The sequence below is a fragment of the Nycticebus coucang genome, chromosome 20 (assembly GCF_027406575.1).
Source record: "Nycticebus coucang isolate mNycCou1 chromosome 20, mNycCou1.pri, whole genome shotgun sequence".
Taxonomy (NCBI): domain Eukaryota; kingdom Metazoa; phylum Chordata; class Mammalia; order Primates; family Lorisidae; genus Nycticebus; species Nycticebus coucang.
This window is the reverse complement of record NC_069799.1, coordinates 68,584,809-68,654,828: the sequence shown is the minus strand read 5'-3', so window position 1 is coordinate 68,654,828 and position 70,020 is coordinate 68,584,809. Positions and strand designations below refer to the sequence as shown.

The 70,020-nt window shown below is 47.7% G+C and overlaps 4 protein-coding genes across 10 annotated transcripts in view; all 4 read right to left on the bottom strand.

Annotated features, from left to right (window-relative positions):
- Window positions 1-813, bottom strand: part of LOC128572909 (isopentenyl-diphosphate delta-isomerase 2-like) — a 3,912-nt gene extending 3,099 nt beyond the window's left edge. The window contains exon 1 of the mRNA XM_053573063.1: window positions 672-813. Within this exon, the coding sequence (XP_053429038.1) occupies window positions 672-813 (142 nt within the window). The remainder of the gene's footprint in view (window positions 1-671) is intronic.
- A 17,966-nt stretch (window positions 814-18,779) lies between these two features.
- On the bottom strand, window positions 18,780-22,691 carry LOC128572908 (isopentenyl-diphosphate delta-isomerase 2-like). Its single transcript, XM_053573062.1, has 4 exons — window positions 22,550-22,691; window positions 20,975-21,067; window positions 19,463-19,593; window positions 18,780-19,097 (listed from the first exon to the last, which is right to left on the bottom strand). Exons 1-4 carry the CDS (start codon window positions 22,689-22,691, stop codon window positions 18,780-18,782), a joined length of 684 nt encoding a protein of 227 aa, XP_053429037.1.
- An 8,091-nt stretch (window positions 22,692-30,782) lies between these two features.
- Window positions 30,783-69,774, bottom strand: IDI1 (isopentenyl-diphosphate delta isomerase 1). 7 transcript variants are annotated; one of them, XR_008376273.1, is made up of 6 exons: window positions 68,700-69,124; window positions 64,059-64,234; window positions 63,322-63,414; window positions 62,787-62,917; window positions 60,790-62,060; window positions 30,783-31,050 (listed from the first exon to the last, which is right to left on the bottom strand). XR_008376273.1 is itself a non-coding variant. In XM_053573056.1 (6 exons), the coding sequence occupies exons 2-6, from the start codon at window positions 68,825-68,827 to the stop codon at window positions 61,743-61,745; spliced, it is 846 nt and encodes a 281-aa protein (XP_053429031.1). In that variant the 5' UTR covers window positions 68,828-69,460; window positions 69,649-69,774; the 3' UTR covers window positions 60,428-61,742. The 7 variants fall into 7 exon arrangements, 5 of the variants coding, with proteins under 5 accessions (XP_053429031.1, XP_053429032.1, XP_053429033.1 ...); XR_008376272.1 differs by lacking the exon at window positions 30,783-31,050 and adding an exon at window positions 60,428-60,739; XM_053573056.1 differs by lacking the exon at window positions 30,783-31,050 and adding an exon at window positions 69,649-69,774 and having other exon boundaries at window positions 60,428-62,060; window positions 68,700-69,460.
- Window positions 40,682-44,881, bottom strand: LOC128572907 (isopentenyl-diphosphate delta-isomerase 2-like). Its single transcript, XM_053573061.1, has 4 exons — window positions 44,740-44,881; window positions 42,882-42,974; window positions 41,365-41,495; window positions 40,682-40,999 (listed from the first exon to the last, which is right to left on the bottom strand). Exons 1-4 carry the CDS (start codon window positions 44,879-44,881, stop codon window positions 40,682-40,684), a joined length of 684 nt encoding a protein of 227 aa, XP_053429036.1.
- Window positions 69,775-70,020: the final 246 nt, after the last annotated feature.

Here is a 70,020-nt window from a genome sequence, read left to right as displayed (position 1 = left end):
GTGCTGTGGTGTCACAGCTAACAACAACCTCTAACTTTGGGCTTAAGTGATTCTCTTGCCTCAGTCTCCTGAGTAGCTAGGACTACCGGTCCCCACCACAAGGCCTGGCTTTTTTTTTTTTTTTTTAGAGTGGGGTTTCACTCTTGCTTAGACTGGTATCGAACTTGTGAGCTCAAGCAATCCACCTGCCTTGGCCTGCCAACTGCACGAGCCACCGCACCCAGCTGGTTTAAGGTTTTCAAAGAATACCAGAGCTAGACAGTGGTTACAACAGGAAAACAGATTTTACTGAGGACTATTGTTATAGGGGAGAGACCTCAGTGCAAACCCAGGCTCAGCTCTGCACTCAGTGGCGGAAAGTGGGAACTTCCACAGTGGGATGGGGGAGAGGTGGGGAGGTAGTGATGGAAAGGGACTGGGGGGAAATGCCAGAGGTGAGGGGCTTCTGGGTGGGCCCACCTAACAGGATTCTGCCCGCAGACAGGCTGTGAGCAGACATGGCCTGGGATGGTGGGCACGGGTGTCCAGCAGGATGATCCCTTAACCTCCCCCCTGCAGATAATCGGGGTCTCCCCCTCACCAGGAAAGACTGAGTTCTTTCCTCTCTACAAGTCTGTTGGGTGGGAAAAGTGAAGAAATCTTGGGAAAAAGAAAAGACAGGCTAGTGCTACCTTTCTCAATGTTCTCGTTCAGGTGGCAGTTCCTCTTGGTGTCTGAGCCAATAACCTTGTCGTCCTCATCAACAACTATCAGCATTTCTTCTAGGCGCTGTTGCTGGCGGTCATCGACCCAGTCGAGGTTTACTTCAGACATGGCTGCTGGCAGTGGTCTGACCTGAAACAGGTGCACAAAACGTCATCTCTGTGTGGAAGACGGGACCAGCCAGGATTCAGCAGATACCTGTCTGTGTACGTTGCAGAAAGAGTGACCAGGCAGTGCCTCGCAGATGTGTTTCCACCGTGGTGTCTGAATGAGGAATCTTGGATCTCTCTGTCCCTCGCTCTCATATATATAGTCTTCACATTTCCCAGGAAAGTTAAATTTATCATTTGAATTTTCATGGGAAAAATTTTCATGGGAAAATTTAAATGATAAATCCCCACCAAAACAAACACGAGGAAAAGATCAGGTAATGCTCTTTGAAGAAGCGTTCCGGAAAGTGCAGTGCTATATAAAGCTGTGGGGCTTGGATCCCAGAGGAGAAACCTACAGCTGTTCGGAGAAGCTCCGTAAGCCCCAGACGGCCCAGTGCCCTCCCAGAGACAAACAGTCTCATATGAACAATTTCTGAGAAAATGTATTCAGAATCACTTATTTTCATGCAAAATCTTTTCATCATCATTTTCTACTTTTTATTTTATTTTTTTGAGACAGAGTCTAACTCTTTGCCCTGGGTGGAGTACCATAGCATCATAGTTCACAGCAACTTCATACTCTTGGGCTTGAGCAATCCTCTCGCCTCAGCCTCCCAAGTGGCTGTGACCACAGGTGCCTGGCAGGACCCCCAGCTAGTTTTTCTGTTTTTAGTAGAGACAGGGTTTTGATCGTGCTATTGCTTAGGTTGGTCTCAAACTCCTGAGCTCAAATAATCCACCTCCTTCGACCTCCCGGAGTGCTAAGATTACAGGACTTCGGGCACTTTTCTACTTGTTAAAGAAATGCATTCAGGCAGGGTGCCCATGGCTCAAGTGGCTAAAACACCAGCCACATACACCTGAGCTGGCGATTTCAAATACAATCCCGGCCTGCCAAACAACAATGATGGCTGCAACTAAAAAATAGCCAGGCCTTGTGGCGGGTGCCTGTAGTCTCAGCTACTTGGGAGGCAAGAGAATTGCTTGAGCCCAGGAGTTGGAGGTTGCTGTGAGCTGTGATGCCACAGCAGCACTCTACCCAGGGCGACAGCTTGAGGCTCTGTCTCAAAAAAAAGAAAGAAAAGAAAAGAAACGCATTCACTTCTGTTTCTTACCATTATTCTGTTATTATTTTCAGCATCTGCTTATCGTCTTGGCAAAGAGAAAATCATTAAATATGTACAAAATTTGATCAATAAAAGAATTTCCACAAGGGAAAAGATATGCACCAACTAACCTTTCCTGGAAATCGGAGGCTCCTGGGTACCTGTCAGGCATGGGAATGAATTCTCAGTGACTCAGCCCTTATATACTCTGGGAACACACAGGGTATGTTGGGATGATCTGAAATTTTTGTTTTCATAATAAGAAGCCACTCCCTGATATCGCTCCTGCTGTGTGTCTCTCTCTGTCCCTCTCAAGTTTGACAATCATACAAAATTATTTTGACACAGCTACACTTTAAAAAATGCTTTTACTTCTTAAAGCTGAGTTAAATTATTTTCTACTGTATCATAGTTTAGTATATGATTAAGGTGGCATTTTAGTTTATTAGAAAGGAATAAAATTATATCCTTACCACTAATTCCATATTAGAGAGATCTATATAAATTTCAGATTTTATTGAAAAAACTGAAAGCATAAAAATCCTAGAAAAATATATGGATGAATATAATAGTCTATGACACCAATTCAGAACTCTAGATGTAAAAATATGGCATATTTATATACGCTAAAATAATGCTTCCATATGTCCACAAAGCATGATTAAAAAAGAAAGACTATATTTACTTATTATTATAATTTTTTGAGACAGAGTCTCACTTTGTTGCTCTCAGTAGAGTGTCATGATGTCGCAGCTCACAGCTACTTCAAACTCGGGCTCAGGTGATGCCCTTGCCTGAGCCTCCTGAATAGCTGGGACTATAGGTGCCTGCCATAACACCTGGCTGTTTTTTGGTTGTAGTTGTCATTGTTGTTTGGCAGGCCCGGGCTGGTTTTGAACCCGCCAGCTCCGGTGTCTGTGGCTGGCACCCTAGCCTCTGAGCTACAGGCACGGAGCCAGAGACAGGGTCTTGATCTTGCTCAGGATGGTCTTGAACTTCTGAGCTTAATTTAAGGGATTCTCCCGCCTAGGCCTCCCAGAGTGCTAGGATTATAGGCAGGAGCCATGGCGCTGGACTAACTGCTCTGGAGATGACTTTGACTCTTTTCTATCTGATTATTACTGTGAATGATGTGTGAGTAACTAGAGGTTGTCCAGTTTATTTTTAAGGTGTAATGAACCCCTGCCCTGCTTTCCAACTAGGTGCTGCCGCCCTCTGGCCCCAAGTCTCAGCCCGAAATTCATCCTCACAAAGCCTATTGTCCTATTGGGGCTCGGGGCCAGATCACCTGATTTAATCTACTAGAGACCAGGACAGTCCTTCCCTGAGGCATACTTTTATTCAGAAATTCCCCTATTTGGGCAGCTGTTCTGTATCCCAGCTCCTGATCCAACAGACTTTTACCTTCTCTCTCAACTTCCTTGTGCCCTGCACAGGGCACAGTGGGGAGGGAAGAGGGACCCTTCCAAAGGGGCATTTGTTCCTTGCCCCTTTTCTGAAGCTTCAGAAGCAAAACGCTTATGATTAAAGAAACATTGAAAATATCCATTTTCTGTCTGTTTAATTCTCTCGTTGATATTTTCCCAACTTCCATTATAGAAGGGATGGGGAGTGTTCTCTTTTTCTGTTTAGCTATACAAAGGACCTGAACCATTGCTAGAAATTTTTAATCTGTTAATTGATGTGAAGTCTGACAATTAAATTCAAGAACTCACCCTAGAAAAAGTGCTACCCGCTTCATAGCTGAATATCACTCCAGTCACCTTCAAAGTGCTCCTGTCGGGAAGCCGTGCACTGACACCAATGCCTTGTCCACTGTCCAAGTAATTTTGGAACTCTTTTTGTGCAAAAACCATCAGAGCCATTGAGGTACGGCACGCAAAAACACGCACCAATAATGAACACCCCTCGGCTCGACACCCACATATGTTCACACAAATGCAGCCGTGAGGCGCTGACGGCACCAACATTATGGAACCTCACGGAGTGGTTCCCACACTGCTGCCAACATAAGCACATGGTGGCGAGTTCTTGAACTATGTTTTTTGTTTTTGATACAGAGTCTCACTGTGTCGCCATCCGTAGGGCACTGTGGCATCACAGCTCACAGCAACCTTAAGCTCTTGGGCTTAAACGATTCTCTTGCCTCAGTCTCCCAAGTAGCTGGGACTACAGGCGCCTGCCACAACACCTGGCTATTTTTTGGTTGGAGTTGTCATTGTTGTTTGGCAGGCCCGGGCAGGATTCAAACCTGCCAGCTCCGGTGTATGTGGCTGGTGCCCCAGCTGCTGAGCTGCAGGCACCGAGCCGAGTTCTTGAACTTTAATTATCATCAGACCCCATACTATGAAGGCTCTGATGGTCAGTGAAGAAAAAGAGTCCCTAAGTGACATGGTAGAGTAGATGAGGCGCTGGTGTCAGCGCACAACGCACCTCACAGGGGACCATAGTGACAGTCAGCAATGACCTATGTGGGCTGAGCAAGAGAATCGCTTAAGCCCAAGAGTTTGAGTTTGCTGTGAGCTGTGACACATGGCACTTACCCAGGGCAAAAGTTTGAGAGGCTATCTTAAAAAAAAAAAATGGTTATGGGTGGCACCTGTGGCTCAAAGGGGTAGGGTTGCGGCCCCATATGCCAGAGGTGGCGGGTTCAAACCCAGCCCCAGCCAAAAAAAAAAGCTTAAATATCACAGTTTGAACTCTTCAAATTAAAATGTCATCTTCATATATTCATGTACTGGCTGGCATAGTTGCAGACATGCATTCAGTGTCAAGAAAAAGACAACCCAATCTCATACGAAGAGAAATTGTGATCTTTTATATCCTATTTGATAGATAAAAACTGATTTTTGACATACCTTATTTTATACATCTAATAGTCTGATCACACATGGCCCACAAAGATAATAATCCAACATAATCAGATGCTAAATCTTGGTTTTCAAGGGACCGCAGACACCAACTCGTGTTGGCAGAATCAGGGAAGGGGCCACAGATATCAATCAGTGTTGGCACAGTCAGGGAAGGAGCCGCAGATACCAATCAGTGTTGGCACAGTCAGGGAAGGAGCCACAGATACCAATCAGTGTTGGCACAGTCAGGGAAGGGGCCACAGATATCAGTCACTGTTGGCACAGTCAGGGAAGAGGCCACAGATATCAGTCAGTGTTGGCACAGTCAGGGAAGGGGCCGCAGATATCAGTCAGTGTTGGCACAGTCAGGGAAGGGGCCGCAGATATCAGTCAGTGTTGGCACAGTCAGGGAAGGAGCTGCAGATATCAATCAGTGTTGGCACAGTCAGGAAAGGAGCTGCAGATATCTGTCAGTTTTGGCATAGTCAGGGAAGGGGCCGAAGATATCAATCAGTGTTGGTACAGTCAGGAAGGGGCCTAAGATATCAATCAGTATTGGCACAGTCAGGGAAGGGGCCTCAGATATCAGTCAGTGTTGGCACAGTTGTGGAAGCAGTTTGCTGTTGCTCCACAGGGCCCTGGGGCACAGTTTTCAGTTGGTTGAGTTGGCAGAATACCCAGTGATCCTCCCAGAACACAGGAGGTTTGTGAGTTGCTGCCACAGGCCCTGTCCCCAGCCTCCTATCCTCCCAACCTCCCCTCCTCCCAGGAGACTGCCCAGGCACCATGGTCCTCGGAGTGTCCATCTCTTAACTTTGTCTAGGACAGAAGGCCTCACACGTGAATAATCAACTCCACATCATGGCACGGAGGCTCGTCAGGCCCCGCCAGGTTCTGTCCAGTTCTGCCCTGTGTATAACAGTGATTTAGGATAGCAGTGGCCACTGTCAAGGGTGCTAGGATGGAAAGTCCATTGCCCTGATCGTGAACAAATGATTTAAAAGTTAATTGCTTTGAGCCTGAGCAACAAGTGAGACCTGACCTCTACAGTAATGGTGCGTGGTGTTGGGAGGCTATGCCAGGAGGATCACCTGAACCCAGGAGCTCCAGGATGCAGTGAGCTGTGATGAGCCACAACACTCCAGCCTGGGGAACAGAGGGAGGCCCTCCTTCAGACACAAAGAAGCAAAAAATGAGCTAATTGGTTTGACTTCCACTTCTGGGAGGTGGAGTAGACATACTTCAGAATCTCAGTCTTTTGTCTTGCAAGAAGTTGACCAATTCTGGGAAACAGCTCAAAAAGTCAAGTAGTTAGCTAAGGGAGAGAAGTATAAAAAACATATAGGGGTCATTGAAATCTGTCCATGGTGCCAGTTACAATCCTCCTCCCAACTGCATCTTTGTAGTTCATTCCTCAATCTTGGAGAATCAGGACATCCATCTACCTGCTTCTGGCTGAAACCGGATGTAGTTGGGGTGAGAGGTATGGGAGCAGGCACTTTCTGTGCATCCCAGGGGGACGGGGACATAGGCGTGTCCTCTGCATATTTCTTTCTGTCAGGTGTCACTTCTACCATGCTACAACACACAATTATAGTAATTATTATGATTATTATTGAGACAGAGTCTCAAGCTGTCACCCTGGGCAGAGTGTCGTGGTGTCACAGCTCACAGCACCCTCAAACTCTTGGGCTTAAGCGATTCTCTTGCCTCAGCCTCCCAAGTAGCTGGGAGTACAGGCGCCCACCACAACGCCCGGCTATTTTTTTTACTCTTGTTGTAGTTGTTATTGTCGTTTTAGCTGGCTCAGGCTGGGTTCGAACCTGCCAGCCTCTGTGTCCTATCCACTGAGCTAAGGGTGCCACCCAACTCACAATCATTTTTTTTTAAACTCAGAATAATTATTAATGGCAAGATAAGTAGCTGGATGTCAACAAAAGGTACCAAAGTGAAGTGACAAGAAAGCCCCTTAGAAACCGAGGGATCTAGGACTCGAGTTCAGAGGCCCTGAAGGGGATGCGTGGCTGTGTGGAGCTGGCTGGAGGCTGAACTGTTGCCGATGCTCCCAGCCTGCCTGCCTGTGCCCTGCAATGTTTCTCTTCCTAAGCCTTTCCTACCTGGACTTCCTGAAAATTATTCCTTTTTTCTTGGAATTAGGATCCTATTTTTTCCTCAATATACACCTCCCTGAATTCTGCCAGGCAAATGTCGATTAATTCTGGACATAACTTTGTAAATTACTGTAACCCTAAAGTGAAATGGTGCCACTATGCTTAGAGCCTGTTTTCTGCTTCCTGAAATCACTTCTATATAAACATGTTGCCCGCACGGTGGGTCACCAGGTTACATCTCTGGCTTCCTAGGACAAGAATGACAAATGGCCACCCTGGCATGGGCAAGGGATCGCTTCTCTGGAAACGACCTACAGTCACCAGAGCCAGAGTAAGGAAAGTGCCTGAACCTTTATCGTGGCCTCTCGGTGGAATATTTTCAAGGACATGTTTGTAACTTAGGATGGTCATATGCCACGATTATGTCGTTAAGTTAAATAACTGAATTCTAGGGATGCCTACTGTCAGCCAGAAACATAAAGATTGCAAAAATTTAAGTAATGTCTTTTAATTGTAATTAAATAGGTCTGTGAAGTCTCTCCTTCCTTCTCAGAGAAACATGGGGGATGGGATGACGATGTCACCATGGGCCCAGAACATGCAGCCTCCTTGCCCCGGTGGTGAATGTTCCACATGTGAGACTTTCTGTCCTCTCTTCCTGCTGTCCTCCCATGGCCATGGACACCTGCTCTGCTTGGACGTGGTGGGTCTAGGGTACCTGTGAGGCCCTGCATACTGACACCACCTCTCCCCACAGACCCAGAGAAGGCATTTGTCACATTGCTACCCCCAGTCACAGCTGACAGGAGCCCTCACTGTGGTCTCTGTGAGACAAGGTGCACCTTTACACTTTCATACAGAGCGGTTTGTGCTGCTAGAATCCCGTGCTTAACCCCCGTCTCTGCTCCTGTCTCCCTTTCCCAGAGTGGCTCGGCTGGAACCCTGAGGCGTGTCCCCTGTGGATGGCTTTTTTCACTCAGCAGCCCCTCCCGGTGCTGAGTCTCATTACACTGTGTGCTATACATGCTTACCCACTAGGCCGCGTGTGCTGGAGACTCAGTCTGGGAGCCGAGTGTGCAGAGGAAAACTAAGAGTAGAGCACTGGGAAAATTGTGGCCTGGCAACTTGTTGTTAGGTATTCACGTGCAGACACACATACCCTCAACAGCAAGTGTCCCGGTCCTGCTTCCCTGTACCTCAGATGCTTCCTGGAGGCGCCCTGTGTGCCTGCCCTGTGCCAAGCGAGAGAACAACATGCCTCCCTCCCTCCCACAGTGGCTTTTTTTTTTTTTTTGGCTCTTGTTCAGGTGTGGGATCAGAAGAAACAGTTTTGTAGAAGGCCGCCTCTCTACTTTGTCCTTAAAGAAGCTGGCAATGGTTTGGCCAGAATCAAAAGTTATATGCTTTGTGAATTTTAAACAGTTGAAGAAAAAGAACCTGTTAGAGTCTCGATTGGCTTTCAAGTTCAAACCCCACATTTGCCTTTGTGGTCAGGACCACTGTATTCCAGGAGAGGGACCCTATTGTTCATAAGAGGAGGAGCCTAAGGGGTTACTAGGTCAAAGACCACTCACACTGAGGTCTCTGAGAGGTATCCAGGGACTTACCAACATCACATCTGACTTTTGCCAAGCTACTGAGTAACTAATTACATGTGGCTTTCAATCTAAAATTTCCTAGAAAATAAACTGAAAAACTAGTCAAGATATTACAAACGCATTTGAAATCATGTGATATTTATCACGTTGAAGCTTCAACAGGCAATAACTTACTATAGTATTAACAATTTAACAAACTAGACAACAGTATTAAAATGTGGCGAATTTTTATTGTTTTCACTTTTTAGTAAAATAAATACTTGTTACTTAGTCTTGCCTCAAATTATAAATTATCTGTTCAGGATTAACAAGAAATGAATATCTTTAATTTATAAACCATTTTACTTTGTAAGAAAACAATTTTGTATTTTATTTTTCATTACTATTATACAGCATTTAAGGATAAGAAAACAGTCTTAAGGGTTCAAACTTGTGAAATATACCTGTGACAATTTATAAAAGTGTATTAATTGAGGTACAATTTTTTTATACTAACATACACATATTCCAAACTTAAACTATTTAGTATGAACTCAGCCTTTTGCTTTGTTCTTTTTCTGTCCCTGCAACATGGCCCGACTTTGCAGAATAGTGGTTCTTAGCTGAGCGTGACTCAGTAGAGTGGCCCCAGGGACAACCAGTTCCAACTGGCTGTCATAGGAGGAGGGGTACAGTGGCATTCAGGGTGTAGAGCCAACTACCCCTCAGTGCACAGGCTGGTCCTAAGAGAAAGTTTTCCAGCCCAAATGGACGCTGAGCCCAGGGTAGGAACCCTGAGTACAGGATACACTTCCCACCTGTGTACAGCCCTCTGGCCCCGTAATTCTGAGAACACAGATTTTGCTAATTGGCAAATAACATTTATTGTCTTTATTATTATTATTATTATTATGTTGTTTTTTTTTCAAAAAAACAGAGTCTCACTTTGTTGCCCTTGGTAGAGTGCTATGGCAACACAGCTCACAGCAACCTCAAACTCTTGGGCTCAAGTGATCCTCTTGCCTCAGCCTCAGGAGGATCTTGAGACTACAGGCGCCAGCCACAACACCATGCTATTTTTAGAGACAGGGTCTTGTTCTTGCTCAGGCTGTTCCCCTACTCCTGAGCTCAAGCAATCCTCCCACCTTGGCCTCCCAGAATACTGGGATTATAGGCTTGAAGAATGTGAGTCACATTCTTCCTCACAAACAGAATGTGCCCGGCTGGCAAATACTATTTAAAAGAAGACCTAACCTAACCTGTACCATTGCAAAAGCAAGGATTGCTCCTGGCAGACAAAAAGTGATCCAAAAACATTTACCATAACATATCAAAAACAAAAGTGTCCCTGTTAGTTCAGATTTGTTATAAGCGTACGTCTGAACAGGTTAAATTGTGTTTTATTTGTTCTCTTTCATTTCACAGTAACTTCTCATCACATATATGGGGTGTGTGATACAAAATGGTTAGTTGTGTTTTGTACACAAGTTGTAAATTACCTTAAGTTTATGAAGGTAATTTATTTATTAGTTAACTAATTTATTATTAGTTGCGTTTTCAACACAAGTTATAAATTGCCAATGTATCATATGAGAGTTTTCTTAACGGGGAACCAAATTTTATAAAAAAGTAATTCTAAGTTTACCAAACAGAGAAATCCTGCAGTAATCATTCATCTCCACATTCACATTCTATGTATTTTCTCATGGTCAACAAACTGGCTCAAATGATTTAAGTTATCCCACCATTTAAAGAGAAAAGTCTCTACAATAATTTTAACCACGATGTAATCTTAACTTCCCCACTGGCTGCTTTTTTCAGAAGATCTTCCAGTTCTGCCTTGGACACGTAGCAGTAGCTTTTAACCTCATTGGGATCTGGATTCAGAGTCACGTTCTTCCTCACAAACAGAATGTAGTCAATCTCATGCTCACCCCAGATACCATCAGACTGGGCCTTGTAGTGAATTCGTGTCAAATAATTAATGTCTTCTGGAGGCACCTAAGACATCGAAAACATAATACAAAAGAAAACCCTGTCATTTCAATATCCAGCAGTATCCCGAAGAGTAGTTGTTGTTTGGAATTAGAATTTTAAGTATTAATCTATCAATAATACAGAGAAGTAATGACAATACGTGGGAAAATTATCAGATTGTTATTTCAAGTGTCCTCGTTTTTCCCCAAACATATTGTTGATATTTTTGAAATAGTCCAAAAAAAAAAAAAAAAAAAAAAGATGTAGGGTGTTGCCTGTGGCTCAGTGGGTAGAGTGCTGGCCCTGACAGAGGTGGGTTCAAACCCGGCACCGGCCAAACTGCAACAAAAAAATAGCCTGGTGCCTGTAGTCCCAGCTACTTGAGAGGCTGAGGCATGAAAATCGCTTAAGCCCAAGAGTTTGAGGTTGCTATGGCCAGGCGCGGTGGCTCACGCCTGTAAGGTTGCTGTGAGCTGTGACACTAGAGCACTCCAGCAGTGGTGATTTTGAATTACGGGCCCGCAGGGGCCTTTCCTCTTATCTTTGTAAAAGCAGATCATTATAAATAAAGAGCTGTCCATGTCCCTCCCCTTCCTGTTGTTAATGAATTGCAGGAAAGAGGACCAGGTTGCAGCCACACTGACCGAGACCTCTAAGGTAGCAGCACCTGTCTCCCAAGTCAAGTCAGTCCCCACCCTCATCTTCCCAGGTATCTGTTTCTCCTCCTTGGTGGCCACTTATTGTCCCTCAGCAGAGTTATATTCCCCACCATTCCCCACCCTCCCCTGGGACACCCCTGAGGTATGGGAGCCCCTTCCCCCATTTGCTGTTGAGCCTCAGCTGCCAGGAAGTGGTGGGAGCAGGGTCTTCATAGAGGAGCCACTGCTATGAAGAGGCTCAGGTGGCCCTGGCTTTGTCCCTACTCTGTCACTTCAATTTCCAGGGCATGGGCCTGCCCTGCAGGGAACCACTGCCTTCTGTCAGCTGCCAGGCTCAGGGCCAGACGGGGGTGGCGATGTGGCCTGATTCACCACAAATGCTGGAACCCCAACACCCCAAAAGCACAGGGTTCTGGTGTTGTCTTGACATAAGTGGCAATGTGAAGGCCCTCATGTAGCCACACACAAGTGGCCATTGGACAACCAGGCCTGAATGCCAAGTTTCTGGAAGAGCTGAAGAGGAGGAGGCTGGAGCCAGCTTGAGCAGGGACGGATGGGTGGATGAATGGACAGACACATGTGGGGGTGGTTACGGGATGCACAGATGGTGATGGACAGGTATATACATGCATGGGTGGGTGGTTACGGGATACACAGATGGTGATGGACAGGTACATACATGCATGGGTGGGTGGTTACGGGATGCACGGATGGTGATGGACAGGTACATACAAGCATGGGTGGGTGGTTACGGGATGCACGGATGGTAATGGACAGGTATATACATACATGGGTGGGTGGTTATGGGATGCACGGATGGTGATGGAGAGGTACACACATGCATGTGTCGGTGGTTATGGGATACACGGATGGTGATGGACAGGTATATACATGCATGGGTGGGTGATTACAGGATGCACGGATGGTGATGGACAGTTATATACATGCATGTGGGGGTGGTTACGGGATGCACGGATGGTGATGGACAGGTACATACATGCATGGGTGGGTGGTTACGGGATGCATGGATGGTGATGGACAGGTACATACATGCATGGTGGTTACGGGATGCATGGATGGTGATGGACAGGTATATACATGCATGGGTGGGTGGTTACGGGATACACGGATGGTGATGGACAGGTACATACATGCATGTGTGGGTGGTTACGGGATGCACGGATGATGATGGACAGGTATATACATGCATGTGTGGGTGGTTACAGGATGCACGGATGGTGATGGACAGGTATATACATGCATGCGTGGGTGGTTACGGGATACACGGATGGTGATGGACAGGTACATACATGCATGGGTGGGTGGTTACGGGATACACAGATGGTGATGGACAGGTACATACATGCATGGGTGGGTGGTTACGGGATGCACGGATGGTGATGGACAGGTATATACATGCATGGATGGGTGGTTACGGGATGCTCGGATGGTGATGGACAGGTACATACATGCATGGGTGGGTGGTTACGGAATGCACAGATGGTGATGGACAGATATATACATGCATGTGTGGGTGGTTACGGGATGCACGGATGGTGATGGACAGGTATATACATGCATGGGTGGGTGGTTAAGGGATGCACGGATGGTGATGGACAGGTATACACATGCATGGGTGGGTGGTTACGGGATGCACGGATGGTGATGGACAGGTACATACATGCATGGGTGGGTGGTTACGGGATACACAGATGGTGATGGACAGGTATATACATGCATGGGTGGATGGTTTCGGGATGCACGGATGGTGATGGACAGGTGCACATGGGTTCCATATTCTTGTTCCCAACTCCTGCCTTTGAGGGAAGTTCACAACCCCATTGGGCTGTGCAGATGGCACCCTTGAATCTGAGAATGCCACACCCAGCTAACATACCTGCCGTCATCCTAAAGGAAGATCATCTAAAAATTGAGAAGATAAAGCCCGGGTGTGGTGTCTCACTTCTGTAATCCTAGCACTGTGGGAGGCCCTGGCTTGTGGATCACTTGAGCTTACAAGTTGGAGACCAGCCTGAGCAAGAGTAAGATTCAGTCTTTACTAAAAATAGGAAAAACCCTTCAGGACGTGGTGGGTCACACCTGTAATCGCAGCACTCTGGGAGACGGTTGTTTGAACTCAGGAGTTTGAGACCAGCCTGAGCAAGAGTGAGACCCCATCTCTAAAAATAGCTGCGTGCTGTGGTGGGCCCCTGTAGTCCCAGCCATTTGGGAGACTGAGGCAAGAGAATCTCTTGAGCCCAAGAGTTTGAGGTTGCTGTAATTTATGATGCCATAGCACTCTACCCAGGGCAATGAAGTGAGACTCGAAAAATCAATCAATAAATTTGAGAAGATAATCTGTGTCTCACTGTGGATGGAAGGAATGGAACTGGGACTTTGGACAGCCGTGTTTGTGTTCCGAAATGCATGGCAGGGTGAGGGACACAAAAGTAACCTTGGTGCTCTGGGTACCAAAGGGCCCTGGGGCTAAATCAGCCTGCGGCCAGCAGGTGCCTGCTGTAAAGCCCTGTCCTGCAGCCCAGCAGGTTCACGTCTCAGGCAGACCGCTGTGCTGGGCTTTGTGTGATCCCATGCTTTCTAGCCAAACTGCCCCACCATCTGCCCCATGTTCCCCAGGTGGTAGGTGAGGGTCCAGCTGAGTGTGGGGAGTGAAGGCCTCACTGACCCCGACCACAAACCACTGTTTCCTGGCACAGTGAGGAAGTTAGTGACAAGGCACAGAGTTTCCAAAGCAGAATCAGCAGTTACAGATGGGTCTCTTGGGTGTTTTCTGAGTGAGGAGACTCCTTTAGGAAAAGCTCCCTCTTGTCTGAAGGGCCCTTCACCCGTCCCTGCAGTTAATGTGTCCTGTGACCATGTGGCTATGTGCACCATGGAGAAGCCCCCACGCTTAGGAAACGGCTCTGGGAGACGCCCAGCCCGAGCAGGATGAGGAAGGGTGATTCGGATTTCTTGGCTCTGGCCAAATTTTGGTACTTAACGTACAGACTCTGCCAGGCTTGGCCTCGTGGTTCCCAAGTCTCAGGGCCTCAAGGCCTGGAGGGGCACTGAGGGCTGCCTCAGACTGGTTATGAGGCGGTCACCGGGACAGAGTCTGAGGTGTACTTGTCTGCTTTCCCTCTGGTTTCAACGTAAGCGTTAGAAAAATTTAGAGTATTTTTAGGTTTACATAAATTTTTTTTGTTTGCAGTTTTGGGCTGGGGCTAGATTTGAACCCGCCACCTCCAGTATATGGGGCCAGCGCCGTACTCCTTTGAGCCACAGGTGCCGCCCCATAAAATTTGTGAAGATAGCAAAGAGGTCTTTTTTTTTTTTTTTGAGAGGTTTTCTATTATTAACATCTTACATTGTATGATGTGTCTGTCAAAGCACATTAGCCAGTGTTGACACATTGTAAGTAAAGTGCATATTTATTCACATTTCTTAGTTTTTACCTAATAGCCTTTTTCTACCGCAGGATACAATTCTTCACTCAGTCTTTTGTATAATTAAGCTCCCCAGGCAGTGACAGTTTCTCAGATTTTCTTTGAATTTTTTGTTGGCCATGGCATTTTTTTGTTTGTTTGTTTTTTGAGACAGAGTCTCACTGTCTGGCACTCTAGAGTGCTGTCTCATTCCAGCTCACAGCAACCTTAAACTTTTTTTTTTTTTTTTTCACTTTATCGCCAGCAACTTCCAGCTCCTGGGCTTAGGTGATTCTCTTGCCTCAGCCTCCTGAACTACAGCACCTGGAACTACAGGTGCCCACCACAATGCCCGGCTGTTTTTTTGTTGCAGTTTGGCCCGGGCCGGGTTTGAACACACCACCCTCGGTATATGGGGCCAGCGCCCTACCCACTGAGCCACAGGCGCCGCCCAACCTCAAACTCTTAGGCTTAAGTGATCCTCTTCCCTCAGCCTCCTGAGTTGCTGGGACTACAGGCGCCCACTACAATGCCTGGCTACTTTTAGAGGTAGTGTCTCACCCTTGCTCAGGTTGGTCGCAAACTCCTGAGCTCAGGCAATCCACCTGCCTCAGACCCCCAGAGTCCTAGGATTACAGCTGTGAGCCACCTGACCTTGGCAGGTCAGATGTTTTCTAGAATTTGCTTCCTGTGGTGGTCATGTTTCTCCTGATCAGACCGGGGATGGGGATCCTTGGGGAGGGCACAGAGGTGATCTGCATGCTGTGTGGGTGTGCAGGCCGAGTGATGTGCACACAGTGTGACATGTACTCTGTGTCGGGGTGCACACTGTGTGACATGCACGCTGTGTGACCTGCGCGCTTTGTTGGGTACAGGCTGTGTGATGTTCATGCTGTGTGATATGTACGCTGTGTTGGGGTGCAGGCTGTGAAATGTTCACACTGTGCTGGGGTGCATTCTGTGTTGGGGTGCAGGCTGTGTGATGTGCACGCTGTTGCGGTGTACACTCTGTCGGGGTGCTCTGTGTTGGGGTGCAGGCTGTGTGATGTGCACACTGTGTTATGTGCACACTGTGTGATGTGCAGGCTGTGTCGGGGTGCACACCCTCAAAGTACCCACTGCTGTGGGCCCTCAACCATGGCGGAGTCTGTAAGGTCTCTCCACTTTTCCCCTAATTTTAATTGGGTTTGGGACATGAATATTTGGTGGGCTGGAAAACTCAAGACAGAGGGATGATTTGGCTCTTCCCTCACCCCTTGAGGCAGAGCATCCCTCTCTGTCTCTTCTCTCTGAGGCAGGAACGCTGAGCAGCACTTTGTGAAATGTGTGATGAGAGGTTCTCTTGGGAATTTTGACCAAGTGACAATTCCCTTCCCTGTGGTCATATAAGCTTGTCCATATTCCTGAAGATTGCATGTGCATCTCAGTAAGGATTGTATGACATATTGAGATGGTTACTTTTTTTTTTTTGAGACAGAGTTTCACTTTGTTGCCCTGGTAGAGTGCTGTGACGTCATAGCTCACAGCAACCTTGTAGCTGGGAGTACAGATGCCCACCACAACGGCCAGCTATTATTATTATTATTATTTATTTTTTTTTTTAGAGACAGAGTCTCACTTTATCACCCTTAGTAGCGTGCCATAGCATCACAGCTCATAGCAACATCCAACTCTTGGGCTTAGGTGATTGTCTTGCCTCAGCCTCCTGAGTAGCTGGGACTACAGGTGCCCGCCACAACGATCGGCCGTTTTTTGTTGCTGTTTGGCTGGGCCAGGTTTGAACCCGCCACCCTTGGTATATGGGGCTGGCACCCTACTTGCTGAGCCATAGGCACCACCCTGCCCAACTATTTTTTAAAGATGGGGTCTCATTCTTGCTCAGGCTGGTCTTGAACTCCTGAACTCAAGCAATCCACTCGCCTCAGTTTCCCACAGTGCTAAGATTACAGGCATGTGCCACCTCGAAAATAGTTATTCTATCCTTTGGAGAAAGGAAAAAAATTTTTATTTTATTTCATTTGTGTTTATACAGACTTTCTCTATGTCATCCTTGGTAGGTGTGGTGGTGTCACAGCTCACAGGAACCTCAAACTTGGACTTAAGTGATTCTCTTGCCTCACGCTCCCAAGTAGCTGGGACTACAGGTGTCCACCACAGCGCCTGGCTATTTTTTTTTGTTGTTGTTGTTGTTGCAGTTGTCATCCTTGTTTAGCTGGCCTGGGCCAGGCTCGAACCCGCCACTGGCAGTGTAGCCACTGTGCTCTGTGACAACCCAAAAAAAACAAACCAATATTAAATGTGCTGAGTTATAAGAGGTTGTATCAAAAGGCACCTGAGTAAAAATGGAAAGTGGGAAAGGACGGTGTCTGGGAGAGAGTGACCTTACCCAGAAATCTAAATGGTTCCTACTTGGTGCCTATGGCTCAAGTGGCTAAGGCGCCAGACACATACACCTAAGCTGGCGGGTTCAAATCCATCCCAGGCCCGCCGAACACCAATGATGGCTGCAACCAAAAAATAGCCAGGCATTGTGGCGGGTGCCTGTGGTCCAAGGTACTTGGGAGGCGGAGGCAGAAGACTCGCTTGAGCCTAGGAGTTGGTGGTTGCTGTGAGATGTGATGCCAAGGCACTCTACCCAGGCGGACAGCTTGAGGCTCCGTCTCAAAAAAAAAAAATCAAAATGGTTCCTTTTTAGCTGGAATTTACGGTTAGAGGTGGGGTGACTCTGGAAATCCTGTGGTCTTGAGGATTTGGGGCTGGAAAGAAGGAGGGTGAGGTGAGAGAGGGAGGGTGATGAAGATGAAACCCCACCTGCATTCAAAGAGAGCTCCTCTGGGTAAGACCACAGGTGCCCCCACCTAGATCCTGGGCCCAGATCACAGCAGGGGTGCAGGGATGGTGCATGAGGTAGCAGAGGGGCAGAGGGAGGGGCTTGGCAGAGGAGGCAGGTTTGGGGGCAGAGGGGCCCAGAGCTCAGGTGCAGGGAGAGGGATGGGCAGATGCCTGAGGAGGTGGGTTGGGCAGGTCTTGAGGGCTGGGGCTGGGACTGCAGCTTAGCGCTGTGTAGAGCTCTGAGAGCTGTTGGAGGGCTGTGTAGATGGGCAGGGACTGCACCACATGCTGGCAACTCCCTGGTGTGGTGCGGGGAGGTGCTGCAGAGCCACAGATGTGCCAAGTGTCCCCACGTGTCAGCAGTGGTCGAGTTAGCTGCACACCTAGGTTGTGACATTTGTCCTGTGTCACAGTTTGTTAGTTTACCAGGTCTGGGATTCCCACAGCAAATCTTTACATGCACGGTGACTTCTCCTTAAAAGGAGGCAGACTGCGGCGGGTGGGGGAGCGTGATGGCTCAGGCCTGTAACTCTCTCTCTCTGGGAAGCCTAGGTGGGTGGATCGCCTGGGCTCACAGGTTTGATACCAGCCTGAGCCAGAGAGAGACTATGCCTCTAAAAATAGTGGGGTGCGTGGGGCCGTGCCTGTAGACCCAGCTATTTGGGAGGCCCAGGCAAGACAATCTCTTGAGCTCAAGAGTCTGAAATTGTTGTGAGCTGTGACGCCAGGGTACTCTATTGAGGGTGACAAAGTGAGATTCAGTCTCCAAAAATAAAAAGTAAAGAAAGGAAAAAAAGGAGACCAACTACTTGTTAGGGTGATGCTGTTTTTATTTGTAAGCGGATTTCTGAGGTATAATCAAATGAAAGAACAGAGGGGATAAGTGGGGAGCCCTGCCTGGATCACACACATGATGCGTGTACTGGGGATGTAATATTTGCCAACCCGAGTTCATTTTAGGGGCAAACTGGAATGCTCCATACCTTAGGATGTAAGGTTGAGCCGATGTTGTTTTAAATGCAGCCTCTGTGTGTCCTGAAATCAATAATCATTTTTCAGAGACAGCAGGGAGCCCATTTGGACCCCTAGGACTGGAACAAAGACCTGGGGGGGCCAGCACGTCCCTCTCCTCAATCCCTGTAATTCGCCTGCGACCCCCGTTCTCCCACCCAGAACTCAGTGGTCAGCTGCAGCTGACTCAGCGCTTATGAGGCTGTGGGAGGTGCGGGGGAACAGATGTCCTCCCTGTAACAAGGCAGGAAAAACATACGGAAATAAGGAAAAAGGAAATGTTAGGGCAACACGGTGAAGCCGATTGCGAAGTTGAGCGCTATCCGAGCTTGCAGAGGCACGTGGCTGCGCGCGGCTGGCGGGGCCCCGCCGGCCTCACACCCTGTGGATTGTGTGGCGGTCCGCGAGCCGGGCCACGTCGTCCAGGTGCGGCCACCACTTGTACAGGAACCTCTCCGCGATGGTCCTCAGCCAGGGGGTGACCCGCACCTCGCCGCGCGCCCCGCGCTCCAGCAGCTCGCGCAGCTCGTCCGGCCCCAGGTATCGGACGCTGCGGGTCTCGCTGGGGTCCGGAGCCACGCGGACGTCCTTCCGCACCAGCAGCAGGTAGCAGATCTCGTGTTCGCCCCAAATTCGGTCTGATTTTGCCTTGTGATGATAGATTGTCATGAACACAATGTCCTCCTCAGAGATCTAGAGGGAAATCGAGTTGAGAGAATTTATGGGAAAATGGAGGAAATAGTCGCATTTCTTGTCCTCAAAGGAAATTAACGATTTCTGCTGGCACTTTAATTCTAGTCGTCTGGTCTCTGCCGACTCAGGCTGAGTAAGGACCTGGCTTTTGTTTTGTTTCCTGCACACCTGCGTGCGTCCTGATTTAAAGAGCCGAGCTCCCGCCCCACAATGTCCACCAGGTCCTGCAGACGCCGGCAACTTTATGGGGGGGCCAGCGCGTCCCTCTCCGCGCCCTGCCCCATCCCTCTCCTCAATCCCTGTAATTCGCCTGCGGCCGCCCTGCGCACCCGGCCCGCTCCCTCACCCCATCCGGCACTCCGCACCTGCTCCGGGGGAATGCCCAGCTCCACCAGCAGCCGCCTGCGGGCCGCCCTGCGCACCCCGACCGCGTCCTTCTCCTCCAGCTCTGCGGGCTCGTACAGGGGGTGGCTGGAACAGGAGTCGGTGAAATACCCTAGAAAGACGTGCGTGGGAAACATTCCCTACTTCATACTGAAAGCCGACGGGCTACAGACACAGTCGGCGCTTTGGGTAAGAAAGCGCCGGTCTGGCATCTGCAGTCTGGCGCCGTGAAGAGCCGGTTTGTCCAGGGCAGGGGCCTCCGAAGGGGCATCTGGCAGGCTGGTCCCAGGCAGGGACGGCCTCACTGCCCCGCTGCCCCACGATCCTCTGCACCATCTCAGAGAGACCGGGACAGGGGCACGCAGCCCCACAGCCCCAGGGGACAGGAGATGCCATTCGCGCGGGAGGCGGCAGACGGGACCCAGGCCGGGCCGGAGTGGGTTCCTAGGAGGCCTTCAGCCGGCCACTCGGGCCGGACCTTCCTGGTGGGAGGTACCGCAGCTGTGGCCAAGGTGGCGGGAGAAGCTTCCGTCCTCAGCGCCCCTAGGGTGACCTCGAAGCCCGATTTACTCCGGAGATGCACTGCTTCCCAGGGGCGCTGACGCTCGTGGGAGACCTCGGCTCAGGGCCCCCTCACTGCAGCCTCAGACCCCCGCGCTTGAGACCCCCTCGGCCTCCCAGAGGCGGGACTGCCGGCCTGAACCACCGAGCCCACCCTAAAGTTGTGATTTTAAGAAGTACAAAAATAAATAAATAAATAAATAAATAAATAAAAATAAAAAGAAAGAAAGAGAAAACAAAAAAAGCCAAACCTCAGACTTGTAAGATGATTTTTATCATGATCTCATCAGTTTCAGGCTAAATGCTGTTTATTTTAGTCCCTCAGATCCTTAGCTTCACAAATTCCTCTCCATTTAATTAACTTGCCATTGCAAAAGAAACCAAAAAAAAAAAAACTGCAAAAAAAGTGGAAACTCACTTATATCCTTTTTTTCCTCAAATTTTCCTTTCAATTGGCTTTAAATTGTCTTAGTTTAAGTTGTTTTAATTTTCTTTTTTCCTTTTATTTATTTACTTATATTTCTTTTTTAAATTGAGACAGTGTCTTACTATGTTGCCCTCAGTAGAGTGCCATGGCATCGTAGCTCACAGCAACCTCCAATTCTTGCGCTTAAGTGATTCTCTTGCTTCAGCCTCCCAAGTAGCTGGGACTACAGGCCCCTGCCACAAGGCCCGGCATTTTTTGGACAGATGGGGGTCTCACTCTGGCTCAGGCTGGTCTCGAACCTCTGAGCTCAGGGCAATCCACCCGCCTCGGCCTCCCAGAGTGTTGGGATTACAGGTGTGAGCCACCATGTGTGGCCTTAGTTTCTTCATTAAAAGAAACCTGACCCTCTGAAGAAATACCAGCATCATCTGAGCTGACTGCTGACCTGAGGGGAGTGAGGCAGACAGACAGCCTTGCCACATTCAGGCCAGCTGAAGGGACTTACCAGGAAAGGTGACCTTAGTGTCCGCTCGCTGCTGTATCAGGACCTTGTTCTCCGTGTTGAACAGGACGACACTGAAGGCTCGGTGCAGCAGCCCTGGAAGGCACAGCCCACGTGAGCATGCGTGCAACTGCCAAGGGGACCTCTGGGCACTGCAGCCTTGGTCTCAAGGTGCCTGTGACCACAGCATTCTCAACAGATTGTTTCAGAGTCTGCCTGACTAAAACTTGCTTAACAAATGAATGCTCGGAAAACTAAAAATAGAACTGATACACATCCACGAGTCCCCCAGCCAGGGATACAACAGAAATAAAGCCAGGGTATTGAAGAGGTGTGTGCTAGACAGAACCATTTCAGTGCTGGTCACCAGAGCCAGACAGGACTCAACTGAAGTGTCCACCAGTGACGGTGGAGAAATGAAGTGGGGTGCCCACACAGAGGAGCCCCGTTCTTTGTGAAAATGAGATCCTATCATTTGCAGCAACATGGACGGAAGGGGCAAATGTCTTGTGTCCTCACCTGAGAACTGGGTGACATGGGTGGGGACAGTGGGGTGGAGAGGGAGAGGACGGGTTCAGGGTGCTAGGTGCAGCCAGACAGAGGAAGAAGCTGGAGTGTTCTACAGCATGTTGGGGTGACTGTAGTTAACAGCTTATTGGTAGAGGTTGTGATGTTCCCACCATAAAATAAGATCAATGTTTGAAGTGATGGGTGCCCTAATGGCCCTGACCTGACCCTCACATGCTATGTCCATGCACCAAACTGTCCTGCAAGTACCATAAATACCTACAGTTATTATGTATCAATTTGTAAAAGCAACAAAAAAAATACAGTGGCATAAGGTTTTCTTTTCTTTCTTTCTTTTTTTTTTTTTGAGACAGAGTCTCACTCTGTCACCCTGGGTAGAGTGCTGTGGTGTCACAGCTAACAACAACCTCTAACTTTGGGCTTAAGTGATTCTCTTGCCTCAGTCTCCTGAGTAGCTAGGACTACCGGTCCCCACCACAAGGCCTGGCTTTTTTTTTTTTTTTTTAGAGTGGGGTTTCACTCTTGCTTAGACTGGTATCGAACTTGTGAGCTCAAGCAATCCACCTGCCTTGGCCTGCCAACTGCACGAGCCACCGCACCCAGCTGGTTTAAGGTTTTCAAAGAATACCAGAGCTAGACAGTGGTTACAACAGGAAAACAGATTTTACTGAGGACTATTGTTATAGGGGAGAGACCTCAGTGCAAACCCAGGCTCAGCTCTGCACTCAGTGGCGGAAAGTGGGAACTTCCACAGTGGGATGGGGGAGAGGTGGGGAGGTAGTGATGGAAAGGGACTGGGGGGAAATGCCAGAGGTGAGGGGCTTCTGGGTGGGCCCACCTAACAGGATTCTGCCCGCAGACAGGCTGTGAGCAGACATGGCCTGGGATGGTGGGCACGGGTGTCCAGCAGGATGATCCCTTAACCTCCCCCCTGCAGATAATCGGGGTCTCCCCCTCACCAGGAAAGACTGAGTTCTTTCCTCTCTACAAGTCTGTTGGGTGGGAAAAGTGAAGAAATCTTGGGAAAAAGAAAAGACAGGCTAGTGCTACCTTTCTCAATGTTCTCGTTCAGGTGGCAGTTCCTCTTGGTGTCTGAGCCAATAACCTTGTCGTCCTCATCAACAACTATCAGCATTTCTTCTAGGCGCTGTTGCTGGCGGTCATCGACCCAGTCGAGGTTTACTTCAGACATGGCTGCTGGCAGTGGTCTGACCTGAAACAGGTGCACAAAACGTCATCTCTGTGTGGAAGACGGGACCAGCCAGGATTCAGCAGATACCTGTCTGTGTACGTTGCAGAAAGAGTGACCAGGCAGTGCCTCGCAGATGTGTTTCCACCGTGGTGTCTGAATGAGGAATCTTGGATCTCTCTGTCCCTCGCTCTCATATATATAGTCTTCACATTTCCCAGGAAAGTTAAATTTATCATTTGAATTTTCATGGGAAAAATTTTCATGGGAAAATTTAAATGATAAATCCCCACCAAAACAAACACGAGGAAAAGATCAGGTAATGCTCTTTGAAGAAGCGTTCCGGAAAGTGCAGTGCTATATAAAGCTGTGGGGCTTGGATCCCAGAGGAGAAACCTACAGCTGTTCGGAGAAGCTCCGTAAGCCCCAGACGGCCCAGTGCCCTCCCAGAGACAAACAGTCTCATATGAACAATTTCTGAGAAAATGTATTCAGAATCACTTATTTTCATGCAAAATCTTTTCATCATCATTTTCTACTTTTTATTTTATTTTTTTGAGACAGAGTCTAACTCTTTGCCCTGGGTGGAGTACCATAGCATCATAGTTCACAGCAACTTCATACTCTTGGGCTTGAGCAATCCTCTCGCCTCAGCCTCCCAAGTGGCTGTGACCACAGGTGCCTGGCAGGACCCCCAGCTAGTTTTTCTGTTTTTAGTAGAGACAGGGTTTTGATCGTGCTATTGCTTAGGTTGGTCTCAAACTCCTGAGCTCAAATAATCCACCTCCTTCGACCTCCCGGAGTGCTAAGATTACAGGACTTCGGGCACTTTTCTACTTGTTAAAGAAATGCATTCAGGCAGGGTGCCCATGGCTCAAGTGGCTAAAACACCAGCCACATACACCTGAGCTGGCGATTTCAAATACAATCCCGGCCTGCCAAACAACAATGATGGCTGCAACTAAAAAATAGCCAGGCCTTGTGGCGGGTGCCTGTAGTCTCAGCTACTTGGGAGGCAAGAGAATTGCTTGAGCCCAGGAGTTGGAGGTTGCTGTGAGCTGTGATGCCACAGCAGCACTCTACCCAGGGCGACAGCTTGAGGCTCTGTCTCAAAAAAAAGAAAGAAAAGAAAAGAAACGCATTCACTTCTGTTTCTTACCATTATTCTGTTATTATTTTCAGCATCTGCTTATCGTCTTGGCAAAGAGAAAATCATTAAATATGTACAAAATTTGATCAATAAAAGAATTTCCACAAGGGAAAAGATATGCACCAACTAACCTTTCCTGGAAATCGGAGGCTCCTGGGTACCTGTCAGGCATGGGAATGAATTCTCAGTGACTCAGCCCTTATATACTCTGGGAACACACAGGGTATGTTGGGATGATCTGAAATTTTTGTTTTCATAATAAGAAGCCACTCCCTGATATCGCTCCTGCTGTGTGTCTCTCTCTGTCCCTCTCAAGTTTGACAATCATACAAAATTATTTTGACACAGCTACACTTTAAAAAATGCTTTTACTTCTTAAAGCTGAGTTAAATTATTTTCTACTGTATCATAGTTTAGTATATGATTAAGGTGGCATTTTAGTTTATTAGAAAGGAATAAAATTATATCCTTACCACTAATTCCATATTAGAGAGATCTATATAAATTTCAGATTTTATTGAAAAAACTGAAAGCATAAAAATCCTAGAAAAATATATGGATGAATATAATAGTCTATGACACCAATTCAGAACTCTAGATGTAAAAATATGGCATATTTATATACGCTAAAATAATGCTTCCATATGTCCACAAAGCATGATTAAAAAAGAAAGACTATATTTACTTATTATTATAATTTTTTGAGACAGAGTCTCACTTTGTTGCTCTCAGTAGAGTGTCATGATGTCGCAGCTCACAGCTACTTCAAACTCGGGCTCAGGTGATGCCCTTGCCTGAGCCTCCTGAATAGCTGGGACTATAGGTGCCTGCCATAACACCTGGCTGTTTTTTGGTTGTAGTTGTCATTGTTGTTTGGCAGGCCCGGGCTGGTTTTGAACCCGCCAGCTCCGGTGTCTGTGGCTGGCACCCTAGCCTCTGAGCTACAGGCACGGAGCCAGAGACAGGGTCTTGATCTTGCTCAGGATGGTCTTGAACTTCTGAGCTTAATTTAAGGGATTCTCCCGCCTAGGCCTCCCAGAGTGCTAGGATTATAGGCAGGAGCCATGGCGCTGGACTAACTGCTCTGGAGATGACTTTGACTCTTTTCTATCTGATTATTACTGTGAATGATGTGTGAGTAACTAGAGGTTGTCCAGTTTATTTTTAAGGTGTAATGAACCCCTGCCCTGCTTTCCAACTAGGTGCTGCCGCCCTCTGGCCCCAAGTCTCAGCCCGAAATTCATCCTCACAAAGCCTATTGTCCTATTGGGGCTCGGGGCCAGATCACCTGATTTAATCTACTAGAGACCAGGACAGTCCTTCCCTGAGGCATACTTTTATTCAGAAATTCCCCTATTTGGGCAGCTGTTCTGTATCCCAGCTCCTGATCCAACAGACTTTTACCTTCTCTCTCAACTTCCTTGTGCCCTGCACAGGGCACAGTGGGGAGGGAAGAGGGACCCTTCCAAAGGGGCATTTGTTCCTTGCCCCTTTTCTGAAGCTTCAGAAGCAAAACGCTTATGATTAAAGAAACATTGAAAATATCCATTTTCTGTCTGTTTAATTCTCTCGTTGATATTTTCCCAACTTCCATTATAGAAGGGATGGGGAGTGTTCTCTTTTTCTGTTTAGCTATACAAAGGACCTGAACCATTGCTAGAAATTTTTAATCTGTTAATTGATGTGAAGTCTGACAATTAAATTCAAGAACTCACCCTAGAAAAAGTGCTACCCGCTTCATAGCTGAATATCACTCCAGTCACCTTCAAAGTGCTCCTGTCGGGAAGCCGTGCACTGACACCAATGCCTTGTCCACTGTCCAAGTAATTTTGGAACTCTTTTTGTGCAAAAACCATCAGAGCCATTGAGGTACGGCACGCAAAAACACGCACCAATAATGAACACCCCTCGGCTCGACACCCACATATGTTCACACAAATGCAGCCGTGAGGCGCTGACGGCACCAACATTATGGAACCTCACGGAGTGGTTCCCACACTGCTGCCAACATAAGCACATGGTGGCGAGTTCTTGAACTATGTTTTTTGTTTTTGATACAGAGTCTCACTGTGTCGCCATCCGTAGGGCACTGTGGCATCACAGCTCACAGCAACCTTAAGCTCTTGGGCTTAAACGATTCTCTTGCCTCAGTCTCCCAAGTAGCTGGGACTACAGGCGCCTGCCACAACACCTGGCTATTTTTTGGTTGGAGTTGTCATTGTTGTTTGGCAGGCCCGGGCAGGATTCAAACCTGCCAGCTCCGGTGTATGTGGCTGGTGCCCCAGCTGCTGAGCTGCAGGCACCGAGCCGAGTTCTTGAACTTTAATTATCATCAGACCCCATACTATGAAGGCTCTGATGGTCAGTGAAGAAAAAGAGTCCCTAAGTGACATGGTAGAGTAGATGAGGCGCTGGTGTCAGCGCACAACGCACCTCACAGGGGACCATAGTGACAGTCAGCAATGACCTATGTGGGCTGAGCAAGAGAATCGCTTAAGCCCAAGAGTTTGAGTTTGCTGTGAGCTGTGACACATGGCACTTACCCAGGGCAAAAGTTTGAGAGGCTATCTTAAAAAAAAAAAATGGTTATGGGTGGCACCTGTGGCTCAAAGGGGTAGGGTTGCGGCCCCATATGCCAGAGGTGGCGGGTTCAAACCCAGCCCCAGCCAAAAAAAAAAGCTTAAATATCACAGTTTGAACTCTTCAAATTAAAATGTCATCTTCATATATTCATGTACTGGCTGGCATAGTTGCAGACATGCATTCAGTGTCAAGAAAAAGACAACCCAATCTCATACGAAGAGAAATTGTGATCTTTTATATCCTATTTGATAGATAAAAACTGATTTTTGACATACCTTATTTTATACATCTAATAGTCTGATCACACATGGCCCACAAAGATAATAATCCAACATAATCAGATGCTAAATCTTGGTTTTCAAGGGACCGCAGACACCAACTCGTGTTGGCAGAATCAGGGAAGGGGCCACAGATATCAATCAGTGTTGGCACAGTCAGGGAAGGAGCCGCAGATACCAATCAGTGTTGGCACAGTCAGGGAAGGAGCCACAGATACCAATCAGTGTTGGCACAGTCAGGGAAGGGGCCACAGATATCAGTCACTGTTGGCACAGTCAGGGAAGAGGCCACAGATATCAGTCAGTGTTGGCACAGTCAGGGAAGGGGCCGCAGATATCAGTCAGTGTTGGCACAGTCAGGGAAGGGGCCGCAGATATCAGTCAGTGTTGGCACAGTCAGGGAAGGAGCTGCAGATATCAATCAGTGTTGGCACAGTCAGGAAAGGAGCTGCAGATATCTGTCAGTTTTGGCATAGTCAGGGAAGGGGCCGAAGATATCAATCAGTGTTGGTACAGTCAGGAAGGGGCCTAAGATATCAATCAGTATTGGCACAGTCAGGGAAGGGGCCTCAGATATCAGTCAGTGTTGGCACAGTTGTGGAAGCAGTTTGCTGTTGCTCCACAGGGCCCTGGGGCACAGTTTTCAGTTGGTTGAGTTGGCAGAATACCCAGTGATCCTCCCAGAACACAGGAGGTTTGTGAGTTGCTGCCACAGGCCCTGTCCCCAGCCTCCTATCCTCCCAACCTCCCCTCCTCCCAGGAGACTGCCCAGGCACCATGGTCCTCGGAGTGTCCATCTCTTAACTTTGTCTAGGACAGAAGGCCTCACACGTGAATAATCAACTCCACATCATGGCACGGAGGCTCGTCAGGCCCCGCCAGGTTCTGTCCAGTTCTGCCCTGTGTATAACAGTGATTTAGGATAGCAGTGGCCACTGTCAAGGGTGCTAGGATGGAAAGTCCATTGCCCTGATCGTGAACAAATGATTTAAAAGTTAATTGCTTTGAGCCTGAGCAACAAGTGAGACCTGACCTCTACAGTAATGGTGCGTGGTGTTGGGAGGCTATGCCAGGAGGATCACCTGAACCCAGGAGCTCCAGGATGCAGTGAGCTGTGATGAGCCACAACACTCCAGCCTGGGGAACAGAGGGAGGCCCTCCTTCAGACACAAAGAAGCAAAAAATGAGCTAATTGGTTTGACTTCCACTTCTGGGAGGTGGAGTAGACATACTTCAGAATCTCAGTCTTTTGTCTTGCAAGAAGTTGACCAATTCTGGGAAACAGCTCAAAAAGTCAAGTAGTTAGCTAAGGGAGAGAAGTATAAAAAACATATAGGGGTCATTGAAATCTGTCCATGGTGCCAGTTACAATCCTCCTCCCAACTGCATCTTTGTAGTTCATTCCTCAATCTTGGAGAATCAGGACATCCATCTACCTGCTTCTGGCTGAAACCGGATGTAGTTGGGGTGAGAGGTATGGGAGCAGGCACTTTCTGTGCATCCCAGGGGGACGGGGACATAGGCGTGTCCTCTGCATATTTCTTTCTGTCAGGTGTCACTTCTACCATGCTACAACACACAATTATAGTAATTATTATGATTATTATTGAGACAGAGTCTCAAGCTGTCACCCTGGGCAGAGTGTCGTGGTGTCACAGCTCACAGCACCCTCAAACTCTTGGGCTTAAGCGATTCTCTTGCCTCAGCCTCCCAAGTAGCTGGGAGTACAGGCGCCCACCACAACGCCCGGCTATTTTTTTTACTCTTGTTGTAGTTGTTATTGTCGTTTTAGCTGGCTCAGGCTGGGTTCGAACCTGCCAGCCTCTGTGTCCTATCCACTGAGCTAAGGGTGCCACCCAACTCACAATCATTTTTTTTTAAACTCAGAATAATTATTAATGGCAAGATAAGTAGCTGGATGTCAACAAAAGGTACCAAAGTGAAGTGACAAGAAAGCCCCTTAGAAACCGAGGGATCTAGGACTCGAGTTCAGAGGCCCTGAAGGGGATGCGTGGCTGTGTGGAGCTGGCTGGAGGCTGAACTGTTGCCGATGCTCCCAGCCTGCCTGCCTGTGCCCTGCAATGTTTCTCTTCCTAAGCCTTTCCTACCTGGACTTCCTGAAAATTATTCCTTTTTTCTTGGAATTAGGATCCTATTTTTTCCTCAATATACACCTCCCTGAATTCTGCCAGGCAAATGTCGATTAATTCTGGACATAACTTTGTAAATTACTGTAACCCTAAAGTGAAATGGTGCCACTATGCTTAGAGCCTGTTTTCTGCTTCCTGAAATCACTTCTATATAAACATGTTGCCCGCACGGTGGGTCACCAGGTTACATCTCTGGCTTCCTAGGACAAGAATGACAAATGGCCACCCTGGCATGGGCAAGGGATCGCTTCTCTGGAAACGACCTACAGTCACCAGAGCCAGAGTAAGGAAAGTGCCTGAACCTTTATCGTGGCCTCTCGGTGGAATATTTTCAAGGACATGTTTGTAACTTAGGATGGTCATATGCCACGATTATGTCGTTAAGTTAAATAACTGAATTCTAGGGATGCCTACTGTCAGCCAGAAACATAAAGATTGCAAAAATTTAAGTAATGTCTTTTAATTGTAATTAAATAGGTCTGTGAAGTCTCTCCTTCCTTCTCAGAGAAACATGGGGGATGGGATGACGATGTCACCATGGGCCCAGAACATGCAGCCTCCTTGCCCCGGTGGTGAATGTTCCACATGTGAGACTTTCTGTCCTCTCTTCCTGCTGTCCTCCCATGGCCATGGACACCTGCTCTGCTTGGACGTGGTGGGTCTAGGGTACCTGTGAGGCCCTGCATACTGACACCACCTCTCCCCACAGACCCAGAGAAGGCATTTGTCACATTGCTACCCCCAGTCACAGCTGACAGGAGCCCTCACTGTGGTCTCTGTGAGACAAGGTGCACCTTTACACTTTCATACAGAGCGGTTTGTGCTGCTAGAATCCCGTGCTTAACCCCCGTCTCTGCTCCTGTCTCCCTTTCCCAGAGTGGCTCGGCTGGAACCCTGAGGCGTGTCCCCTGTGGATGGCTTTTTTCACTCAGCAGCCCCTCCCGGTGCTGAGTCTCATTACACTGTGTGCTATACATGCTTACCCACTAGGCCGCGTGTGCTGGAGACTCAGTCTGGGAGCCGAGTGTGCAGAGGAAAACTAAGAGTAGAGCACTGGGAAAATTGTGGCCTGGCAACTTGTTGTTAGGTATTCACGTGCAGACACACATACCCTCAACAGCAAGTGTCCCGGTCCTGCTTCCCTGTACCTCAGATGCTTCCTGGAGGCGCCCTGTGTGCCTGCCCTGTGCCAAGCGAGAGAACAACATGCCTCCCTCCCTCCCACAGTGGCTTTTTTTTTTTTTTTGGCTCTTGTTCAGGTGTGGGATCAGAAGAAACAGTTTTGTAGAAGGCCGCCTCTCTACTTTGTCCTTAAAGAAGCTGGCAATGGTTTGGCCAGAATCAAAAGTTATATGCTTTGTGAATTTTAAACAGTTGAAGAAAAAGAACCTGTTAGAGTCTCGATTGGCTTTCAAGTTCAAACCCCACATTTGCCTTTGTGGTCAGGACCACTGTATTCCAGGAGAGGGACCCTATTGTTCATAAGAGGAGGAGCCTAAGGGGTTACTAGGTCAAAGACCACTCACACTGAGGTCTCTGAGAGGTATCCAGGGACTTACCAACATCACATCTGACTTTTGCCAAGCTACTGAGTAACTAATTACATGTGGCTTTCAATCTAAAATTTCCTAGAAAATAAACTGAAAAACTAGTCAAGATATTACAAACGCATTTGAAATCATGTGATATTTATCACGTTGAAGCTTCAACAGGCAATAACTTACTATAGTATTAACAATTTAACAAACTAGACAACAGTATTAAAATGTGGCGAATTTTTATTGTTTTCACTTTTTAGTAAAATAAATACTTGTTACTTAGTCTTGCCTCAAATTATAAATTATCTGTTCAGGATTAACAAGAAATGAATATCTTTAATTTATAAACCATTTTACTTTGTAAGAAAACAATTTTGTATTTTATTTTTCATTACTATTATACAGCATTTAAGGATAAGAAAACAGTCTTAAGGGTTCAAACTTGTGAAATATACCTGTGACAATTTATAAAAGTGTATTAATTGAGGTACAATTTTTTTATACTAACATACACATATTCCAAACTTAAACTATTTAGTATGAACTCAGCCTTTTGCTTTGTTCTTTTTCTGTCCCTGCAACATGGCCCGACTTTGCAGAATAGTGGTTCTTAGCTGAGCGTGACTCAGTAGAGTGGCCCCAGGGACAACCAGTTCCAACTGGCTGTCATAGGAGGAGGGGTACAGTGGCATTCAGGGTGTAGAGCCAACTACCCCTCAGTGCACAGGCTGGTCCTAAGAGAAAGTTTTCCAGCCCAAATGGACGCTGAGCCCAGGGTAGGAACCCTGAGTACAGGATACACTTCCCACCTGTGTACAGCCCTCTGGCCCCGTAATTCTGAGAACACAGATTTTGCTAATTGGCAAATAACATTTATTGTCTTTATTATTATTATTATTATTATGTTGTTTTTTTTTCAAAAAAACAGAGTCTCACTTTGTTGCCCTTGGTAGAGTGCTATGGCAACACAGCTCACAGCAACCTCAAACTCTTGGGCTCAAGTGATCCTCTTGCCTCAGCCTCAGGAGGATCTTGAGACTACAGGCGCCAGCCACAACACCATGCTATTTTTAGAGACAGGGTCTTGTTCTTGCTCAGGCTGTTCCCCTACTCCTGAGCTCAAGCAATCCTCCCACCTTGGCCTCCCAGAATACTGGGATTATAGGCTTGAAGAATGTGAGTCACATTCTTCCTCACAAACAGAATGTGCCCGGCTGGCAAATACTATTTAAAAGAAGACCTAACCTAACCTGTACCATTGCAAAAGCAAGGATTGCTCCTGGCAGACAAAAAGTGATCCAAAAACATTTACCATAACATATCAAAAACAAAAGTGTCCCTGTTAGTTCAGATTTGTTATAAGCGTACGTCTGAACAGGTTAAATTGTGTTTTATTTGTTCTCTTTCATTTCACAGTAACTTCTCATCACATATATGGGGTGTGTGATACAAAATGGTTAGTTGTGTTTTGTACACAAGTTGTAAATTACCTTAAGTTTATGAAGGTAATTTATTTATTAGTTAACTAATTTATTATTAGTTGCGTTTTCAACACAAGTTGTAAATTGCCAATGTATCATATGAGAGTTTTCTTAACGGGGAACCAAATTTTATAAAAAAGTAATTCTAAGTTTACCAAACAGAGAAATCCTGCAGTAATCATTCATCTCCACATTCACATTCTATGTATTTTCTCATGGTCAACAAACTGGCTCAAATGATTTAAGTTATCCCACCATTTAAAGAGAAAAGTCTCTACAATAATTTTAACCACGATGTAATCTTAACTTCCCCACTGGCTGCTTTTTTCAGAAGATCTTCCAGTTCTGCCTTGGACACGTAGCAGTAGCTTTTAACCTCATTGGGATCTGGATTCAGAGTCACGTTCTTCCTCACAAACAGAATGTAGTCAATCTCATGCTCACCCCAGATACCATCAGACTGGGCCTTGTAGTGAATTCGTGTCAAATAATTAATGTCTTCTGGAGGCACCTAAGACATCGAAAACATAATACAAAAGAAAACCCTGTCATTTCAATATCCAGCAGTATCCCGAAGAGTAGTTGTTGTTTGGAATTAGAATTTTAAGTATTAATCTATCAATAATACAGAGAAGTAATGACAATACGTGGGAAAATTATCAGATTGTTATTTCAAGTGTCCTCGTTTTTCCCCAAACATATTGTTGATATTTTTGAAATAGTCCAAAAAAAAAAAAAAAAAAAAAAAGATGTAGGGTGTTGCCTGTGGCTCAGTGGGTAGAGTGCTGGCCCTGACAGAGGTGGGTTCAAACCCGGCACCGGCCAAACTGCAACAAAAAAATAGCCTGGTGCCTGTAGTCCCAGCTACTTGAGAGGCTGAGGCATGAAAATCGCTTAAGCCCAAGAGTTTGAGGTTGCTATGGCCAGGCGCGGTGGCTCACGCCTGTAAGGTTGCTGTGAGCTGTGACACTAGAGCACTCCAGCAGTGGTGATTTTGAATTACGGGCCCGCAGGGGCCTTTCCTCTTATCTTTGTAAAAGCAGATCATTATAAATAAAGAGCTGTCCATGTCCCTCCCCTTCCTGTTGTTAATGAATTGCAGGAAAGAGGACCAGGTTGCAGCCACACTGACCGAGACCTCTAAGGTAGCAGCACCTGTCTCCCAAGTCAAGTCAGTCCCCACCCTCATCTTCCCAGGTATCTGTTTCTCCTCCTTGGTGGCCACTTATTGTCCCTCAGCAGAGTTATATTCCCCACCATTCCCCACCCTCCCCTGGGACACCCCTGAGGTATGGGAGCCCCTTCCCCCATTTGCTGTTGAGCCTCAGCTGCCAGGAAGTGGTGGGAGCAGGGTCTTCATAGAGGAGCCACTGCTATGAAGAGGCTCAGGTGGCCCTGGCTTTGTCCCTACTCTGTCACTTCAATTTCCAGGGCATGGGCCTGCCCTGCAGGGAACCACTGCCTTCTGTCAGCTGCCAGGCTCAGGGCCAGACGGGGGTGGCGATGTGGCCTGATTCACCACAAATGCTGGAACCCCAACACCCCAAAAGCACAGGGTTCTGGTGTTGTCTTGACATAAGTGGCAATGTGAAGGCCCTCATGTAGCCACACACAAGTGGCCATTGGACAACCAGGCCTGAATGCCAAGTTTCTGGAAGAGCTGAAGAGGAGGAGGCTGGAGCCAGCTTGAGCAGGGACGGATGGGTGGATGAATGGACAGACACATGTGGGGGTGGTTACGGGATGCACAGATGGTGATGGACAGGTATATACATGCATGGGTGGGTGGTTACGGGATACACAGATGGTGATGGACAGGTACATACATGCATGGGTGGGTGGTTACGGGATGCACGGATGGTGATGGACAGGTACATACAAGCATGGGTGGGTGGTTACGGGATGCACGGATGGTAATGGACAGGTATATACATACATGGGTGGGTGGTTATGGGATGCACGGATGGTGATGGAGAGGTACACACATGCATGTGTCGGTGGTTATGGGATACACGGATGGTGATGGACAGGTATATACATGCATGGGTGGGTGATTACAGGATGCACGGATGGTGATGGACAGTTATATACATGCATGTGGGGGTGGTTACGGGATGCACGGATGGTGATGGACAGGTACATACATGCATGGGTGGGTGGTTACGGGATGCATGGATGGTGATGGACAGGTACATACATGCATGGTGGTTACGGGATGCATGGATGGTGATGGACAGGTATATACATGCATGGGTGGGTGGTTACGGGATACACGGATGGTGATGGACAGGTACATACATGCATGTGTGGGTGGTTACGGGATGCACGGATGATGATGGACAGGTATATACATGCATGTGTGGGTGGTTACAGGATGCACGGATGGTGATGGACAGGTATATACATGCATGCGTGGGTGGTTACGGGATACACGGATGGTGATGGACAGGTACATACATGCATGGGTGGGTGGTTACGGGATACACAGATGGTGATGGACAGGTACATACATGCATGGGTGGGTGGTTACGGGATGCACGGATGGTGATGGACAGGTATATACATGCATGGATGGGTGGTTACGGGATGCTCGGATGGTGATGGACAGGTACATACATGCATGGGTGGGTGGTTACGGAATGCACAGATGGTGATGGACAGATATATACATGCATGTGTGGGTGGTTACGGGATGCACGGATGGTGATGGACAGGTATATACATGCATGGGTGGGTGGTTAAGGGATGCACGGATGGTGATGGACAGGTATACACATGCATGGGTGGGTGGTTACGGGATGCACGGATGGTGATGGACAGGTACATACATGCATGGGTGGGTGGTTACGGGATACACAGATGGTGATGGACAGGTATATACATGCATGGGTGGATGGTTTCGGGATGCACGGATGGTGATGGACAGGTGCACATGGGTTCCATATTCTTGTTCCCAACTCCTGCCTTTGAGGGAAGTTCACAACCCCATTGGGCTGTGCAGATGGCACCCTTGAATCTGAGAATGCCACACCCAGCTAACATACCTGCCGTCATCCTAAAGGAAGATCATCTAAAAATTGAGAAGATAAAGCCCGGGTGTGGTGTCTCACTTCTGTAATCCTAGCACTGTGGGAGGCCCTGGCTTGTGGATCACTTGAGCTTACAAGTTGGAGACCAGCCTGAGCAAGAGTAAGATTCAGTCTTTACTAAAAATAGGAAAAACCCTTCAGGACGTGGTGGGTCACACCTGTAATCGCAGCACTCTGGGAGACGGTTGTTTGAACTCAGGAGTTTGAGACCAGCCTGAGCAAGAGTGAGACCCCATCTCTAAAAATAGCTGCGTGCTGTGGTGGGCCCCTGTAGTCCCAGCCATTTGGGAGACTGAGGCAAGAGAATCTCTTGAGCCCAAGAGTTTGAGGTTGCTGTAATTTATGATGCCATAGCACTCTACCCAGGGCAATGAAGTGAGACTCGAAAAATCAATCAATAAATTTGAGAAGATAATCTGTGTCTCACTGTGGATGGAAGGAATGGAACTGGGACTTTGGACAGCCGTGTTTGTGTTCCGAAATGCATGGCAGGGTGAGGGACACAAAAGTAACCTTGGTGCTCTGGGTACCAAAGGGCCCTGGGGCTAAATCAGCCTGCGGCCAGCGGGTGCCTGCTGTAAAGCCCTGTCCTGCAGCCCAGCAGGTTCAAGTCTCAGGCAGACCGCTGTGCTGGGCTTTGTGTGATCCCATGCTTTCTAGCCAAACTGCCCCACCATCTGCCCCATGTTCCCCAGGTGGTGGGTGAGGGCCCAGCTGAGTGTGGGGAGTGATTGCCTCACTGACCCCGACCACAAACCACTGTTTCCTGGCACAGTGAGGAAGTTAGTGACAAGGCACAGAGTTTCCAAAGCAGAATCAGCAGTTACAGATGGGTCTCTTGGGTGTTTTCTGAGTGAGGAGACTCCTTTAGGAAAAGCTCCCTCTTGTCTGAAGGGCCCTTCACCCGTCCCTGCAGTTAATGTGTCCTGTGACCATGTGGCTATGTGCACCATGGAGAAGCCCCCACGCTCAGGAAACGGCTCTGGGAGACGCCCAGCCCGAGCAGGATGAGGAAGGGTGATTCGGATTTCTTGGCTCTGGCCAAATTTTGGTACTTAACGTACAGACTCTGCCAGGCTTGGTCTCGTGGTTCCCAAGTCTCAGGGCCTCAAGGCCTGGAGGGGCACCGAGGGCTGCCTCAGACTGGTTACGAGGCGGTCACTGGGACAGAGTCTGAGGTGCACTTGTCTGCTTTCCCTCTGGTTTCAACATAAGCGTTAGAAAAATTTAGAGTATTTTTAGGTTTACATAAATTTATTTGTTCGCAGTTTTTGGCCGGGGCTAGATTTGAACGCGCCACCTCCAGTATATGGGGCCAGTGCCGTACTCCTTTGAGCCACAGGCGCCACCCCATAAAATTTGTGAAGATAGCAAAGAGCACTTTTTTTTTTGAGAGATTTTCTATTATTAACATCTTACATTGTATGATGCATCTGTCAAAGCACATTAGCCAGTGTTGACACATTGTAAGTAAAGTTCATATTTATTCACGTTTCTTAGTTTTTACCTAATAGCCTTTTTCTACCTCAGGATACAATTCTTCACTCAGTCTTTTGTATAATTAAGCTCCCCTGGTGGTGACAGTTTCTCTTTGAATTTTTTTGTTGGCCATGGCATTTTTTTTGTTTGTTTTTGAGACAGAGTCTCACTGTCTGGCACTCTAGAGTGCTGTCACATTGCAGCTCATAGCAACCTCAAACTCTTTTTTTTTTTTTGTTTAACCTCAAACTCTTGTTTTTTTCACTTTGTCGCCCTCTTTCAAGTGCCGTAGCTTTACAGCTCACAGCAACCTCCAGTTCCTGCACTTAGGTGATTCTCTTGCTCAGCCTCCCAAGTAGCTGGAACTACAGGCGCCCACCACAATGCCCGGCTGTTTTTTTGTTGCAGTCTGTCCAGGGCCGGGTTTGAACACACCACTCTTGGTATATGGGGCCAGCACCCTACCCACTGAGCCACCGGTGCCGCCCAACCTCAAACTCTTGGGCTTAAGTGATCCTCTTGCCTCAGCCTCCTGAGTTGCTGGGACTACAGGCGCCCACTACAACGCCTGGCTACTTTTAGAGGTAGTGTCTCACCCTTGCTCAGGTTGGTCTCAACTCCTGAGCTCAGGCAATCCACCTGCCTCAGACCCCCAGAGTCCTAGGATTACAGCTGTGAGCCACCTGACCTTGGCTGATCAGACCGGGGATGGGGATTCTTGGGGAGGGCACAGAGGTGACCTGCATGCTGTGTGGGTGTGCAGGCCGAGTGATGTGCACACAGTGTGACATGTACTCTGTGTCGGGGTGCACACTGTGTGACATGCACGCTGTGTGACCTGCGCGCTTTGTTGGGTGCAGGCTGTGTGATGTTCATGCTGTGTTGGGGTGCAGGCTGTGTGATGTTCACACTGTGCTGGGGTGCACTCTGTGTCGTGGTGCAGGCTTTGTGATGTTCTTGCTGTGTCAGGGTGCACTCTGTCAGGGTGCTCTGTATCAGGGTGCAGGCTGTGTGATGTTCATGACATGTTATGTGCACATTGTATTGGGGTGCAGGCTGTGTGATGTGCACACTGTGTTATGTGCACACTGTGTGATGTGCAGGCTGTGTCAGGGTGCACACCCTCAAAGTACCCACTACTGTGGGCCCTCACCGCAACCATGGCGGAGTCTGTAAGGTCTCTCCACTTTTCCCCTAATTTTAATTGGGTTTGGGAGATGAATATTTGGTGGGCTGGAAAACTCAAGACAGAGGGATGTTTTGGCTCTTCCCTCACCCCTTGAGGCAGAGCATCCCTCTCTGTCTCTTCTCTCTGAGGAAGGAACGCTGAGCAGCACTTTGTGAAATGTGTGATGAGAGGTTCTCTCAGGAGTTTTGACCAAGTGACACATTCCCTTCCCTGTGGTCATATAAGCTTGTCCACATTCCTGAAGATTGCATGTGCATCTCAGTAAGGATTGTATGACATATTGAGAATGGTTACTTTTTTTTTTTTTGAGACAGAGTTTCACTTTTTTGCTCTGGGTAGAGTGCTGTGGCATTCACAGCAACCTTGTAGTAGGGACTACAGATGTCCAAGACAATGCCCAGCTATCTTTTTTTTTTTTTTTTTTAGAGACAGAGTCTCACTTTATAGCCCTTGGTAGAGTGCCATAGCATCACAGATCATAGCAACCTCCAACTTCTGGGCTTAGGTGATTCTCTTGCCTCAGCCTCTGAGTAGCTGGGACTACAGGTGCCCACCACAACTATCGGCTGTTTTTTGTTGCCGTTTGGCTGGGCCAGGTTTGAACCTGCCACCCTTGGTATATGGGGCCGGAACCCTACTCACTGAGCCACAGGCACCACCCCGCCCAGCTATTTTTTTTTTTTTTTTTTTTGTAGAGACAGAATCTCACTTTATGGCCCTCGGTAGAGTGCCGTGGCCTCACACAGCTCACAGCAACCTCCAACTCCTGGGCTTCAGCGATTCTCTTGCCTCAGCCTCCCAAGTAGCTGGGACTACAGGCGCCTGCCACAACGCCCGGCTATTTTTTGGCTGCAGTTTGGCCGGGGCTGGGTTTGAACCTGTCACCCTCGGTATATGGGGCCGGCACCCTACCGACTGAACCACAGGCGCCGCCCAGCCGCCCAGCTATTTTTTAAAGACGGGATCTCACTCTTGCTCAGGCTGGTCTTGAACTCCTGAGCTCAAGCAATCCACCCGCCTCGGCCTCCCATAGTGCTAGGATTACAGGCATGAGCCACCTCAAAAATAGTTATTCTATCTCTGGAGAAAGGAAAAAAACAATTTTATTTTATTTTATTTGTTTTTATACAGAGTTTCTCTATGTCATCCTCGGTAGGTGCTGTGGTGTCACAGCTCACAGGAACCTCAAACCCTTGGGCTTGAGTGATTCTCTTGCCTCACCCTCCAAAGTAGCTGGGACTATAGGTGCCCACCACAGCGCCTGGCTATTTTTTTGTTGTTGCAATAGTCATTGTTGTTTAGCTGGCCTGGGCCAGGCTCGAACCCACCAGCCTCGGTGCATGTGGCTGCCGCTGTAACCACTGTGCTCCAGGTGATGAGCCAAAAAAAAAAACAAAAAAAACAATATTAAATGTGCTTTGTTATAAGAGGTTGGATCAAGAGGCACCTGAGTAAAAATGGAAAGTGGGAAAGGAGGGTGTCTGGTAGAGAATGACCTTATCTAGAAACCCAAATGGTTCCTCTTTAGCTGAAATTTATGGTTAGAGGTGGGGTGACTCTGGAAATCCTGTGGTCTTGAGGATTTGGGGCTGGAAAGGAGGAGGGTGAGGTGAGAGAGGGAGGATGATGAAGATGAAATCCCACCTACATTCAAAGAGAGCTCCTCTGGGTAAGACCACACGTGCCCCCACCTAGATCCTGGGCCCAGATCACAGCAGGGGTGCAGGGATGGTGCATGAGGTAGCAGAGGGGCAGAGGGAGGGGCTTGGCGGAGGAGGCAGGTTGGGGGGCAGAGGGGTCCAGAGCTCAGGTGCAGGGAGAGGGATGGGCAGATGCCTGAGGAGGTGGGTTGGGCAGGTCTTGAGGGCTGGGGCTGGGACTGCAGCTTAGCGCTGTGTAGAGCTCTGAGAGCTGTAGAAGGGCTGTGTAGATGGGCAGGTACTGCACCACATGCTGGCAACTCCCTGGTGTGGTGCGGGGAGGTGCTGCAGAGCCACAGATGTGCCAAGTGTCCCCACGTGTCAGCAGTGAGCCAGTCGAGTTAGCTGCACATCTAGGTTGTGACATTTGTCCTGTGTCACAGTTTGTTAGTTTACCAGGTCTGGGATTCCCGCAGCAAATCTTTACATGCACGGTGACTTCTCCTTAAAAGGAGGCAGACTGTGGCGGGTGGGGGGGCGTGATGGCTCAGGCCTGTAACTCTCTCTCTCTGGGAAGCCTAGGTGGGTGGATCGCCTGGGCTCACAGGTTTGATACCAGCCTGAGCCAGAGAGAGACTATGCCTCTAAAAATAGCGGGGTGCGTGTGGCCGTGCCTGTAGACCCAGCTATTTGGGAGGCCCAGGCAAGACAATCTCTTGAGCTCAAGAGTCTGAAGTTGTTGTGAGCTGTGACGCTGGGGTACTCTATTGAGGGTGACAAAATGAGATTCAGTCTCCAAAAATAAAAAGTAAAGAAAGGAAAAAAAGGAGACCAACTACTTGTTAGGGTGATGCTGTTTTTATTTGTAAGCGGATTTCTGAGGTATAATCAAATGAAAGAACAGAGGGGATAAGTGGGGAGCCCTGCCTGGATCACACACATGCTGCGTGTACTGGGGATGTAACATTTGCCAACCCCAGTTCATTTTAGGGGCAAACTGGAATGCTCCATACCTTAGGATGTAAGGTTGAGCTGATGTTGTTTTAAATGCAGCCTCTGTATGTCCTGAAATCAATAATCATTTTTCAGAGACAGCAGGGAGCCCATTTGGACCCCTAGGACTGGAACAAAGACCTGGGGGGGCCAGCGCGTCCCTCTCCTCAATCCCTGTAATTCGCCTGCGACCCCCGTTCTCCCACCCAGAACTCAGCGGTCAGCTTCAGCTGATTCAGCGCTTATGAGGCTGTGGGCGGTGGGGGGGAACAGATGTCCTCCCTGTAACAAGGCAGGAAAAACATACGGAAATAAGGAAAAAGGAAATGTTAGGGCAACACGGTGAAGCCGATTGCGAAGTTGAGCGCTATCCGAGCTTGCAGAGGCACGTGGCTGCGCGCGGCTGGCGGGGCCCCGCCGGCCTCACACCCTGTGGATTGTGTGGCGGTCCGCGAGCCGGGCCACGTCGTCCAGGTGCGGCCACCACTTGTACAGGAACCTCTCCGCGATGGTCCTCAGCCAGGGGGTGACCCGCACCTCGCCGCGCGCCCCGCGCTCCAGCAGCTCGCGCAGCTCGTCCGGCCCCAGGTATCGGACGCTGCGGGTCTCGCTGGGGTCCGGAGCCACGCGGACGTCCTTCCGCACCAGCAGCAGGTAGCAGATCTCGTGTTCGCCCCAAATTCGGTCTGATTTTGCCTTGTGATGATAGATTGTCATGAACACAATGTCCTCCTCAGAGATCTAGAGGGAAATCGAGTTGAGAGAATTTATGGGAAAATGGAGGAAATAGTCGCATTTCTTGTCCTCAAAGGAAATTAACGATTTCTGCTGGCACTTTAATTCTAGTCGTCTGGTCTCTGCCGACTCAGGCTGAGTAAGGACCTGGCTTTTGTTTTGTTTCCTGCACACCTGCGTGCGTCCTGATTTAAAGAGCCGAGCTCCCGCCCCACAATGTCCACCAGGTCCTGCAGACGCCGGCAACTTTATGGGGGGGCCAGCGCGTCCCTCTCCGCGCCCTGCCCCATCCCTCTCCTCAATCCCTGTATTTCGCCTGCGGCCGCCCTGCGCACCCGGCCCGCTCCCTCACCCCATCCGGCACTCCGCACCTGCTCCGGGGGAATGCCCAGCTCCACCAGCAGCCGCCTGCGGGCCGCCCTGCGCACCCCGACCGCGTCCTTCTCCTCCAGCTCTGCGGGCTCGTACAGGGGGTGGCTGCAACAGGAGTCGGTGAAATATCCTAGAAAGACAGGCATGGGAAACATTCCCTACTTCATACTGAAAGCCGACAGGCTACAGACACACTCGACACTTTGGGTAAGAAAGCGCCGGTCTGGCATCTGCAGTCTGGCGCCGTGAAGAGCCGGTTTGTCCAGGGCAGGGGCCTCCGAAGGGGCATCTGGCAGGCTGGTCCCAGGCAGGGACGGCCTCACTGCCCCGCTGCCCCACGATCCTCTGCAGCATCTCAGAGAGACCGGGACAGGGGCGCGCAGCCCCACAGCCCCAGGGGACAGGAGATGCCATTCGCGCGGGAGGCGGCAGACGGGACCCAGGCCGGGCCGGAGTGGGTTCCTAGGAGGCCTTCAGCCGGCCACTCGGGCCGGACCTTCCTGGTGGGAGGTACCGCAGCTGTGGCCAAGGTGGCGGGAGAAGCTTCCGTCCTGTCAGACCCTCAGCGCCCCTAGGGTGACCTCGAAGCCCGATTTACTCCGGAGATGCACTGCTTCCCAGGGGCGCTGACGCTCGTGGGAGACATCGGCTCAGGGACCCCTCACTGCAGCCTCAGACTCCCGCGCTTGAGACCCCCTCGGCCTCCCAGAGACGGGACTGCTGGCCTGAACCACCGAGCCCACTCTAAAGTTGTGATTTTAAGAAGTACAAAAATAAATAAATAAATAAATAAAAATAAAAAGAAAGAAAGAGAAGACAAAAAAAGCCAAACCTCAGACTTGTAAGATGATTTTTATCATGATCTCATCAGTTTCAGGCTAAATGCTGTTTATTTTAGTCCCTCAGATCCTTAGCTTCACAAATTCCTCTCCATTTAATTAACTTGCCATTGCAAAAGAAACAAACAAACAAAAAAACTCCAAAAAAAGTGGAAACTCACCTATATCCTTTTTTTTTTCAAATTTTGCTTTCAATTGGCTTTAAATTGTCTTAGTTTAAGTCGTTTTTAATTTTCTTTTTTTCCTTTTATTTATTTACTTATATTTCTTTCTTAAATTGAGACAGTGTCTTACTATGTTGCCCTCAGTAGAGTGCCATGGCATCGTAGCTCACAGCAACCTCCAACTCTTGCACTTAAGTGATTCTCTTGCTTCAGCCTCACAAGTAGCTGGGACTGCAGTCCCCTGCCACAAGGCCGGGCATTTTTTGGACAGATGGGGGTCTCACTCCGGCTCAGGCTTGTCTCGAATCTCTGAGCTCAGGGCAATCCACCCGCCTCGGCCTCCCAGAGTGTTGGGATTACAGGTGTGAGCCACCATGTGTGGCTTTAGTTTCTTCATTAAAAGAAACCTGACCCTCTGAAGAAATACCAGCATCATCTGAGCTGACTGCTGACCTGAGGGGAGTGGGGCAGACAGACAGCCTTGCCACATTCAGGCCAGCTGAAGGGACTTACCAGGAAAGGTGACCTTAGTGTCCACTCGCTGCTGTATCAGGACCTTGTTCTCCGTGTTGAACAGGACGACACTGAAGGCTCGGTGCAGCAGCCCTGGAAGGCACAGCCCACGTGAGCATGCGTGCAACTGCCAGGGGACCTCTGGGCACTGCAGCCTTGGTCTCAAAGTACTTGTGATCACAGCACTCTCAAGCTGAATAGCTCCTATCTAACTTCCATGAAGAAATCAAGACAGAGGATAAAGGGTTGGAAGGGCTTGAAACGAAGCAGGAAGTGCACAAAGTCAGGCAATTCATCACAGTGAGGAGGAGGAAGAGGAGGAAGAGGAAAAATTGGGGGAGGAGGAATAAGATGATGAAGAAGAGGAGGAGGGGGAGGAGCCCAACCAAGTGTGAAAATGATGTTGCTCGCAGACAACTGCAGGGCAGACATGTTTCAGAGTCTGCTCAAGGTGCCTGTGACCACAGCATTCTCAACAGATTGTTTCAGAGTCTGCCTGCCTAAAACTTGCTTAACAAATGGATGCTCGGAAAACTAAAAATAGAACTGATACACATCCACGAGTCCCCCAGCCAGGGATACAACAGAAATAAAGCCAGGGTATTGAAGAGGTGTGTGCTAGACAGAACCATTTCAGTGCTGGTCACCAGAGCCAGACAGGACTCAACTGAAGTGTCCACCAGTGACGGTGGAGAAATGAAGTGGGGTGCCCACACAGAGGAGCCCCGTTCTTTGTGAAAGTGAGATCCTATCATTTGCAGCAACATGGACGGAAGGGGCAAATGTCTTGTGTCCTCACCTGAGAACTGGGTGACATGGGTGGGGACAGTGGGGTGGAGAGGGAGAGGACGGGTTCAGGGTGCTAGGTGCAGCCAGACAGAGGAAGAAGCTGGAGTGTTCTACAGCATGTTGGGGTGACTGTAGTTAACAGCTTATTGGTAGAGGTTGTGATGTTCCCACCATAAAATAAGATCAATGTTTGAGGTGATGGGTGCCCTAATGGCCCTGACCTGACCCTCACATGCTATGTCCATGCACCAAACTGTCCTGCAAGCACCATAAATACCTACAGTTATTATGTATCAATTTGTAAAAGCAACAAAAAAAATACAGTGGCATAAGGTTTTCTTTTCTTTCTTTCTTTTTTTTTTTTTGAGACAGAGTCTCACTCTGTCACCCTGGGTAGAGTGCTGTGGTGTCACAGCTAACAACAACCTCTAACTTTGGGCTTAAGTGATTCTCTTGCCTCAGTCTCCTGAGTAGCTAGGACTACTGGTCCCCACCACAAGGCCTGGCTTTTTTTTTTTTTTTTTAGAGTGGGGTTTCGCTCTTGCTTAGACTGGTATCGAACTCGTGAGCTCAAGCAATCCACCTGCCTTGACCTGCCAAGTGCACGAGCCACCACACCCAGCTGGTTTAAGGTTTTCAAAGAATACCAGAGCTAGACAGTGGTTACAACAGGAAAACAGATTTTACTGAGGACTATTGTTATAGGGGAGAGACCTCAGTGCAGACCCAGGCTCAGCTCTGCACTCAGTGGCGGAAAGTGGGAACTTCCACAGTGGGATGGGGGAGGGGTGGGGAGGTAGTGATGGAAAGGGACTGGGGGGAAATGCCAGAGGTGAGGGGCTTCTGGGTGGGCCCACCTAACAGGATTCTGCCCGCAGACAGGCTGTGAGCAGACATGGCCTGGGATGGTGGGCACGGGTGTCCAGCAGGATGATCCCTTAACCTCCCCCCTGCAGATAATCGGGGTCTCCCCCTCACCAGGAAAGACTGAGTTCTTTCATCTCTACAAGTCTGTTGGGTGGGAAAAGTGAAGAAATCTTGGGAAAAAGAGAAGACAGGCTGGTGCTACCTTTCTCAATGTTCTCGTTCAGGTGGCAGTTCCTCTTGGTGTCTGAGCCAATAACCTTGTCGTCCTCATCAACAACTATCAGCATTTCTTCTAGGCGCTGTCGCTGGCGGTCATTGACCCAGTCGAGGTTTACTTCAGACATGGCTGCTGGCAGTGGTCTGACCTGAAACAGGTGCACAAAATGTCATCTCTGTGTGGAAGACGGGACCAGCCAGGATTCAGCAGATACCTGTCTGTGTACATTGCAGAAAGAGTGACCAGGCAGTGCCTCGCAGATGTGTTTCCACCGTGGTGTCTAAATGAGGAATCTTGGATCTATCTCTCCCTCGCTCTCATATATATATTCTTCACATTTCCCAGGAAAGTTAAATTTATCATTTAAATTTTCATGGGAAAAATTTTCATGGGAAAATTTAAATGATAAATCCCCACCAAAACAAACACGAGGAAAAGATCAGGTAATGCTCTTTGAAGAAGCGTTCCGGAAAGTGCAGTGCTATATAAAGCTGTGGGGCTTGGATCCCAGAGGAGAAACCTACAGCTGTTCGGAGAAGCTCCGTAAGCCCCAGACGGCCCAGTGCCCTCCCAGAGACAAACAGTCTCATATGAACAATTTCTGAGAAAATGTATTCAGAATCACTTATTTTCATGCAAAATCTTTTCATCATCATTTTCTACCTTTTATTTATTTTATCTTTTTGAGACAGAGTCTAACTCTTTGCCCTGGGTGGAGTACCGTAGCATCATAGTTCACAGCAACTTCACACTCTTGGGCTTGAGCAATCCTCTCGCCTCAGCCTCCCAAGTGGCTGGGACCACAGGTGCCTGGCAGGACCCCCAGCTAATTTTTCTGTTTTTAGTAGAGACAGGGTTTTGATCTTGCTATTGCTTAGGTTGGTCTCAAACTCCTGAGCTCAAATAATCCACCTCCTTCGACCTCCCGGAGTGGTAAGATTACAGGTCTTCGGGCACTTTTCTACTTGTTAAAGAAATGCATTCAGGCAGGGTGCCCATGGCTCAAGTGGCTAAGACACCAGCCACATACACCTGAGCTGGCGATTTCAAATACAATCCCGGCCTGCCAAACAACAATGATGGCTGCAACTAAAAAATAGCCAGGCCTTGTGGCGGGTGCCTGTAGTCTCAGCTACTTGGGAGGCAAGAGAATCGCTTGAGCCCAGGAGTTGGAGGTTGCTGTGAGCTGTGATGCCACAGCAGCACTCTACCCAGGGTGACAGCTTGAGGCTCTGTCTCAAAAAAAAAAAAAAGAAAGAAAGAAAGAAAAGAAACGCATTCACTTCTGTTTCTTACCATTATTCTGTTATTATTTTCAGCATCTGCTTATCCTCTTGGCAAAGAGAAAATCATTAAATATGTACAAAATTTGATCAATAAAAGAATTTCCACAAGGGAAAAGATATGCACCAACTAACCTTTCCTGGAAATCGGAGGCTCCTGGGTACCCCGTCAGGCATAAGAATGAATTCTCAGTGACTCAGCCCTTATATACTCTGGGGACACACAGGGTATATTGGGATGATCTGAAATTTTTGTTTTCATAATAAGAAGCCACTCCCTGATATCGCTCCTGCTGTGTGTCTCTCTCTGTCCCTCTCAAGTTCGACAGTCATACAAAATTATTTTGACACAGCTACACTTTAAAAATTGCTTTTACTTCTTAAAGCTGAGTTAAATTATTTTCTACTGTATCATAGTTTAGTATATGATTAAGGTGGCATTTTAGTTTATTAGAAAGGAATAAAATTATATCCTTACCACTAATTCCATATTAGAGAGATCTATATAAATTTCAGATTTTATTGAAAAAACTGAAAGCATAAAAATCCTAGAAAAATATATGGATGAATATAATAGTCTATGACACCAATTCAGAACTCTAGATGTAAAAATATGGCATTTTTATGTACGCTAAAATAATGCTTCCATATGTCCACAAAGCATGATTAAAAAAGAAAGACTATATTTACTTATTATTGTAATTTTTTGAGACAGAGTCTCACTTTTTTGCTCTCAGTAGAGTGTCATGATGTCACAGCTCACAGCTACTTCAAACTCGGGCTCAGGTGATGCCCTTGCCTCAGCCTCCTGAATAGATGGGACTATAGGTGCCTGCCACAACGCCTGGCTGTTTTTGGGTTGTAGTTGTCATTGTTGTTTGGCAGGCCCGGGCTGGTTTTGAACCCACCACCTCCGGTGTCTATGGCTGGCACCCTAGCCTCTGAGCTACAGGCACGGAGCCAGAGACAGGGTCTTGATCTTGCTCAGGATGGTCTTGAACTTCTGAGCTTAATTTAAGGGATTCTCCCGCCTAGGCCTCCCAGAGTGCTAGGATTATAGGCAGGAGCCATGGCGCCGGACTCACTAACCTCGAGATGACTTTGACTCTTTTCTATCTGATTATTACTGTGAATGATGTGTGAGTAACTAGAGGTTGTCCAGTTTATTTTTAAAGTGTAATGAACCCCTACCCTGCTTTCCAACTAGGTGCTGCCGCCCTCTGGCCCCAAGTCTCAGCCCAAAATTCATCCTCACAAAGCCTATTGTCCTTTTGGGGCTCGGGGCCAGATCACCTGATTTAATCTACTAGAGACCAGGACAGTCCTTCCCTGAGGCATACTTTTATTCAGAAATTCCCCTATTTGAGCAGCTCTTCTGTATCCCAGCTCCTGATCCAACAGACTTTTACCTTCTCTCTCAACTTCCTTGTGCCCTGGACAGGACACAGTGGGCAGGGAAGAGGGACCCTTCCAAGGGGGCCATTTGTTCCTTGCCCCTTTTCTGAAGCTTCAGAAGCAAAGCCTTATGATTAAAGAAACATTGAAAATATCCATTTTCTGTCTGTTTAATTCTCTCGTTGATATTTTCCCAACTTCCATTAAAGAAGGGATGGGGAGTGTTCTCTTTTTCTGCTTAGCTATACAAAGGACCTAAACCATTGCTAGAAATTTTTAATCTGTTAATTGATGTGAAGTCTGATAATTAAATTCAAGAACTCACCCTAGAAAAAGTGCTACCCGCTTCATAGCTGAATATCACTCCAGTCACCTTCAAAGTGCTCCTGTCGGGAAGCCGTGCACTGACACCAATGCCTTGTCCCCACCGTCCAAGTAATTTTGGAACTCTTTTTCTGCAAAAACCATCAGAGCCGTTGAGGTACGGCACGCAAAAACACGCACCAATAATGAACACCCCTCGGCTCGACACCCACATATGTCCACACAAACGCAACCGTGAGGTGCTGACGGCACCAACGTTACAGAACCTCACGGAGTGGTTCCCACACTGCTGCCAACATAAGCACACGGTGGCGAGTTCTTGAACTTTGTTTTTTGTTTTTGATACAGAGTCTCACTGTGTCGCCATCAGTAGGGCGCCGTGGCGTCACAGCTCACAGCAACCTTAAGCTCTTGGGCTTAAACGATTCTCTTGCCTCAGTCTCCCAAGTAGCTGGGACAACACCTGGCTATTTTTGGTTGGAGTTGTCATTGTTGTTTGGCAGGCCCGGGCAGGATTCAAACCTGCCAGCTCCAGTGTATGTGGCTGGTGCCCCAGCTGCTGAGCTACAGGAGCCAAGCTGAGTTCTTGAACTTTAATTATCATCAGACCCCATACCATGAAGGCTCTGATGGTCAGGGAAGAAAAAGAGTCCCTAAGTGACATGGTAGAGTAGATGAGGCGCTGGTGTCAGCGCACAACGCACCTCACAGGGGACCATAGTGACAGTCAGCAATGACCTATGTGGGCTGAGCAAGAGAATCGCTTAAGCCCAAGAGTTTGAGTTTGCTGTGAGCTGTCACACCATGGCACTCTACCCAAGGCAACAGCTTGAGATGCTATCTTAAAAAAAAAAAAAGCTTAAAGATCACATATTTGAACTCTTCAAATTAAAATGTCATCTTCATATATTCATGTACTGGCTGGCATACTTGTAGACACATTCAGTGTCAAGCAAAAGACAACCCAATCTCATACGAAGAGAAATTGTGATCTTTTATCTCCTATTTGATAGATAAAACACTGATTTTTGACATGTCTCATTTTATTCATCTAATACTCTGATCACACATGGCCCACAAAGATAATAAGTCCAATATGATCAGATGCTAAAGCTTGGTCTTCAAGGAGCCGCAGATACCAACTCGTGTTGGCACAGTCAGGGATCGGAGCCGCAGATATCAGTCAGTGTTGGCACAGTCAGGGAAGGAGTCGCAGATATCAATCAGTGTTGGCACAGTCAGGGATGGGTCCGTAGATATCAGTCAGTGTTGGCACAGTCAGGGAAGGGGTCGCAGATATCAGTCAGTGTTGGCACAGTCAGGGAAGGGGTCGCAGATATCAATCAGTGTTGGCACAGTCAGGGAAGGGGCCGCAGATATCAGTCAGTGTTGGCACAGTCAGGGAAGGAGTCGCAGATATCAATCAGTGTTGGCACAGTCAGGGATGGGTCCGTAGATATCAGTCAGTGTTGGCACAGTCAGGGAAGGGGTCGCAGATATCAGTCAGCACTGGCACAGTCAGGGAAGGGGTTGCAGATATCAATCAGTGTTGGCACAGTTGGGGAAGGGGCTGCAGATACCAATCAGTGTTGACACAGTCAGGGAAGGGGCCTCAGATATCAGTCAGTGTTGGCACCTTGGGGAAGCAGGTATGCTGTTGCTCCACAGGGCCCTGGGGCTGTGTTCTCAGTTGGTTGAGTTGGCAGAATACCCAGTGATCCTCCCAGAACACAGGAGGTTTGTGAGTTGCTGCCACAGGCCCCGTCCCCAGCCTCCTATCCTCACAACCTCCCCTCCTCATGGGAGACTGCCCTGGCACCATGGTCCTTGGAGTGTCCATCCCTTAACTTCATCTAGCACAGAAGCCTTGTACATGAATAAGCAACTCCACATTGTGGCACAGAGGGTCGTCAGGCCCTGCCAGGTTCTGTCCAGCTGTGCCCTGTGTATAACAGTGATTTAGGATAACAGTGGCCCCTGTCAAGGGTGCTAGGATGGAAAGTCCATCGCCCTGATTGTAAACAAATGATTTAAAAGTTAATTGCTTTGAGACTTGACCTCTACAGTAATGGTGCGTGGTGTTGGGAGGCTGTGCCAGGAGGATCACCTGAGCCCAGGAGCTCCAGGATGCAGTGAGCTGTGATGAGCCACAACACTCCAGCCTGGGGAACAGAGCGAGATTCTCCTTCAGACACAAAGAAGCAAAAAATGAGCTAATTGGTTTGACTTCCACTTCTGGGAGGTGGAGTAGACATACTTCAGAATCTCAGTCTTTTGTCTTGCAAGAAGTTGACCAATTCTGGGAAACAGCTCAAAAAGTCAAGTAGTTAGCTAAGGGAGAGAAGTATAAAAAACATATAGGGGTCATTGAAATCTGTCCATGGTGGCAGTTACAATCTCCGTCCAACTGCGTCTTTGTAGTTCGTTCCTCAATCTTGGAGAATCAGGACATCCATCTACCTGCTTCTGGCTGAAACCGGATGTAGTTGGGATGAGAGGTATGGGAGCAGGAACTTTCTGTGCACCCCAGGGGGACGGGGACATAAACGTGTCCTCTGCATATTTCTTTCTGTCAGGTGTCACTTCTACCATGCTACAACACACAATTATAGTAATTATTATGATTATTATTGAGACAGAGTCTCAAGCCGTCACCCTGGGTAGAGTGTCGTGGTGTCACAGCTCACAGCAACCTCAAACTCTTGGGTTTAAGCGATTCTCTTGCCTCAGGCTCCCAAGTAGCTGGGAGTACAGGTGCCCACCACAACGCCCGGCTATTTTTTTTACTCTTGTTGTAGTTGTCATTGTCGTTTTAGCTGGCTCAGGCTGGGTTTGAACCTGCCAGCCTCTGTGTATGTGGCTTGTGCCCTATCCACTGAGCTAAGGGTGCCACCCAACTCACAATCATTTTTTTTTTTAAACTCAGAATAATTATTAATGGCAAGATAAGTAGCTGGATGTCAACAAAAGGCACCAAAGTGAAGTGACAAGAAAGCCCCTTAGAAACCGAGGGATCTAGGACTCGAGTTCAGAGGCCCTGAAGGGGACGCGTGGCTGTGTGGAGCTGGCTGGAGGCTGAACTGTTGCCCATGCTCCCAGCCTGCCTGCCTGTGCCCTGCAATGTTTCTCTTCCTAAGCCTTTCCTACCTGGACTTCCTGAAAATTATTCCTTTTTTCTTGGAATTAGGATCCTATTTTTTCCTCAATATACACCTCCCTGAATTCTGCCAGGCAAATTTCTATGTCCATTCATTCTGGACATAAATCTGTAAATTACTGTAACCCTAAAGTGAAATGGTGCCACTATGCTTAGAGCCTGTTTTCTGCTTCCAGAAATCACTTCTATATAAACGTGTTGCCCGCACGGTGGGTCTCCAGGTGACATCTCTGGCTTCCTAGGCAAGGGATCACTTCTCTGGAAACGACCTACAGTCACCAGAGCCAGAGTAAGGAAAGTGCCTGAACCTTTATTGTGGCCTCTCGGTGGAACATTTTCAAGGACATGATTGTAACTTAGGATGGTCATATGCCACGATTATGTCGTTAAGTTAAGTAACTGAATTCTAAGGATGCCTACTGTCAGCCAGAAACATAAAGATTGCAAAAATTTAAGTAATGTCTTTTAATTGTAATTAAATAGGTCTGTGAAGTCTCTCCTTCCTTCTCAGAGAAACATGGGGGATGGGATGACGATGTCACCATGGGCCCAGAACATGCAGCCTCCTTGCCCCGGTGGTGAATGTTCCACGTGTGAGACTTTCTGTCCTCTCTTCCTGCTGTCCTCCCATGGCCATGGACACCTGCTCTGCTTGGACGTGGTGGGTCTAGGGTACCTGTGAGGCCCTGCATATTGGCACCGCCTCTCCCCACAGACCCAGAGAAGGCATTTGTCACATTGCTACCCCCAGCACAGCTGACAGGAGCCCTCACTGTGGTCTCTGTGAGACAAGGTGCACCTTTACACTTTCATACAGAGCGGTTTGTGCTGCTAGAATCCCATGCTTAACCCCCGTCTCTGCTCCTGTCTCCCTTTCCCAGAGTGGCTCGGCTGGAACCCTGCGCCGTGTCCCCTGTGGATGGCTTCTTTCACTCAGCAGCCCATGTGTCATTGCTCATTTCTGCTTGTGGTCTGGCAGCCCCTCCCGGTGCTGAGTCTCATTACACTGTGTGCCATACACGCTTACCCACTAGGCCGCATGTGCTGGAGACTCAGTTTGGGAGCCGAGTGTGCAGAGGAAAACTAAGAGTAGAGCGCTGGGAAAATTGTGGCCTGGCAACTTGTTGTTAGGTATTCACGTGCAGACACACATACCCTCAACAGCAAGTGTCCCGGTCCTGCTTCCCTGTACCTCAGGTGCTTCCTGGAGGCGCCCTGTGTGCCTGCCCTGTGCCAGGCGAGAGAACAACATGCCTCCCTCCCTCCCACAGTGGCTTTTTTTTTTTTTGGCTCTTGTTCAGGTGTGGGATCAGAAGAAACAGTTTTGTAGAAGGCAGCCTCTCTACTTTGTCCTTAAAGAAGCTGGCAATGGTTTGGCCAGAATCAAAAGTTATATACTCTGGGAATTTTAAACAGTTTAAAAAAAATAAAACTTTTAGGGCGGCGCCTGTGGCTCAAGGAGTAGGACACCGGTCCCATATGCCGGAGGTGGCGGGTTCAAACTCAGCCCCGGCCAAAAAAAAAAAAATAAAACTTTTAGAGTTTCGATTGGCTTTCAAGTTCAAAGCCCACATTTGCCTTTGGGGTCAGAAGCACTATATTCCGAGAGAGGGACACTACTGTTCATAACTGGCAGAGCCTAAGGAGTTACCAGGTCAAAGACCCCTCACACTCAGGGCTATTTTTAGCAGAGACAGGGTCTTGATCATGCTCTTGCTTAGGCTGGTCTCGAACTCCTGAGCTCTAACGATCCACCTCCCTCGACCTCCAGAGTGCTAGGATTACAGGTTGTCTGGCACTTTTCTACTTTTTAAAGAAATGCATTCACTTCTGTTTCTTACCATTATTCTGTTATTATTTTCAGCATCTGCTTATCCTCTTGGCAAAGAAAAAATAATTAAATATGTACAAAATTAGATCAATGAATGAATTTCCACAAGGGAAAAGATATGCACCAACTAACCTTTCCTGGAAATCGGAGGCTCCTGGGTACCTGTAAGGTGTGAATGACTCAGCCTCTTGGGTGACTCAGCCTTTATATACTCTGGGGACACATAGGGTATGTTGGGATGATCTGAAATTGTTGTTTTGGTAATAAGAAACCGCATCCTGATATCGCTCCTGCTGTGTGTCTCTCTCTGTCCCTCTCAAGTTGGATGATCATAGAAAAGTATGAAATTATTTTGACACAGCTACACTTTAAAAAATGCTTTTACTTCTTAAAGCTGAGTTAAATTATTTTCTACTGGATAACAGTTTAGTATATGATTAAGGTGGCATTTCAAACAGCTATGGAAAAGATGAATTATTTGAAAATTAATGGTGTATGGGCGGCGCCTGTGGCTCAGTGAGTGGGGCGCCGGCCCCATATGCCGAGGGTGGTGGGTTCAAACCCAGCCCCGGCCAAACTGCAACAAAAAAAAAAAAATAGCCGGGCGTTGTGGCAGGCGCCTGTAGTCCCAGCTGCTCGGGAGGCTGAGGCAAGAGAATCGCGTAAGCCCAAGAGTTAGAGGTTGCTGTGAGCCGTGTGACGCCACGGCACTCTACCCGAGGGCGGTACAGTGAGACTCTGTCTCTACAAAAAAAAAAAAAAAAATTAATGGTGTAACTGGTTAGTTTATTAGAAAGGAATAAAATTATATCCTTACCACTAATTCCATATTAGAGAGATCTATATGACTTTAAGATTTTATTGAAAAAATGGAAAGCATAAAAGTACTAGTAAAATATATGGATGAATACAATAGTCTGTGATACCAATTCAGAACTCTAGATGTAAAAATATGGCATACTTATATACGCTAAAATAATGCTTCCATATGTCCACGAAGCATGATTAAAAAAGAAAGACTATATTTACTTACTATTATAATTTTTTGAGACAGAGTCTCACTTTGTTGCTCTCAGTAGAGTGTCTTGATGTCGCATCTCACAGCTACTTCAAACTCGGGCTCAGGTGATGCCCTTGCCTCAGCCTCCTGAATAGCTGGGACTATAGGTGCCTGCCACAACACCTGGCTGTTTTTTGGTTGTAGTTGTCATTGTTGTTTGGCAGGCCCGGGCTGGTTTTGAACCCGCCAGCTCCGGTGTCTGTGGCTGGCACCCTAGCCTCTGAGCTACAGGCACGGAGCCAGAGACAGGGTCTTGATCTTGCTCAGGATGGTCTTGAACTTCTGAGCTTAATTTAAGGGATTCTCCCGCTTAGGACTCCCAGAGTGCTAGGATTATAGGCGTGAGCCAAGGCGCTGGACTAACTGCTCTTGAGATGAGTTTGACGCTTTTCTGATCTTTACTGTGAATGATGTGTGAGTAACTGGAGTTTGTGACTAGTTAAGAAACTCTTACTTAGTTTTAAAGTGTAATGAACCCCTGCCCTGCTTTCCAACTAGGTGCTGCCACCCTCTGGCCCCAAGTCTCAGCCCGAAATTCATCCTCACAAAGCCTATTGCCCTTTTGGGCTGGGGCCAGATCACCTGATTTAATCTACTAGAGACCAGGACAGTCCTTCCCTGAGGCATACTTTTATTCAGAAATTCCCCATTTGGGCAGCTGTTCTGTATCCCAGCTCCTGATTCAACAGACTTTTACCCTCTCTCTAAACTTCCTTGTGCCCTGCACAGGACACAGTGGGCAGGGAAGAGGGACCCTTCCAAGGGGGCCATTTGTTCCTTGCCCCTTTTCTGAAGCTTCAGAAGCAAAGCCTTATGATTAAAGAAACATTGAAAATATCCATTTTCGGTCCGTTTAATTCTTTCGTTGATATTTTCCCAACTTCCATTAAAGAAGGGATGGGGAGTGTTCTCTATACAAGCTGTGGCCATAACCAAGATTCACAAAGGATCTGAACCATTGCTAGAAATTTTTAATCTGTTAATTGATGTGAAGTCTGACAATTAAATTTAAGAACTCACCCTAGAAAAAGTGCTACCCGCTTCATAGCTGAATATCACTCTGGTCACTTCAAAGTACTCCTGTCGGGAAGCAGTGCACTGACACCAATGCCCTGTCCACCGTCCAAGTAATTTTGGAACTCTTTTTCTGCAAAAACCATCAGGGCCGTTGAGGTATGGCACGCAAAAACACGCACCAATAATGAACGCCCCTCAGCTCGACACCCACACATATCCACACAAACGCAGCCGTGAGGTGCTGACGACACCAACGTTATGGAACCTCACGGAGTGGTTCCCACACTGCTGCCAACATAAGCACACGATGGCGAGTTCTTGAACTTTTTTTTTGTTTTTGATACAGAGTCTCACTGTGTCGCCATCCGTAGGGCGCCGTGGCGTCACAGCTCACAGCAACCTTAAGCTCTTGGGCTTAAACGATTCTCTTGCCTCAGTCTCCCAAGTAGCTGCGACTACAGGCACCCACCACAACACCTGGCTATTTTTTGGTTGGAGTTGTCATTGTTGTTTGGCAGGCCCGGGCTGGATTCAAACCTGCCAGCTCCGGTGTATGTGGCTGGTGCCCAGCTGCTGAGCTACAGGCATCGAGCCGAGTTCTTGAACTTTAATTATCATCAGACCCCATACCATGAAGGCTCTGATGGTCAGTGAAGAAAAAGAGTCCCTAAGTGACATGGTAGAGTACATGAGGCGCTGGTGTCAGCGCACAACGCACTTCACAGGGGACCATAGTGACAGTCAGCAACGACCTATGTGGGCTGAGCAAGAGAATCCCTTAAGCCCAAGAGTTTGAGTTTTCTATGAGCTGTGACACATGGCACTTACCCAGGGCAAAAGTTTGAGAGGCTATCTTAAAAAAAAAAATGGTTATGGTTGGCACCTGTGGCTCAAAGGGGTAGGGTTCCGGCCCCATATATCGGAGGTGGCGGGTTCAAACCCAGCCCCAGCCAAAAAAAAAAAGCTTAAATATCACATATTTGAACTCTTCAAATTAAAATGTCATCTTCATATATTCATGTACTGGCTGGCATAGTTGCAGACATGCATTCAGTGTCAAGCAAAAGACAACCCAATCTCATACGAAGAGAAATTGTGATCTTTTATATCCTATTTGATAGATAAAACACTGATTTTTGACATATCTTATTTTATACATCTAATAGTCTGATCACACATGGCCCACAAAGATAATACATCCAATATAATCAGATGCTAAATCTTGGTTTTCAAGGGACCGCAGATATCAGTCAGTGTTGGCACAGTCAGGGAAGGAGCCACAGATATCAGTCAGTGTTGGCAGAGTCAGGGAAGGGGCCACAGATATCAATCAGTGTTGGCAAAGTCAGGGAAGGAGCCGCAGATATCAGTCAGTGTTGGCACAGTCAGGGAAGAGGCCGCAGATATCAGTCAGTGTTGGCACAGTCAGGGAAGAGGCCGCAGATATCAGTCAGTGTTGGCACAGTCGGGAAGGGGCCACAGATATCAATCAGTGTTGGCAAAGTCAGGGAAGGAGCCACAGATATCAATCAGTGTTGGCACAGTCAGGGAAGAGGCCGCAGATATCAGTCAGTGTTGGCACAGTCAGGGAAGAGGCGGCAGATATCAGTCAGAGTTGGCACAGTCAGGGAAGAGGCCGCAGATATCAGTCAGTGTTGGCACAGTCAGGGAAGGGGCCTCAGATATCAATCAGTGTTGGCACAGTCAGGGAAGGGGCCGCAGATATTAATCAGTGTTGGCAAAGTCAGGGAAGGGGCCATAGATATCAGTCCGTGTTGGCACAGTCAGGGAAGGGGCTGCAGGTATCAGTCAGTGTCGGCACAGTCAGGGAAAGGGCCGCAGATATCAGTCAGTGTTGGCACAGCCAGGGAAGGGGCCGCAGATATCAATCAGTGTTGGCACAGTCAGGAAAGGGGCCATAGATATCAATCAGTGTTGGCACAGTCAGGGAAGAAGCCGCAGGTATCAACTAGTGTTGGCACAGTAAAGAAGGGGCCACAGATACCAATCAGTGTTGGCAGAGTCAGGGAAGGAGCTGCAGATATCAGTCAGTGTTGGCACAGTCAGGGAAGGGGCCGCAGATATCAGTCAGTGTTGGCACAGTCAGGGAAGGGGCCGCAGATATGAATCAGTGTTGCCACAGTCAGGAAGGGGCCTAAGATATCAGTCAGTGTTGTCATAGTAAAGTAGGGGCCTCAGATATCAGTCAGTGTTGGCACCATGGTGAAGCAGGTGTGCTGTTGCTCCACTGGACCCTGGGGCTGTGTTCTCAGTTGGTTGAGTTGGCAGAATACCCAGTGATCCTCCCAGAACACAGGAGGTTTGTGAGTTGCTGCCACAGGCCCCGTCCCCAGCTTCCTACCCTCCCAACCTCCCCTACTCGTGGGAGGCTGCCCTGGCAGCATGGTCCTTAGAGTGTCCATCCCTTAACTTCATCTAGGACAGAAGCCTTGTACATGAATAAGCAACTCCACATTGTGGCACAGAGGGTCGTCAGGCCCCGCCAGGTTCTGTCCAGCTGTGCCCTGTGTATAACAGTGATTTAGGATAACAGTGGCCCCGTCAAGGGTGCTAGGATGGAAAGTCCATTGCCCTGATTGTAAACAAATGATTTAAAAGTTAATTGCTTTGAGACTTGACCTCTACAGTAATGGTGCGTGGTGTTGGGAGGCTGTGCCAGAGGATCACCTGAGCCCAGGAGCTCCAGGATACAGTGAGCTGTGATGAGCCACGACACTCCAGCCTGGGGTACAGAACGAGATTCTCCTTCATACACAAAGAAGCAAAAAACGAGCTAATTGGTTTGACTTCCACTTCTGGGAGGTGACATACTTCAGAATCTCAGTCTTTTGTCTTGCAAGAAGTTGACCAATTCTGGGAAACAGCTCAAAAAGTCAAGTAGTTAGCTAAGGGAGAGAAGTATAAAAAACATATAGGGGTCATTGAAATCTGTCCATGGTGGCAGTTACAATCTCCGTCCAACTGCGTCTTTGTAGTTCGTTCCTCAATCTTGGAGAATCAGGACATCCATCTACCTGCTTCTGGCTGAAACCGGATGTAGTTGGGATGAGAGGTATGGGAGCAGGCACTTTCTGTGCACCCCAGGGGGACGGGGACATAGACGTGTCCTCTGCATATTTCTTTCTGTCAGGTGTGACAGAAACACACAATTATAGTAATTATTATGATTATTATTGAGACAGAGTCTCAAGCTGTCACCCTGGGTAGAGTGTCGTGGTGTCACAGCTCACAGCAGCCTCAAACTCTTGGGCTTAAGCGATTCTCTTGCCTCAGGCTCCCAAGTAGTTGGGACTATAGGCGCCCGCCACAACCCCTGGCTATTTTTTTACTCTTGTTGTAGTTGTCATTGTCGTTTTAGCTGGCTCAGGCTGGGTTTGAACCTGCCAGCCTCTGTGTATGTGGCTTGTGCCCTATCCACTGAGCTAAGGGTGCCACCCAACTCACAATCATTTTTTTTTAAACTCAGAATAATTATTAATGGCAAGATAAGTAGCTGGATGTCAACAAAAGGCACCAAAGTGAAGTGACAAGAAAGCCCCTTAGAAACCGAGGGATCTAGGACTCGAGTTCAGAGGCCCTGAAGGGGACGCGTGGCTGTGTGGAGCTGGCTGGAGGCTGAACTGTTGCCGATGCTCCCAGCCTGCCTGCCTGTGCCCTGCAATGTTTCTCTTCCTAAGCCTTTCCTACCTGGACTTCCTGAAAATTATTCCTTTTTTCTTGGAATTAGGATCCTATTTTTTCCTTAATATACACCTCCCTGAATCTGCCAGGCAAATTTCTATGTCCATTCATTCTGGACATAAATCTGTAAATTACTGTAACCCTAAAGTGAAATGGTGCCACTATGCTTAGAGCCTGTTTTCTGCTTCCAGAAATCACTTCTATATAAACGTGTTGCCCGCACGGTGGGTCACCAGGTGACATCTCTGGCTTCCTAGGCAAGGGATCACTTCTCTGGAAACGACCTACAGTCACCAGAGCCAGAGTAAGGAAGGTGCCTGAACCTTTATCGTGGCCTCTCGGTGGAATATTTTCAAGGACATGTTTGTAACTTAGGATGGTCATATGCCACGATTATGTCGTTAAGTTAAATAACTGAATTCTAAGGATGCCTACTGTCAGCCAGAAACATAAAGATTGCAAAAATTTAAGTAATGTCTTTTAATTGTAATTAAATAGGTCTGTGAAGTCTCTCCTTCCTTCTCAGAGAAACTTGGGGGATGGGATGACGATGTCACCATGGGCCCAGAACATGCAGCCTCCTTGCCCCGGTGGTGAATGTTCCACGTGTGAGACTTTCTGTCCTCTCTTCCTGCTGTCCTCCCATGGCCATGGACACCTGCTCTGCTTGGACGTGGTGGGTCTAGGGTACCTGTGAGGCCCTGCATACTGGCACCGCCACTCCCCACAGACCCAGAGAAGGCATTTGTCACATTGCTACCCCCAGTCACAGCTGACAGAGGCCCTCACAGAGGCCTTATCTCTGTGAGATAAGGTGCACCTTTACACTTTCATACAGAGCGGTTTGTGCTGCTAGAATCCCATGCTTAACCCCCATCTCTGCTCCTGTCTCCCTCCCCCCCCCCAGTGGCTCAGCTGGAACCCTGTGGCATGTCCCCTGTGGATGGCTTTTTTTCACTCAGCAGCCCCTCCTGGTGCTGAGTCTCATTACACTGTGTGCTATACACGTTTACCCTCTAGGCCGCGTGTGCTGGAGACTCAGTCTGGGAGCCGAGTGTGCAGAGGAAAACTAAGAGTAGAGCGTTGGGAAAATTGTGGCCTGGCAACTTGTTGTTAGGTATTCACGTGCAGACACACATACCCTCAACAGCAAGTGCCCCGGTCCTGCTTCCCTGTACCTCAGGTGCTTCCTGGAGGCGCCCTGTGCCAGGCGAGAGAATAACATGCCTCCCTCCCTCCCACAGTGGCTTTTTTTTTTTTTGGCTCTTGTTCAGGTGTGGGATCAGAAGAAACAGTTTTGTAGAAGGCCGCCTCTCTACTTTGTCCTTAAAGAAGCTGGCAATGGTTTGGCCACAATCAAAAGTTATATGCTTTGTGAATTTTAAACAGTTGAAGAAAAAGAACCTGTTAGAGTCTCGATTGGCTTTCAAGTTCAAACCCCACATTTGCCTTTGTGGTCAGGACCACTGTATTCCAGGAGAGGGACCCTATTGTTCATAAGAGGAGGAGCCTAAGGGGTTACTAGGTCAAAGACCACTCACACTGAGGTCTCTGAGAGGTATCCAGGGACTTACCAACATCACATCTGACTTTTGCCAAGCTACTGAGTAACTAATTACATGTGGCTTTCAATCTAAAATTTCCTAGAAAATAAACTGAAAAACTAGTCAAGATATTACAAATGCATTTGAAATCATGTGATATTTATCACGTTGAAGCTTCAACAGGCAATAACTTACTACAGTATTAACAATTTAACAAACTAGACAACAGTATTAAAATGTGGTAATTTTTTATTGTTTTCACTTTTTAGTAAAATAAATACTTGTTATTTAGTCTTGCCTCAAATTATAAATTATCTGTTCAGGATTAACAAGAAATGAATATTTTTAATTTATAAACCATTTTGCTTTGTAAGAAAACAATTTTGTATTTTATTTTTCATTACTATTATACAGCATTTAAGGATAAGAAAACAGTCTTAAGGGTTCAAACTTGTGAAATATACCTGCGACAATTTATAAAAGTATATTAACTGAGGTACAATTTTTTTATACTAACATACACATATTCCAAACTTGAACTATTTAGTATGAACTCAGCCTTTTGCTTTGTTCTTTTTCTGTCCCTGCAACATGGCCTGACTTTGCAGAATAGTGGTTCTTAGCTGAGCGTGACTCAGTAGAGTGGCCCCAGGGACAACCAGTTCCAACTGGCTGTCATAGGAAGAGGGGTACAGTGGCATTCAGGGTGTAGAGCCAACTACCCCTCAGTGCACAGGCTGGTCCTAAGAGAAAGTTTTTCAGCCCAAATGGACGCTGAGCCCGGGGTAGGAACCCTGTGTACAGGACACATTTCCCACCTGTGTACAGCCCTCTGTGGCCCCTAATTCTGAGAACACAGATTTTGCTAATTGGCAAATAACATTTATTGTCTTTATTATTATTATTATTTTTTCAAAAAAAAAACAAGAGTCTGACTTTGTTGCCCTTGGTAGAGTGCTATGGCAACACAGCTCACAGCAACCTCAAACTCTTGGGCTCGAGTGATCCTCTTGCCTCAGCCTCAGGAGGATCTTGAGACTACAGGCGCCAGCCACAACACCATGCTATTTTTAGAGACAGGGTCTTGTTCTTGCTCAGGCTGTTCCCCTACTCCTGAGCTCAAGCAATCCTCCCACCTTGGCCTCCCAGAATACTGGGATTATAGGCTTGAAGAATGTGAGTCACATTCTTCCTCACAAACAGAATGTGCCCGGCTGGCAAATACTATTTAAAAGAAGACCTAACCTAACCTGTACCATTGCAAAAGCAAGGATTGCTCCTGGCAGACAAAAAGTGATCCAAAAACATTTTCCATAACATATCAAAAACAAAAGTGTCCCTGTTAGTTCAGATTTGTTATAACCGTATGTCTGGACAGGTTAAATTGTGTTTTATTTGTTCTCTTTCATTTCACAGTAACTTCTCATCACATATATGGGGTGTGTGATACAAAATGGTTAGTTGTGTTTTGTACACAAGTTGTAAATTACCTTAAGTTTATGAAGGTAATTTATTTATTAGTTAACTAATTTATTATTAGTTGTGTTTTCAACACAAGTTGTAAATTGCCAATGTATCATATGAGAGTTTTCTTAACGGGGAACCAAATTTTATAAAAAAGTAATTCTAAGTTTACCAAACAGAGAAATCCTGCAGTAATCATTCATCTCCACATTCACATTCTATGTATTTTCTCATGGTCAACAAACTGGCTCAAATGATTTAAGTTATCCCACCATTTAAAGAGAAAAGTCTCTACAATAATTTTAAACCACGGTGTAATCTTAACTTCCCCACTGGCTGCTTTTTTCAGAAGATCTTCCAGTTCTGCCTTGGACACGTAGCAGTAGCTTTTAACCTCATTGGGATCTGGATTCAGAGTCACGTTCTTCCTCACAAACAGAATGTAGTCAATCTCATGCTCACCCCAGATACCATCAGACTGGGCCTTGTAGTGAATTCGTGTCAAATAATTAATGTCTTCTGGAGGCACCTAAGACATCGAAAACAATACAAAAGAAAACCCTGTCATTTCAATATCCAGCAGTATCCCGAACAGTAGTTGTTGTTTGGAATTAGAATTTTAAATATTAATCTATCAATAATACAGAAGTAATGACAATACGTGGGAAAATTATCAGATTGTTATTTCAAGTGTCTTCGTTTTTCCCCAAACATATTGTTGATATTTTTGAAATAGTCCAAAAAAGGGCGGCGCCTGTGGCTCAGTCGGTAAGGCGCCGGCCCCATATACCGAGGGTGGCGGGTTCAAACCCGGCCCCGGCCAAACTGCAACCAAAAAATAGCCGGGCGTTGTGGCGGGCGCCTGTAGTCCCAGCTACTTGGGAGGCTGAGGCAAGAGAATCGCTTAAGCCCAGGAGTTGGAGGTTGCTGTGAGCTGTGTGAGGCCACGGCACTCTACCGAGGGCCATAAAGTGAGACTCTGTCTCTACAAAAAAAAAAAAAAAAAAAAAGAGATTGCCTGTGGCTCAGTGGGTAGAGTGCTGGCCTTGACAATGGTGGGTTCAAACCCGGCCCTGGCCAAACTGCAACAAAAAAATAGCTGGGTGCCTGTAGTCCCAGCTACTTGAGAGGCTGAGGCATGAAAATCGCTTAAGCCCAAGAGTTTGAGGTTGCTATGAGCTGTGATGCCATGGCACTCTGAGGAAGGGGGACATAATGACTCTCTCAAAAAAGAAAAAATAGAAAGGTCCGTTACTTCTTGCAAAGGAATTCCCAATTCCGCATGTAGGCGCCTCTGTGCTGCCCGTCGCACTCCAAGGGCATTGCTCTCCTCAAGCTCGCCTGGATTATTTAATGGATGACTGCAACATGTGTTGGTAAAACAATCTGGAAAATGTTAACATAGATGTAAGGTCAATTGTTCTGAATTGAAAGCACGTCTGAAAGATCAAAAAACCCTCTTATAAAGCAGCAGAAAAATATTTTAGGATTTTAAAATCGGTTATTATAATGAGCTATCAGTAATTATTTTGTTAAATGAACATTTCTACATAAGTTTTTATTAATCCCTCTATGGCCAAAACATCAGAATGTATAGATGATACAGGTTAAAAATATATATATATATACACACACACACAAACACTCCCCTCCCTTTACTGCTGTTTTACTGGGCTGCATTCTCTGTATACAGCACGTAATTGTGTCATTCATAGGATTCCCCTTGCGACTCTAGCTTTAGGAAACTCAGAGCACTAAAATGTACAAAATTGTTCATTAAGTAAACTCACCTGGAAAGGTAATTTTAGCCTCCGACCTCTGCTGTAGCAGCAGCTTATTTTCAGTGTTGAATAAGAAGACACTAAAAGCCCGATGCAATAATCCTGAAAGCAAAAGAAATAGAGTTATGTCTTAAAATACCAGTTATTTGCCCGAGTCTCTCCTGTGGTTCAGTGTAATGTTAGTAACCTGCTGCTGTTTTTGCATGTGGCTATGGTGGGGAGGACCTGGTGACCTTGTTTGCCACACCGCTGCTGGCCAAGCTTCCTCTCAGGGACATTTGTGTGTTGTACACCTGGGGAAGTGACACTCTCCAGTATTAGGAAGGAAGAATCAGGGGCCTGTCAAGTATTATATGTTAAGACTAGTAACCAAACTCACTTCATCAAGAGCTGCCAAAGTGGGCAGCGCCTGTGGCTCAGTGAGTGGGGCGCTGGCCCCATATACCGAGGGTGTCGGGTTCAAACCCAGCCCCAGCCAAACTGCAAACAAAAAAAAGCCTGGCATTGTGGCGGGTGTCTGTAGTTCCAGCTACTCAGGAGGCTGAGGCAAGAGAATAGTCTAAGCCCAAGAGCTGGCAGTTGCTGTGAGTTGTGATGTCACGACACACTACTGAGGGCGACAAAGTGAGACTCTGTCTCTTAAACAAACAAACAAACAAATAAAAAAACAGCTGACAGAGTAATTTTCTCATCTAACCTGAAATGCCCAGGTAGACTTTTTAACAAAGAATATCATGCAAAAGTACCTTTCTCAATGTTTTCATTCAGGTGACAATTCTTCTTAGTCTCAGCCCCAATTTTATTGTCATTTTCATCAATAAGTATACACATCTCTGCCAAGAGTTGAACTTGTTGCTCATCCAGATGGTTGGTATTTATCTCAGGCATTGTTAAAAAATGTCTTATTTGACCTAGAACACTACTTTTTAGAAGGAAAGACAAAGGCCATTCATTATATTATGCTTGTCTGAATGTCATTTCAATACAGTGGAGAGCGAGTCTGGTTCTCTGAGCCCCAGGAGCAATCTGGCCCTTTCTAAGGTGAGAAACTATGCTGCTGCTTGGCAGGCCCTAGATGCTCCTCTGTCTTTCATCACAATAACCCTCCTGGATGCCAAGCTCCATGTTCCACTGTCAACTCTTGTCCTCCAAGGCCCTCTTGTTGAGTGAAAGTCTCCCAATCGACTGATGGTGCAGAGGAATGAGTCCTGCAGTAACATGGAAGACCACCTACACTCTCATGGCAAGCGGCAATCTTTATTTCTTCCACCAAAGCTTATATAGGCACATAACTTAATCAATGAACACAAGACTTAAACCTTGGCCCCAAGCCTTTTACTGCCTGGTACTTAAGGGCCTATGGATAAATCAGATTAATTGATAACCATTTTACTAACATTATCTAAAGCTATCCTTATGGGCTAAGGTTTAACTGATAACTACTTTACTAAAGTTATTCTTATGCTAAGTAACCAAAAAAAAAATCACAAAACAAGATTCTGGGGAAATAAGCTGTTTGAATGCTTGACCATCTGGAGGCTGTTAATCATCTTTAGGGAGTAGTCTGGAAAATCCTGAGATATACAGGTGACTGCTTGCAGCCCTGCCTCCATGAAGCTCCTCTCTAAATCACTTTTACATGATTAGGTTCTAAGTCACATATGGAGTTCTATCCACCATTTTTTCCTTTCTAACTCACAAAAGACTTTAAACTTGCCTTCACAAAATGGAACCATTTAAAGGTTTACTTATAGGCTATTCGCCTATACCCTCTGCAGCCCTTGACAGTCAATCTCCTCCCTCTGCACACTTTCCTTCCTTAGGAATCTGTCTGTAGAGGAATGGACACCATGCTTGCAAAGGACAGTTACTGATTCTTATCACATTAAAAGGACACGCTGAGAACAGGACAGTCTCCTGGCAAGCCTAGAGAGGTTTTGTGACTTGGGGGCAATCCCCCAAGTAACTCAGTGTTCCAGAATGAGATAAGATCAGTCAGTCACTAGTAAGCATGTGATAAACATTGATGCTTAGTAGTTCTTCATGACGGTTGTGGGGAAAGAACACGGGAGGAGAGCGTGCGGCAATCCTTACGCACGCAGCCCTCATATGTAATTACCTTAACTCCCCACACGTGTTGTGTATAACCTTAATAAATAAATAGTCGTTACGGAGGGGGCTTGGGGCTACTCTGCAACTAAGGTTAGCCCGCCTCCCGCAAGTTTGTACTTCTAATCCGTGTCATGCCTGGTTCCTTCCTGTGGCGACCAAGACCAGGGCCAAGGGGTCGCGACATCTGTCCAGCTGTGGTTTGATCCTGACCTAACTTTCCATTCTTTTTCCGACAATAGCATTTCCCTTCTCCCTGCCTCTGCCTAGTTGCTCAATCTCAGCTAGGATCTATTTTCCAAGGTGTAATTCATCTGCCAAACAATCTATAACAATCTTTCTCAACTCAGGCTCCTAATCAGAAAAATGATTTGTGCGACTATTTTGTCAGTTCCTTCAGGGCAGTACAGAGCCAATACCATTCTAGCTAAACAGGAGAAACTTAATTCATATGTTTAATATGAATTCAACTTTTTCTATAAAGGGCCAGATAGCATTAACTCTGCCTTTGTAACACCGAGACAACCACAGGCAATGGATGAACTAGGCAATCTGAAACTGGGTAATGTTTACACTTGGGGTGGCTGTATTCTGATAAATATTTATGGACACTGAAATGTGAACTTCATCTAATTTTTATGAGTCAAAAAATATTTTCTTCTTTTTTCTCTAACCAGTTGAAAATGAGCCTTGGCTATAGTCTGACTCACGCTTTTTCAGCCAGCAGTTAGTTTCTAAGCTCTCTATACTTTCAGTGGAGTCCACCATACTAGAGAATGTAAACAACGCGTTGAAAACAAAGTTCTAAACATAAGTAGGACCTGGGATGGGCTGGAGGGGTGAGGAAGTCAGTAATGACTTTGACAACCAAAGTAATATTAACAGCAAAAAACTGAAAGTAACATTAAAACAAGACATCAGGAAGAAAAATACTGTGAAAAGTCTAGCCTCAATTTTTTTTTGAGACAGAGTCTCATTTTGTCGCCCTTAGCAGAGTGCCATGGTGTCACAGCTCACAGCAACCTCAAACTCTTGGGCTTAAATGATTCTCTTGCCTCAGCCTCCCAAGTAGCTGGGACTACAGGCACCTGCCACAACACCTGGCTATTTTTTTGTTGTAGTTGTCATTGTTGTTTAGCAGGCCAGGGCCAGGTTCCAACCTGCCAGCCCCAGTGTATGTGGCCGGCATCCTAACCACTGAGCTCCGGGGCAAAGCCTAACCTCAATTTTAAAAAGACCTACTTGCAACTTTTATAGGGCATTCTGTATCTTTGGGGGTTGGACCTGTCACAGACACCAACACTGGAAAGTGCTCAAGTTCTAGATATAAATGGCACAGTGGTCGGGCACTCACTCCCATAATCTCAGCACTCTGGGAGGCCAAGACAAGTAGATCACTTAAGCTCAGGAGTTTTAGACAAGACTGAGCAAGGGTGAGACCCCGTCTCTACTAAAAATAGAAAAACTAGTGGGGCATTGTGGACACCTGTAGTCAGCTTCTTAAGGCAGGATGATTGCTTCAGCCCAGGAGTTTGAGGTTGCCGTGAGCTATGATGCCATAGCACTCTACCCAGGGTGACGCCATAGTATTTGAACATTACCTATGCATATGTCATATACGTCATATATTATATATAATGAAGTTCTGGCCAAAACTGTATATGACCGTGGTCCTATTAAGATTATAATGGAGCTGAAAATTCCTATTGCCTAGTAACACTGCAGCCACCATGACGTGGTACAAGGCATTACCTTTTCTAGGTTTAGTCACACTCTTTCCACTGTGTTACACCTGCCTGCAGGGCCCAGTCACACACTGCAGGTTTGCAGTGAGTGGTACCATCTAGGGGTGTTAAGTGAACTGTGTTCCACCAGACACAATGGGCAAGAAAGCAACTTCTCAGAACTCCCTGGTCCCCCCACTATACATGGCTGTGCTGTAGATCACCTCTAGATCTCTTGTAACCCCTAATACAAAGGTGAATAGTTATTATACTGGGATAATGATAAGGAAAAAGTCTGTACAAGCACAGTGTAGATGCAACTTAAAAAAAAAATTACATTGGGGCGGCGCCTGTGGCCGAAAGGAGTAGGGCGCTGGCCCCATCGCAGGTGGAAGGTTCAAACCTGGCCCTGGCCAAAAACTGCAAAAAAAAAAAAAAATTACACTGATGTGGAAGGCATAAATACTGAAGATTGCCTATATTAAGTCATCACTCAGGTGGACTTCATTACTATAAAATTACTAGACTTTTCGAAATGACAATGTTCTAAGTCACACTGCTCTGTGTTTTCAGCATTTAGACCTTAAAACTAAACTTCCGTGGGCTGCGCCTGTGGCTCACTGGGTAGGGCAGCGGCCCCATATACCGAGGGTGGCGGGTTCAAACTCGGCCCAGCCAAAATACAACAAAAAATAGCTGGGCGTTGTGGTGGGCGCCTGTAGTCCCAGCTACTCGGGAGTCTGAGGCAAGAGAATCGCCTAAGCCCAAGAGGTGGAGGTTGCTGTGAGCGGTGAAGTCACAGCACTCTACCGAGGGCGGTAAGGTGAGATCCTGTCTCTAAAAAAACAAACAAAAAAATCAAAAACTGAACTTCATATCACAAGATAAAATGAGGACAAGCTTGATTTTGCATTCCTACAATAAGGAGAATCAGGCCGGCGGTGGCCCACGCCTGTGATCCCAGCACTCCGGGACTGGGCAGGTGGACGGCCTGAGCTCAGGAGGTGGCGACCGGCCCGAGCCAGGGACCTCGCCGGCGTGGTGGCGGGCAGCTGCGGTCCCCGCTACGCCGAGTTTGAGGCAGAAGGATCGCTTAAGCCCGAGGGTCTGAGGCTGCTGGGAGCTGTGACGGCACAGCACTCTACCGAGGGTGACGCAGAGAAACTGTCTCAAAAAAAAGAGAGAGTCACACCTTTCCAGACCTCCTGAGCCTGAAGCCAGATTCGGGATTTCACGAAGGCTCAGCTGACTCGTGACTCTGCCGCTGCTAGTTCACCGGAAAGTGTCAGTCCACAGCGCCCGGCCCCAGACACCCGACGGGCAGGCGCGGGGTCCCTTCCCTCCACACCCGGCGAGGCTCGACCCGCGTCCCGTCGCCTGACACCCCGCGTCGTCCTCCGCGTCTCCGGCGTCCCCTCATCTCATTCCCTAAGTCTCCCATGTGGTCCCCTAGTCCCCGGACCCGCAACTAATCACTCAACTCGTCTCCATCTGGTCCCTCACGTCACCCCATCTCACCTCCCGACTCCCGGTCTTGTCCCCGGGTCACCGTACCTGAGCGGCCTCCGGACCAAGTCGCCAGCCCGTCTGGGCGCGCGCGCCTTCTCTGCACCAACCACCCGCCGGCCCCGCCCACAGGCCGTGTGTCCAATGGCCCGTACCAGCATCCGCCCGCGCCACATGCCGCGACCAATCGGCGTCCGTGCGCCTGACGTCACGCTCGCTCCAGACAGTCGCGCGATGGCGCCACCTTTGCGCCCGGCCCTCGCCGACGCGCCGCAGCCTCGGGTCCCTGCGGAACCAGCCCCGTACTCGCCCGGTCCGGTGCTGAAGGGTGGGCGTCCCCAGCCTGAGGGGTAGGTGTTCGCCGCCGCGACCGTCAGGCGCCAAAGTTGAGCCGCCCGACACCCTGAAGAGGCTGCGCCATAACGCCAGGCGTTCCGAGGCGTACTCTTGGGGAGCAGGCCTGCCCCTTCAGATGCGCCTGCGCACTGCGTCCTGCTCGCCGGCCCACCCTGTCGGACGCGCGTGCGCACAACACCATACACGCCGTTCGGGCCTGGGACTTACGGACTCTGGTCGCTGGGGCAGGCGGTTTGCGGTACTGGGTTTCTGCACCTTAAAGCCGAGCACCTTCGCGGCTGGTCTTTGCCGACGGGACTGATGGGTGGGATGTTGGCCCACGGACTCCAGGTGGCCCCTGGCCCTATCCCGGACGGTGAACTGCGGACTCTGGATGACACCTGCCCCAAGCCGGGACGGAAAGCTGCGCGGACCTCCCCATCAGGGAGACGCTGCAGACGGCGATGGCCACGCTGTGAAACAGCAGGGAGACAGAATACAGATCACTCCGATGTTTTAAAAGCTTCAGTTTTCTCTACTGCACAAGATTACATGTGAAATTGTTTCTAAACTTTAAAATAACCCTGAAATGTACATAGGCATGGTATGGTGCCCAGTTCTCAAACTTTTATTTTTTTAAGAGGCAGTCTGGCGTTGTTACCTAGGCTTGAGTGAAGTGGCATCATAGCTAAGTGCAACCTCCAATTCCTGGGCTCAAGCGATCCTCTATGTTCAGCCTTCTGAGTGGGAGGACAGGCGTGTGCACCACCACCGGCTAACCTTTTCCGCATCAAGTATTTGATGATCCTGAAATGAAGGTTTTTTTTTTGAGACAGAGTAGACAGAGTTTCACTTTGTCACTCTCGTTAGATCTGTAGTGTCACAGTTGACAACAACCTCCAACTCTTGGACTCAAGTGATTCTCTTGCCTCCGTCTCCCTAGTAGTTGGGACTTTTTAAAAAAACTTTTATGTCAGGCGCCCCACCACAACGCCCGGCTATTTGTTTGTTTAGCAGGCCAGGGCCGGGTTCA

Bases quoted from the DNA above. Each gene is read 5' to 3' on its own strand.
- IDI1 (XM_053573056.1), bottom strand. From the start codon at position 68,827: ATGTGGCGCGGGCGGATGCTGGTACGGGCCATTGGACACACGGCCTGT. The intron at 62,918-63,321 runs GTGAGTTTACTT...AACATTTTCCAG, and splicing joins GGCTAAAATTACCTTTCCAG to ATTGTTTTACCAACACATGT. The intron at 62,061-62,786 runs GTAACGGACCTT...TCGATGTCTTAG, and splicing joins TGGGAATTCCTTTGCAAGAA to GTGCCTCCAGAAGACATTAA.
- LOC128572907 (XM_053573061.1), bottom strand. From the start codon at position 44,881: ATGTCTGAAGTAAACCTCGACTGGGTCAATGACCGCCAGCGACAGCGC. The intron at 41,496-42,881 runs GTAAGTCCCTTC...CTGTCTTTCTAG, and splicing joins CACTAAGGTCACCTTTCCTG to GATATTTCACCGACTCCTGT. The intron at 41,000-41,364 runs GTGCGGAGTGCC...ATTTCCCTCTAG, and splicing joins TGGGCATTCCCCCGGAGCAG to ATCTCTGAGGAGGACATTGT.
- LOC128572908 (XM_053573062.1), bottom strand. From the start codon at position 22,691: ATGTCTGAAGTAAACCTCGACTGGGTCGATGACCGCCAGCAACAGCGC. The intron at 21,068-22,549 runs GTAGCACTAGCC...TGTGCCTTCCAG, and splicing joins GAACGAGAACATTGAGAAAG to GGCTGCTGCACCGAGCCTTC. The intron at 19,594-20,974 runs GTAAGTCCCTTC...ACGTCTTTCTAG, and splicing joins CACTAAGGTCACCTTTCCTG to GGTATTTCACCGACTCCTGT.